At 49.0% G+C, this 62,299-nt stretch overlaps 2 protein-coding genes across 3 annotated transcripts; one reads left to right on the forward strand and one right to left on the reverse strand.

Annotated features, from left to right (window-relative positions):
• The first annotated feature begins 18,387 nt into the window (after nucleotides 1–18,387).
• TSR2 (TSR2 ribosome maturation factor) lies at nucleotides 18,388–23,363 on the forward strand. Of its 2 annotated transcripts, XM_068532549.1 has the most exons (5): nucleotides 18,388–18,493; nucleotides 18,657–18,747; nucleotides 21,291–21,382; nucleotides 21,939–22,112; nucleotides 22,355–23,363. In XM_068532549.1, the coding sequence occupies exons 1-5, from the start codon at nucleotides 18,410–18,412 to the stop codon at nucleotides 22,472–22,474; spliced, it is 561 nt and encodes a 186-aa protein (XP_068388650.1). In that variant the 5' UTR covers nucleotides 18,388–18,409; the 3' UTR covers nucleotides 22,475–23,363. The 2 variants fall into 2 exon arrangements, with proteins under 2 accessions (XP_068388650.1, XP_068388651.1); XM_068532550.1 differs by lacking the exon at nucleotides 18,657–18,747 and having other exon boundaries at nucleotides 18,407–18,493.
• On the reverse strand, nucleotides 23,314–59,115 carry FGD1 (FYVE, RhoGEF and PH domain containing 1). The gene is made up of 18 exons (XM_068532546.1): nucleotides 58,721–59,115; nucleotides 42,464–42,637; nucleotides 41,982–42,159; nucleotides 41,418–41,856; nucleotides 40,043–40,132; nucleotides 39,208–39,356; nucleotides 37,674–37,830; nucleotides 37,430–37,568; nucleotides 32,130–32,188; nucleotides 31,838–31,984; nucleotides 31,347–31,439; nucleotides 31,105–31,184; nucleotides 27,429–27,459; nucleotides 26,812–26,913; nucleotides 26,312–26,437; nucleotides 25,975–26,136; nucleotides 24,779–24,922; nucleotides 23,314–24,242 (listed from the first exon to the last, which is right to left on the reverse strand). The coding sequence occupies exons 1-18, from the start codon at nucleotides 59,025–59,027 to the stop codon at nucleotides 23,937–23,939; spliced, it is 2,883 nt and encodes a 960-aa protein (XP_068388647.1). The 5' UTR covers nucleotides 59,028–59,115; the 3' UTR covers nucleotides 23,314–23,936.
• Between the last annotated feature and the right edge of the window lie 3,184 nt (nucleotides 59,116–62,299).

A 62,299-nucleotide genomic window follows, 5' to 3' on the forward strand; every position in this document is an offset into this window, starting at 1 on the left:
CAAGGATGGAGGGAAGAGGATGAAGTTGGTCACTCCCCAGAGCCCTCCTACAGCTCTCTTATTTCCTGCCCTGTTCTCAACCTGGTCCTCCAGTCATGTATAGATTCTACAAGCACAGAGTTGATTTCTGTTGTTCATAACCAACAACCTTAACGGAGATGCAGGGAGGGTCAGAGACAGGAATATACTAATCACTAAGAGATGCTCTCTATTTCATTTTGTTTCATCGGACAAATAACCACTCAAGACTCTCCATCTCTGGGGGAATTTCCTGTCAGTCCAGTGGTTAGGAGTCTGCGCTTCCACTGCAGGCGGCAGGAGTTCGATCCCTGGTCAGGGAACTAAGAAAAAAGGGGGGAGTTCGCTCAGGTTCCCGCCTGTGACCTAAGATCTCCTCTCCCTCCCCCGCTAAGTTCTGAGACCCCGGAGTCCCCTCCACCGGCCTCCAGGCGAAAGCCACACGCAAGTTCGGCTTCCAGACACTTGGTTGGGATCGGTCCAGGGACCCGGTCCCTCGGGGCAGCCTGAACCAAAAGGAAGCAAAGGGTCCTAGAGTGAGAGAGCGCGGCACTGTAACGACCCCCAGACGCACAGTTTGAATCTAGTCCTCAGTTGCATGGCGGGTCAGCTGTCCCCCTTCTCGTCCTCTCCCCGAAAGGGTGAGAATTATCTGGCACCCAGCCCCGGGTGCGGTTGCAGAGAGCTCCGGCAATCTAGGGTTTGGAGGCGACCCCACTCCAAGGAGATTCTCTGGGGCTGCACAGGGGAGTCAGCCCCACAGCCGGGAAGGCAGAAAGGGAGCCCGCAGCCGAGACAGGAAAGCGCCCGAGTCCTTCAGACACATCCCCGCCTCCATACTTCCATCAGCCCGGGCCAAGGGGACGCGGTTCCTAGTCCCGAATTTGGGCAGCCGCCCCCGCTCCGCATCCCGGCAGATGTGGAGCGAGTCTTCTGGGTCAGGCAGGACCCCCAGCCGCCCCGCACTCGTGGCAACTTTGCCCCCGCCCCTCCGGGCGCTTACCTCCTGCTGGAGCTGCCGCGGGACTTCCCATCACAGACCCTCCTACTTTCCATTCTCTAGGGATTAATCCCTGGAGCTGAGAGGCTTTCTTTTTTAAGCCCCTGAAATTCCCTTTCTTGGGCAAAATAACTTCATTGCCTCCAAGGAGGGCCCAGATCTAATGAATACACAAAGTTTTGTTAACCCTTCCTAGGAGAAAACACCTTCCAAACCTCACCCTCCCAAAGAACAAGGGTGAAATGGATATTTAATTGGTTCTTAGCCACCCAGCATTCATTCCCCACTCCTTTGGTAACAGCACCCTGATTTGGGAGATTTGAATGATTACTCTTCTATTGGATATAGTCTGGCAGGACTGTCAACCACAGTATCATGCTTTCCTCTAGTCAAGGGAGTGGCACGGGACCCGAACCAGACCAGCTGGATCTTGAAGAGGTCAGCGCTTCTCTGAACTCTAGCGTGCATATGAGTCACCTGAGAGCCTTGTTACAATGCAGATTCTGAGTCAGTGGGGCCTGAAATCCTGAATTTCTAAAAAACTCCCAGATGATGCCAGTGCTGTTGGCCCACAGACCACCTTTTGAGTAGAAAGGGAGTGGAGTGAGCAAACAGTACTTTCATCCAGAACTGGGTGGAATAGCTTCATCCAGATGGAGCAACCTTGAAAGATCATCAGTCTAGAGTTGCTAGACTGGATCCAGATCCTGTCCCCTCCGACCTGAATCTTCAGCCTTTCCTTCCATTTCTACAATCTCCCTATATCCTTACAGTAAATTATATTTCATATTCGAGGTGACAGAATTTATTTCTGATATTTGCAGCCAGAGGAAGGAAGGAGGAGAGCGAGGAAGGGAGGGAGAGAGAGAGCAATTTCCCTCCAGCATGTAACTGGGTCAAAGTACCATTGTCTCTCTGTACAGCCAGCACCTAGTTTTCAGCCTTTATGTGCTGCTGATGTCATCAAAGACATTCTATTTTGTGAACCCCTTTGGGAGACTATTAAGGCTCTTGGGCATCTTCAAAGTAGTAGAAAGTTTCTTTGTCCGGTAACAACTGGAGGAAAACTTTGGGGAACTATGTGCAGAGATGCTTGACTGTTCATCTAGTTTTCCTGCTTTGATAAAGAAAAAAGGTCTGCACATCACTGTGATTCTTTGCATCGACGTCAAAAATCTCCATTAATAATTGTTCTGGTTCATCAAGTTGCTGGAAGGCCATGTTTGAAGGAACTGGCATTACAAATGCTATAGCTTATTGAAGGCTATGTGGTGGGAAGGAGACATGGTTAAGGGGTGATCTGAGCTTGATATCCCAAACTCACTGTTCTCACAACTCAGGTACAAAGCTGCAAGACAAAATATGAGTTTCTCAGTGTGTACCTGAGAGATTGTTACCAGCTGATAAGAACAATTCAGAAAGTTCCTCCTTAAAAATAAAAATAAAACCAGACTTAACATCTCTGTGAGGGTTAATCTTTGAGTAAAGCCCTCATATGAAAGCCCTGGTTCCCAGAGATGGAATGAATGTCTGAGGACATAAGCATTATTGTGGATGAGGTCCAGCAGCTGGGAATTCCAGGAACTGTTCAGCTCTGGTTTCTCCCAGGCAAGTAATGGAACACTCTTATGGGATTTCCATCTAGGGCCATATTTGGAATGGAGCAGATACCATAGTGGATGAAGCAAAAAAACGGATGAGCTTTGCTTCTCCACGCTGTTTTCACAATCAGTGGTTCCTGCCTGCCCAACATTTTGCCCAAATGACTCTGTTTCCAAGGCTCCAGAAATTTTCTGAGAGCAAATAATATGAGGTATTACATCCACTTGAACTTTTGTTTATAGCAGGCTTATTATCCCATATCACATAGTAATTTATTAGAGTTCACTCATAGTGAGCAAAACTTGAATCTGTAAGACTTCATTCATTAGTATTCAGAATGATATATGTAAGGGTTTCCTCTCAAAATCATTCTTGTAAGGTTGGCAGAAGTCCAGCCCAACCTCATCTCCTCTCTTATAACTGTGAGTTTTGATCAGAAGTCTTTGCTTGCAAGTAACAGAAAGTGGCCCTGGCTACCTTAAGCAAAAAGGGAATTATTTCAAGGCTGGGGGAGAACTCACTGGATTGAAAGGAAGGCTAGATAGACAGAAGCCATTCAGCTACCAAGGGAACCTGATAATAGCAAAAAAATTATTAACAGTTTCCCCCAGATACCATTCCTAGAGTGAATGAATAAGCACCAATCATTTCTTCTATCTTTGCATCACTGGGTACAAAACCCTGACGTTCCAGTAGAAGAATAAGCAAGGGATATGAACAGACCATTTGCAGAAAAGGAAGTACAGTGGAGGAATGAGTGTTAGACTATATGAACAGAGGTGGTCCCTGCCCACAAGGGGTCATATACACTATTAAACTGAGTGCTCCCTAGGGCAGGGCCCAGGTCCCACAGCCCTCTCCAGGACTCCTCATCAGATGATTTGCATAAATTAGCTCCTTTAATCCTCACAACAACCCTGTAAAATAGGTATGATTGTGTCCCATTTGTCCAACAAGGAAACATGCTCAGACAATGGAGGTGGCTGGCCCTAGGTTGCCTAGCTAGGAGGTGGCAGAGCTGAGGTTGACCTCACACTGGTCATTTCCCCTACACATGCTGCCTTGGCTGCTGTATATTGTTGTGCATTTTATGCATTGTACAAAGGTGCCCAGTCCAGAGGATTGGGGCTGAGCTGAAATCTAGCCTGTGATCCACTCAACAAGCCTACTGCCCCTTTGTAAACCTGTGCCTATCTGGAAGAAGGGGCTCATGTTTCTAATTTGTCCACCCAGGGGAGTGTCTTTTTCACTCTATTCAGAGAACAGCACTGTATGGGCTAGTAGCAGCCTTATCTGCTGCATCTCCCTGGAGCAGGTGTGCAGAGGGGGTGAGTAGGGGTGGCTGGATAAGGATGAGACAGCATAGGATGAGAGGCTGTTAGCTTGACAGAGGTGGAGGGAAACAGATAAAACATTGCGTGAAACCTAGGCGGGTACTCAGGGCAGGAGCTTTTACATAGGGAAAAGGACAAACAAAGGGCATTGCCTCTCCCTGGGAATTTACTCAGGCCTATGTGAGCTTCTCAGTATAATCTGGGGGCTTTATCTGAGGGGCATGGAATCTGTGGGACTCTAGGATCTCAGTTTGAGGGCTCCATTTGTGGGGCAGGGCTCAGTTTATAAGGCTCTTATGGCAGAGGCTAGGTCTTAGGTGTAGATGACCCATCCACCATCCTGGCCTCTCAGTGTTCTGACCTCCTCATTTCTAACCTTGTCCTTCAGCCAGCTCAGCCTCATACTTCCATGGTCACAGCCTAGCCCTTGTCCTCAGTAAAAAAGGAAACTCCTCCCCAAATCTCATTTTCAAACATACCACTCTAACCATCATTTCCTGGTCCTCTAGCTGATTTACTCTCGTACCTGCCCTGCATAAGAATTCTTCAATCTCATCTCAACCTCTGATTCTTTCACTCCATCACCTTTTCACTGCCCCTCACTCTTCTCATGTCCTCGCTTACTTCCTTAACTAGTGTGATAGACAGAATTTTGAGATGACCCCCATGATCTCTACCCCCTGGTATTTTGCCCTATATAATCCCCTCCCTAAAGTATGAGCAGGACTTGTGACTTGCTTCTAACCAATAGAGTATGGCAAATGTGATGGGAGAATATCTATCTATCTATCTATCTATCTATCTATCTATCTATCTATCTATATGTATATTATGGCTCCATCTTGTTACCATGCAAGGAACTCAGCTGCTGGCCTTGAAGAGATAAGTTGCTAGGCTGTGAACTTCCTGTTGAGAGGGCTGCATGGCAGGTAATTTCAGGCAGACCCGAGGATCTGAGGTCCTCGGTTTTACAACCACAAAAAAACTAAATTCTAACAACAACCATGTGAGCTTGGAAGAGAATATGAAATAATACGTGGCCTCATATGAGACCATGGCCTTGGCCAATATCTTGAGTGCAACTTGTGAGATCCTGAACAAAGAATCCCGATAAGCTGTGTCTGGACTTCTAACACATGGAAACTGTGAGATAATAAACATGTGTTGTTTTAAGTTGCTAAGTTTGTGGCAATATGTTCTGTAGCAATAGAAAACGAATACACTCAGCTTAGGTTTCATTATCCATCATTATAATCACTCCCTTGCAAACATCCTTACTATTCTAGCCCTTGTGGCTGACAGACCCTAAAGTGACTCCTAGTAATTCCCACCACCTGGTGTTCATGCCGTGTGCAATTCCTTCCCTTTGAGCAGAACCTGTGAGTTGAACAGAACCTGTGACTTGCTTCTAGCCAATAGAGTATGACAAAAGTGATAGGATGTCACTCCCCTAAGACTCCATCTTATCAGACTGGAGTTAGAGAGACTCTCTCTTGCTAGCTTTGCAGGAGTAAGCTGTCATGTTGTGAGAGGGCCAATGGAAAGGACCAAATGGCGAGGAAGTTGGCTTCTAGCAGCTGAGAGAGCCATCCCTGCCTGAAAGCTAGCAAGAAAATGAGGACCTCAAAAGCCAAAAAACAAACAAAAAATAATAAAAATAGAACAAACAAAAAACAAAAAAAGGAAAAGAGAAATTAAAAACAGAAAAAAATAGAAAAAAATTAAAAAGAAATAAAAAAAGAACAACAACAAAAAAACCAAAAAAAAAAAGAAAAAGAAAATGAAGACTTCAGTCCTAGAGCTTCAAGGAGATGAATTCTTCCAACAACCTGAGGGAGCATGGAAGTGGATATTTTACTTAGTCAAGCCTCTGATGGGACTGCAGCTCCAGTTGACATCTGTACTGGAGCCTAATGAGACCCTGAAGGAGAAGACCCAGCTAATTTGTTCCCAGACTCCTGACACATAGAAACTGTGAGATGATAAATGCATGTTGTTTTAAGCCTCTAAGTTTGTGGTAATTTGTTATGCAGTGAAGAAAACTAATACAGCTCCCCTATCCCATCTTTATACTGACTTGGCCAAACATAACCCAGGTTAGTCACAATGCCCCACCTACTCTGCATCTGTATCAGAGCAGCTGAATGTTATTAGAGAAAACCAAAAACCACACAACAAGTCAATTGATTTCACTCTAAATTATTGTGGTTTTTAAAAATTTATTTATTTTAGTTTATTTATTTTTGGCTGTGTTGGGTCTTCCTTGCTGTGCGCGGGCTTTCTTAGTTGCGGAGAGCGGGGGCTACTCTTCGTTGCTGTGCATGGGCTTCTCATTGCAGTGGCTTCTCTTGTTGCAGAGCACAGGCTCTAGGCACGTGGGCTTCAGCAGTTGTGGTGCATGGGCTCAGTAGTTGTGGCTCACGGACTCTAGAGCACAGGCTCAGTAGTTGTGGTGCACGGGCTTAGTTGCTCCGTGGCATGTGGGATCTTCCGTGGCAAGTGGGATCTTCCCAGACCAGGGCTCGAACCCGTGTCCCCTGCATTAGCAGGCGGATTCTTAACAACTGTGCCACCAGGGAAGTCCTAAATTATTGGTTGTGGACCTCAAATGGGCATTAATAGCATAGCAATCCTGCTCTGCTCACTTCCCCACTCTCAGAACTATTTCATACTTTATCCTCTCCTCCCAAACCTCCCACATCCCAGCCTCTGTCCTCACCTTTAGCTGATGGCCTCACATCACCCTTCATTAAGAAGATAGATGTATTCAAATGGGAATTTCCTTATCTCACCACCAGATCTACAATCCTCTGGATACACAACTTCCTCTTCTGTCTTGTCACATGGAGAAACTGTCCCTCCTCAAGTCAAAGACCAGTCCCTCTACCTCTGCTTTAGACCCCTCCCACCCACTCAAGGACTTCACTCTTTCAGTCACTCCCATCTCTCTTGCATCACCAGTTTCTCCTCTTTTGGGCTATTCCCATCAGTGCATGCACGTGCTCTATCATCTACCATTTTAAGAGTCCGCCTTGAATTCCACAAGCTCTTCCTGCTATGCATAGTTCTCTGTTTCTTTCACAGCAAAACTTCCCAAGACATGCATTACACACTGATTTCTCCACTTCACCTCCCTTTCACTCTTCAACCAACTCCAGTCTAGTTTTGTACCGCTCCGTGAAACCTGCTCTTGTCAAAGTCATGAAAGACTTTGTGTTGTCAAATCTGACAGATACTTTCCTTTTCTCATACTACTTGTCTCCCAGTGGCATCTGACACTGTCAACCAATTCCTCCTTCTTGAAACATGTCTATTTCTTCTCATTCTCCTTTGCTGGCTTCTAAATGTTGACATTCTCTGAGCTTGTAGACCCAATTGCCCCCTTATCATCTGCACTTGAATATCTCACAGGCAGCTCAAATTGACTGTGTCTAAAACAGAAATCTTGATATTTCCCCCAAGTCTGTTCTTCCTGCTTCCTTTCCCTATCTCAGTACAACTGAGACAGGAGAGAAGGGGGGCAGAACACAACTTTTAAAGGAATGACATAGCCATTGAGGATATGATATAAACTGGTTAGAACTAACTAGGCTCAAGATGGTGGAAGATTTGACTTCCAGTGGACCTTGAGCCTCACTGCATTCTCATTGTAATACATCAGCATATGTTAAATGACACATCCACTGGTGCCACGACAGTTATGAGGCCAACCATAAAAGGCCAAAAAGTGGGTGGTACCCTAACTCCTGGAAATCCCCACCCCTTCTCCAAGATAGTTAGAATATTCCTCCCACTTGTCAGCCTATGAAATTACCCAGCCCATAAAAACTAACCACTCCCCACACTTCAGGTCGCTCTTGTCTTCTGAGTTGGCCCACACTCTGTCTGTGGAGTGTGCATCTCTCTAAATAAACCTGCTTTCACTTTGCTATGGCTTGCTCTTGTATTCTTTCCTACACGAAGCCAAGGACCCTCACTTGGCAGCCCGTCCCAGGGACTCACCAGAGACCTGGGACATGACCGTCCTCTTGTGCCCCATTTTCCCTACAACACAATAACCAGCTACTCAGAAAGCCGAGAATCAGGAATTCCCTGGTGGTCCAGTGGTTAGGACTCGTGCTTTCACTGCTGAGTGCGTGGGTTCAAAATCCTGCAAGCTGCAGGGCACGGCCAAAAAAAAAAAGCTGAGAATCATCCCTTTCCCTCACCTCCTCCACACTCAATAGTACTTATTATGGAGTACTATTGGTTTTATCTCTAAAATTTATCTTGCATTTGTCCGCATCTCTCTGTCTCCACTATCACTAACCTACACCAAACCACCATTGTGTCTTGTCTGAATTATTATAATTCCCAATTATATATTTCCCATTATATATTTCCCAATCGTCTCTCTGCTTCCACTTTTGCCCCTTTGTAATTCCTTCTCCGCACAAGTAGGTAGAGTCGTCTTTCAAAAAAAGTAAATCACATCATTTTATCACCCTGCATAGAACATTTTCCACTGCATTTCAAATAAAATTCAAACTTCTTGCCATGACTAACAAGGCCCTTGCCGGTGTCACCCACCTCATCTCCTGTAGCTCTTTCCATCTCATACTAAGTTCTGTTTCCCTGGCCTTTATGCCTGTTGTTCCTTTTCTTGGAACCATTTTCCTTGTCCTCCATCTCCTCCTTAAGAGCACAGCTTAAGGGGCTTCCCTGGTGGCGCAGTGGTTGGGAATCTGCCTGCCGATGCGGGGGACACGGGTTCGAGCCCTGGTCTGGGAGGATCCCACATGCCGCGGAGCAACTACGCCCGTGAGCCACAATTACTGAGCCTGCGCGTCTGGAGCCTGTGCTCCGCAACAAGAGAGGCCGCGATAGTAAGAGGCCCGCGCACCGCGATGAAGAGTGGCCCCCACTTGCCGCAACTAGGGAAAGCCCTCGCACAGAAATGAAGACCCAACACAGCCATAAAATAAAATTAAAAAAAAACAAAAAACATGTTTAAAAAAAAAAAAAGAGCACAGCTTAAATGTTATATCCACAGAGGTGCTTTCCATGACCATCCTATTAAAAACTCTTCCTCCCTCCCCTGTTATCCTCATTCACATTGTAAGCCCTGTGAAAGCAGAACCTTTGTCTGTCATGTTAGCTCCCCAGTGCTTAGTGCAGTGCCTGGCACACATTCAGCACTCAATCAATATTTGGTTAATGAATGAATGAATGAGTGAGGCAGTTTCTCTGAGGATCTGAGTACCTCAATGTGGGGACTGAGATTGGTGTGAAGGACAAAATGCACTGGATAATTAAGGAGATGATTTTATTCAGGATAGTACAATAGAGAAACTGTACACTATGGAGAAATGTCTCAAAGAATATGAAGGGAGACTGGGATTCTATGGAGGTAAGTAGACAAGGGTAGATGGTCTGGGAGCCTTATGGAGTGATGAGGAATGAGAGAGACAGGTCTTATCTGAGTCACTGAAGAAAGGTGGAGCTGAGCCTTATCTTGGACTACACGGGAGCAGGGAAGTCCTTTGCCCTTTCTCAGAGCACAAAAGAGAGCGAGAATTTTTGGACCATGCTGCTTTCCAGGAACATAGGGCTCAGATAAGTTTCAATATTGTCACTGGTTATCTCAGTTTCAGTATAGGGGTTATCTCAGTATAGGGGTTTCGTCTGAAGATTTCAATCTGAAAAAATCAGTTCAGGGGTCTAGTCCAGGCAGTCACTCTGCACACCTATATTTGGGTTCAATCTGAACAACCCGAGTGGGCCACCTAGGGCTATCATTGCAAATAAGTCAATCTGAAGTCTTAGCCAGAGGGACTCAAAGTTGGGACCTCAGTTTGGCAGATCAGTTTCGGGGAGCTCTATCTGGGAATTATACTCTGGAGAACTCAATTTGTATGCATCAACTGGGGTACTCTGGCTACCAGGCACAGTCAAGGGGCTCACTCTGGATGTGAGAGACTGGTTCTCCATCTAGCAGTTTATTCTGATGTTACTCTGATGTACTCTGAGATTCATTTTGGTGGGGGGCTCAGTGTGGCCTCAGTATGGGGATCTGAAACTTCATTCTGCAAACTAAATCTCTTGTACACAACCTGGGGAACTTCTTCAGGGAGCTCAGGCAGGGTATTTGTTCTGGGGACATCATTTTGGGGGTTTGACCTAGAAACTGTTTGGTCACCTACCTTATGGTTGCTGTCTAGGGGCTCAGGCACTACTAACTTAGTATCAGGGATCAGTCTCACGGTACTGGTCACTCAGGAGCTCTATCTGGATCATTCACTGTTGGGTGCTCAACATGAGGATTTGGGTTTAGCGTGCTGACTCACTGTGGCTCAGACATCACCCTCCCACCCCCGCCCGGGAGGGCTCAGCATCTCATCAAAGATGTGATTGCAAGCAACAGAAAACCACCATATAAGGATGGCTTGAACAAGACAAAAGCCTTTATTTCTCTCAGGTAAAAACAGTCCCAAGGAACTGCCCCTCTATTCCATTTAAATCTCATTGGCCAAAGCGTGTATCACATGGCTGTACCCAGTTGCAAGGAAGACTAGGAAATGTAGTCTTTTAGCTGGACTTTTGCCCACTCAGCTAAAAACATGGATTCTGTTCCAAAGGAGGAAAGGGAGAATGTAAATTGGAGTGTTAAGCTAGCAGTCTTGCTACACAGGTGTCTCAACCTGGGTTTCTCAGTCTGAGCCCCTGGTTCTGTGGATACAGTTTTGGGTACTAATTCTGGGGGTATGAATTTAGAGTCTAAGAGATTGGAAGTTCATTCTGGGGAATCAGTTTCATGATCACAGTTGGGGGACCTTAGTCTAGAAACTTACTCTAAAGGCTTCAGTTCAATTTCTGAGTCTGTAGACAATATGGTAGATTCAGTCTATAGAATCCCATTCTTGGTTTTCATTTTATAAGGGGCTTAGTCTGGGGGCGCTCAGACTGGGGGTCATTCTAGTATTTCAATATGAGAGTTCAGGGTCTTCCCTGGTGGTCCAGTGGTTAAGATTCCATACTTCCACTGCAGTGGGCGTGGGTTTGATCCCTGGTTGGGGAACTAAGATCTTGCATGCCGCGCTGTGAGGACAAAAAAAAAAAAAAAAGAAAAAAAAGAGTTCAGTCTAGGAGTCTGATTCTTGGGGTTCTACCTGGGGACTCAGTCCAGGGTCTGTCTGAGCTTCTGTATCACCAGTCTGATGCTTCATTCTGGGCTTTGGGTTTGTTTTGTGGGCCCAGAGGTTGGAGGTTCAAGCTAAGGAAACCAGCTCAGTTTTGGGGATTAGCCTTCAGTCATCACTTTTCAGATTCAGGGTAGGGTCCTCAGTCTGGATTTTTAGGACCCCCTCTCTGGTCACTTGTCTGAGGATTCATTTTTTGGCATATGTCTTGAAAGCTCAGACATTGGTAGCTCAGTCTGGGGGCTGTGTGGGAGCTTTCTCGGGGGGTCAGTTAAGAGGAGCTCATTCTGGGGCACTTAGACTGGGCGCTCAGTCTTGGCAGCTAATTCTGTGAACATAAGCCTAAAGTTTTCAGAGTGGGAGTTCCATCTGGCAGCCTTTGGGGTCCACCTGGGTTGCTCCCTCTTCCATACAAACCTGAGGACTCAGACTGGGTTATTAGTTTGAGGCTGAGACCTTGGAAGCTCATCTGGGAGCATGCTGGCTTCTGATCTCAATCTGTAGACTTATTCTGAAAATGGGAGTTGTGGTCTCAGACATTGGCAGCTCAGTCTGGAGCAATTAACCTCACAGTCTCATGCCTGGGAGCTTGTGTTAGTTCTGAGAAGCAGACACTAAGATGGGATTAGTGTCACAAAAGTGAGCAACAATTTTATCAGGGGAAATGCCAATGAGAGAAAATGGGGTGGGTGCCATGGAAGGCTGGGAGAGCCATTGGAACATGATGCAATCTGACCCAGACTAAGGAGAGAAAGAGGGAAGGTTGAGTGAAAGTGTCCTAGACTGCTGTGCAGTGCAAGGGAGGTTTGGCAAGACTGTGTGGGATTCCTTGAACCAAAGTCACCCAAGTATCCCTGCCACACTCAGTCATTGGCTGGGAGTAGCTCGTGGGAAGTATGGTCTCTGCACAAATGAGGGGAATTCAGAACACAGCAGCTGGGGCTCTTGATCAATTATGCATCCTGAAGTTTAAAGTCTATGAGATGCATTCTCATGGCTACCATGGGATGCATACTGGTTGTTCCCTCTGGGGATTCCCTCTAGGGCTCATTCTGAGTGTGTTATTTGGGACCTCAGACATTAGGTTTTCAGTCTGAGGGAATCTGTTTCAGAACGTGGGCTCAGTCTGTATTTTCAGTGGGGGCATATCTGTGGCCTCAGTGTGTGAGGGGTCCTTCTGGGAACTCAGTTTGGTCTCACTTCCAAGATACCACCCCCATTCTCCTTCAAGGAGTTAAGCTTGAGGTCTTAGTCCTGTGGCTCTGCCTAGAGGTCCATTATGGGGAACCTGACTTTGAGGGTTTAAATGTTGACGGTTCACTCTTGAGACATCTGAGAATTCAATATGGGAGCCTGATTTTTGGTCTAAGATATGACTGAGTCTCTCACCAAGTGAGTGCTAGGCTCAAGGCTCCGTCTGGGTGGCGGGTCTGGCCAACTTCGGGAGGCTCAGATACTGGGGGCTCAGTCTGGGGTATTTTAGCCTGAGGAGTCATGCCTAGGGTATCTCAATGTGATGACCTTACATGGGGATTTCTGTCTGGTGGGCTCTGTCTTGCAATCCTAAGAGGGGTCCTAGTCTGAAAAGTTTCATCTGGAAGCACCCTCCGCATTTACACCCTAGCAGTTCAGTTTGGCAGTTCAACCTGCATTTCAATCTTGGAGCTCTGCCTGAGGTCTCATGCTGGGGATTGAATTTTGGTTTAGGTTTTGGGAGTTCAGTCTTCGACACATCAATCTGATCATCTTCATCTGAAGGCCTAAGCTAGCCTGAAATGTTCCCTCTAGAGTAGGGTCTAGGAATATTTAACCTGGGATTCATGGATTTATTAAGTGTCATGCATAGAATTTGGAGTGTCTGTGTATTTGGATGCTAGAAAAATACATCTTATTTTCACCAACCTCCACTGAAACTTGACATTTCTTTCAATAATGAAAGTAGGCAACCAACCACAGTAGTATTAGCAGTACATATGACTTTGTCACCAATACACAGATATTTCTCATAGCAGATCTCTTAAAGTATTGTTTACATTCATCATTAATTTGAAATCACAGTAGTCATTTAACCTGTTAGTGAAACTGTGCAACTCAGGTTGGGACTTGAACCCTCGTGCCAGGACTCGAACCCAGACAAAACCTACAGTTTTTTAATTGAGATCACACACCTGGTCTCAGGACTTATTGAAGCTCAGGTTCTTTATGTCTCATTGCAGAAAGAATTCAGTGAGAGACAAAGTGATAGGTAAGAAGTAGATTTATTTAGAGAGGTACACATTCCATAGACAGAATGCAGTCTGTCTCAAAAGGGGGAATGGCCTTGGGAGAACCACACTCCACAGACAGAGTGTAGGCCATCTCAGAAGGCGAGAGGCCCTGAAATATGGAGTGGTTAGTTGTTTTTTTTTTTTAATATTTATCTATTTATGTATTTATTTATTTTATTTTGGCTGCCCCAGGTCTTAGTTGAGGCACGTGGGATCTTCGCTGCAGAATGCGGGCTCTTAGTTGCAGCATGCGTGCGGGATCTAGTTCCCTGACCAGGGATCAAACCCAGGCCCCCTGCACTGGGAGCACGGAATCCTACCCACTGGACCACCGGGGAAGTCCCCCACGTGGTTAGTTCTTATGGGCTGGGTAATTTCATAGGCTAATGAGCAGGAGGATTATTCTAACTATTTTGGGGGGAAGGGGGCACAGATTTCCAGGAATTGGGCCACCACCCACTTTTTGGCCTTTTATGGTTGGCCTCAGAACTGTCATGGCACTGTATTACAATGAGTGTATAATGAGGCTCAAGGTCTACTGGAAGTCGAATATTCTGCCATCTTGGACCTAATTGGTTCTAACCAGTTTATGTTATGTCCTCAACTGCTGTCATTCTTTTAAAGGTTGTGCCCTTCCCTCTTCCCTCCTGTTTCATTAGTAGATCATGGTATTTAATGCATTAATAAATAAATATGTATACTGGGAATTCCCTGGCAGTCCAGTGGTTAGGACTCAGTGCTTTCAATGCCAGGTCCTGGGTTTGATCCCTAGTTGGGGAACTAGGATCCCACAAGATGCACGGCATGGCCAAAAAAAAAATGTATATTACAATTAATTTTTATATTATTTTGCTATTTTAATATAATTGGTTTCCTTTGTAATTCTATATTTTAGTTTATGCACTTAAAAACATTATTCTGGCAAGAGGTATATTGTCTTCACCAGACTGCTAGATGGGTTCAAGGCACAGAAAAGGTGAAATCTTAGTACACTCAGCTTTGCACTTCAGTCTCAAGATGAAATCTCAGGGTTCATTCAGCGGCCTTGGTTTGTTGGAGTCCAGAATTGGGCTCCCTGTGTGGGAATTTCCAGCAGGTCTACTGTGATACTGTGATTTATAATAAGAAATACAAATTGGGTCTTCAACCCATTCCTGACACAGAGCTCCTACAACCTTTGGAATTTCCTCTGAGAGTGATAAAAAGTGTCTTTTGTTACATTAATGAAGAGACGTTTGGAAAGCCCCTAGGTAACTAAGGATGGGGGCTGGTTGTCTGTGGCACCAACCACAGGATTAGAGGGTTGGCACTTTCAGTCCCTCCCCTCCACCTCTAGGAGGGGAGAGGTGCTGGAGTTTGAGTTCAATCACCAATGACCAATAATCTAATCAATCGTGCCTCTGTACCGAAGCCTCCATAAAACCCCAAAAGAACAGGTTCTGAGAGCTTCAGAGTTGATGAACACGCAGAGATGCCAGGAGAGTGGCATGCTCAGAGAGCTTGGAAGCTCCTTGACCCTTCCCACATAGCTTGTCCTATGAATCTCTTCCATCTGGCTGTTCCTGAGTTATATCCTTTTATAATAAACTGATAATCTAGTAAGTAAAATGTTTCTTTGAGCTCTGTGAGCCACTCTAGTGAGAGGGGGGGCGTTGGAACTCTGACCAGTGGGCCTGTGGGTCAGAAGCACAGGTGACAACCTGGACTTGGTGATTGGCGTCTGTGGTGGGGGTAGTCTTGTGTGACTGAGCCCTTAACCTGTGGAATCTGACACTATCTCCAGGTAGATAGTATCAGAACTGAGTTGAATTGTAGGACACCCAGCTGATATTGAAGAATCGCTTGGTGGTGTGGGAAAACTCAAGACACACACACTGCAACTGGTAACCGGAATCTTACCTACTCTCTCCACGTACGTAACTTTGAGGCCCTGGGAACTCACATGCAAATGCTTAATCTCAGTTTCTTCGTCTGGGCTTCTTTGAACTCAATTTAAATTGCTGAGTCTGCAGGAATGAGTCTCTAGAGCCCCGTAGGAGTTTATGCCTCCTGAGATGATCAGTCTGGGAATGCTCATGATTATCATCACACACCATGTTGTACCCTGCTTCTGTTTCTTTGTATAGATTGTTTCCTCAGCGTGAAAGGCTCTTTCTTTCTTTAGAAACACACCCTCACCCTCATCTACACAAACTCCCCATCACCTGGCAAAATTCCTGTCAAACTTTAAGTCTGAGGCATTATCTCTCAGAGGCTTGCCATAATCCCCAAGCCTGGATCAGGAACACCCTATGCTGGACTCCCATGGGCTCCTGTGGTCCTTTTTCCTCTAGCATTGCACAGAGATGGATTTCTCATAGAACTAATAAAGTTTAAGCCTCCGCACCTCACACTTACACAGACCATTTCCAAGTCCCTGGTTGTTGAGCACTGTCAATTTGAGAAGTACTTAAGATTTGTCACTGCACAGGAACAGTCAAAATATCATGAAATTTTACAGCTCACATGTAAAAGAAACTAAATAGAAGTTTTCCCAAATTTAACAACAGTCTTAAATTTTGTGTTACTAATAACAAGCTGTGAAGTTGAAATTTTTCTAAACTACCAATAACAAAATAATTTTGATCAACCGAATGGAATTGAATTCAATTGAATTCTTTTTATTCTCTCTTGAAAATGTTATTATAAAATAATTGTCATTTACTTACAGGAGGACATCAAAGTGTTTGCAGCCAAAAGAAAAAAAAGGAAAAATTAGTAGAGAGATTAGTCAGGCAATTAATAAAAATATTTTATTTCTCTAGTTTTGAGGATGTTTGTGGCATTTGTCAGTTTTTTTTAAATTGGAATTTGTAAATTTTAAAATTTCTTTTATAATCTAAAGCAGTACTCACTTTCATTCCTAAATTTGTACTGTTTTTCTTAAAAACAGCTTGCAAAATTCTAGCTGCCTCAGGGCTTTCAAAAATCTGCACTCACCCTGAGCACTGATCATATTCTATGGTCCTTGGAAAATCTTGCATGCCAGACTGTAAGCTCCTTGAGCATCTGACCAAACCCCATGACCCAGCAGCACTAAGCACAGGGCCAGACACAGAAGTATCAGTACTGTTTGTTAACATGGACTTGTCCAAAGTTTGCAACCTTTGCTGTGAGAGGGAATCACCTATAATACTTTTCTAAAAACAGCTTTATTGAGATATTATTTATATACCATAAACTTCACCCATTTAAAATGAACAATTAAATGGTTTTTAGTATATTTTCAGAGTTGTGCAACTATATTAGTTTGCTAGGGCTGTCATAACAAAATACTACAGACTGGTGGCTTTAACAACAGAACTTTATTTTCTCAAAGCTCTAGAAGCTAGAAGTTTGAGATCAAGGTGTTGGCAGGTTTGGTTTCTTCTGAGGCCTTTTTCCTCGTCTTGCAGATGTGTGTTCACATGGTCATCTCTCTGTGGATGCGTCTGGTTTCTCTGTCCTACTCTCCTCTTTTTTTTTGGCCATGCCATGCCTCTTGTGGGATCTTAGTTCCCTGACCAGGGATTGAACCCCCTGTGTCCTCTGCAGTGGAAGCACGGAGTCCTAACCACTGGGCCGTAATCTCCTCTTCTTATAGGGACACCAATCATATTGGACTAGGGTGCACCCACATGGCCTCATTGTACCTTAATTACCTCTCTAAAGGCTCTGCCTCCAAATACAACCACATTCTGGGGGTTAGGGTTTCAACGTATGAATGGGGGTTGGGGGCAGGACACAACTCAGGCCCTAACAGCAGATGTCACCACATCTAATTTTAGAACATTTTCATTGCCCCTAAAAGAAACCCTATACTCATTAGGAGTCAGGCCACATTTTCCCCCTTCCTCTATCCTTAGGCAACCATTAACCTATTTTCTGTCTCCATAGATTTACTTGTTCTGTACATTTCATATAAATGATACCATGCAATATATGGGCTTTTTTGACTAGTTGATAGTGATGTCACCTCTTTCATTCCTGATTTCAGTAATTTGAATCTTCTCTATTTTTTACTTAGTTAATCTAGCAAAAAGTTTGTCAATTTTGTTGATCTTTCTTAAAAAGACTGATTTTTGGTTTTACTGATTTTCTCTGTTGTTTTTCTATTTTCTGTTACATTTATTTCCTCTCCAATTTTTATTATTTCCTTCCTTCTGCTTGCTTTGGGATTACTCTGTTCTTCTTTTTCTAGTTTCCTAAGGTGGAAGGTCAGGTTATTCATTTGAGATCTTTCTTCTTTTTTAATAGGGACGTTTACAGCTATAAAATTCCATTTAAGCATTGCTTTGGCTGCAACTCATAAATTTTGGTGTTCTGTGCTTTAGCTTTCAAGTCATTTCAAGATGTTTTCTTATTTCTCTTGTGATTTTTTTCTTTGACCCATTTGTTATTTAGAAGTGTGTTAATATCCACATATTTGTGAATTTCACAAATGTCTTTCCGTTATTGACTTCTAATTTCATTCCATTGTGGTCAGAGAACGTACTTTGTATGATTTCAATCCTTTTAAATCTATTGAGGCCTGCTTTAGACTTAACATATGGTCTGTCCTGGAAAATGCTCCACGTGCACTTCAGAAAAATGTGTATTCTGCTGTTATTGGGTGGAGTGTTCTATAGATGTTAGGATGCATTATTAAATGCAGATTTTTAGGCAATGCTACGTGAGGTTGCTTCTTCTGTCCTAGGGCCTGAAATGTGCATCTTTAACAAGTTCCCCACATCTTTTCCGCGCAGTACGCATGGGTCCGGAACTCATGGCCTCAGCCGCCCTCCCCTCCTGGCTTCCTTAGATTTAATTATTACATGTGAGTGACGTTGGTGGTGTCATCGATTGCTCGACAGACTTTTCTATTGCTCTAGTCTTGCTGCCAGGTCTGCGGAAAGGCGAATCTGCGTTCTCAGGCTCGGCTTCCGACTCCTTCTGCCTGGGCGGTGCTGCGCAGGTATTGGCCCGCCTGGATGTCACGTGCTCCGCGGCCGGATGATGGCGGGTGCTGCTGAAGATTCGCGAGCGCTCTTCGGGGTTGCTGTCCGCGCGGCGCTGGAGGCCTGGCCCGCCTTGCAGGTGAGCGGGGCCGCGGCTGGGACAAAAGTTAAAGACCGGGGCAGAACAGGAGTTGGCCCGGCGAGCCGCCCGAGGCTTGGTTGGGCGGTGTAAGCAGCGGCCTCCTGCGCCCCTGTAGGCCGGTTCCCGGGCTGACGTGGTGGGCTTGGGCCTGTGTTCGCAGATCGCTGTGGAGAACGGCTTCGGGGGTGTGCACAGCCAGGAGAAGGCTGAGTGGCTGGGGGGTGCAGTGGAGGAGTACTTCTTCCGCAATGGTGAGTGAATGTGAGGCGCTAGGATGTGTCTCTGTGGGGGCATGGGAAGGAGGAGGCCGATCCTAGTGAGTCCGCACTTCCTCTTGCGCAATTGTCGGTTGGTACCTGAGGGCGAGGTGGAATGAATGCAGGCTTTGGAGTCAGAATCCTGAGTTCGAATGCCTTACGGGCCGTGCCATTGACTCAGGATATCAGGCTGGACAAGTCGGTTTACTCCCCTGAGTCTCAGTTTCATAATTTGTAAAATGGATATAAAAGTATCCACCAGCGCAGTCCAATAGAAATACAATGCTAGTCGCATCACGTAATTTAAAATTTTTCAGCAGCCACTTTAATAAAGTAAAAAGCAGATGAAATTAATATTATTCAACTCAACATATCCAAAATACTTCAACATGTAGTCAGTATAAAACACTATTAATGAGATGTTTTACATTTTTTTTTAGCATTACGTTTTCAAAATCTGGTGGGTGTTTTTCAGTTTTAGCACATCTCATTTTTTTGGCCTAGCCACACTTTAAGTGCTCAGTAACCACATTTGACTATTTGGACAGCAGAGATCTACATCTTTGGTGTGTCTTGAGGGTCGTATAAGAATAAGGGGCCCTGCAGGGAGTCTTTTGCGAAATATGATTTTTACAAAATTTTTCATATAGTTTTTTAGTCTTGGAGATGACATTAGGCAGTGTCTTTTCTCTCAAGGAAGTTTACCATCTAGTGAGGGATCCAGATAAGTAAATAGGCGTTTACACATAGGGTGATAGGTGTTCTAATAAAGAGGAGCTCGGTGCTTGGGTAATGTGAGACTGGGAAGGAGGCGTCTTTTGGAGATCGTTAGGGGGTGGTGGTGATTGGGCTGAATCTTAAGGGATGAGAAGGAGTTAACTAGCTTGGGGAGGCAGAGAGCAGCACTCAAAAATAAGTCCTGTGGTATGAGGAGATTATGCGTTATATTTGGAAAGTGGCGGGGAGCTCAGTGTTAGAGTAACGGTGTGTGTGTGCTTGTGGGTGTGTGGAAGGGAGGAGTGGTGGAGATTGGGGGTTGGAGGGGACCCTGGAAAGGGGTGAGACATGGAAGGCCTTTGATTTTTGTCCTTTAAGCTAGTGTTTGCCAAAATGCATGCTTTGGAAGACTAGTTCTGTTAGATGTTCAGCGAAGAAAAAGCTGCTCCAGTCAAATTATATAAGAAAAGCTCTTTTTTTCAGTTCTTACTTAAGAGTCACAGTAATCATTAACATATTAAAGGCTTGGATAAGGTTAATCACCAAAAAGAAACCTGTTTACCTTTGGTTCCCATTAGTTTTCTATGAATAGCTTCCCTTAAAACCCAGCAGGACAGTTATTTCTCAGAAGCAGAACATGAAACACTGCAGTAGGTGATTAAAAATTCATGAGCAGGATCTAAAACGATGGGGTTTTCTGGCTAGAAAGTAGTCAGTGTGGAGCATGGACTGGAGAGGGAAAGACTGATGAGAAAGCTGTTTCTGTCTAGAAAATGATGAGGCCTGAACTAGGGCAGTGGCAATAGTCATGGAAAAGAAGGGGTGGTCCTAAGGAAATTGTTTGGCTGTAGAGGGGGAGGGGAAGGGAGACAGGTTTCAGGTTTGAGTCGCTGGGTGGCTTAGGTGCCTTTCATGGAATAGAAGAACGCTGGGGAATGAGAAGTAGGTTTGCAGGGTAAGGTGATGAATCTGGCTTTGGATATGGAGGGTCTGAGGCACCTGTGAAACAGGTGGAGAGTAGTCTGGGTTGGAGACAGATTTGGGGGATATTAGAGTGTTAGGGAAAGCCAAGGGGGTGAATGAGCTCTCCCAGAGGGAAGAGAGCAAGGAGCTTTGTGGAAGACTTTCTTGAGTTATTCTCTAACTCAGAAAAAGTAGAGCATGGGCCTATAAGGTAAGTGAAGCCAAGAGTCTTAGCCAAAGTAACACAATAGGATGTTAGGTCAAGGCTGTGATGATTTCATCGTGGCAAGTACTTATATCCATTTCTTCTTACCTATGCCATTGGTCTGTGGCCTCCTGTGTCGGTGGAACCACAATTGGAAAGAGTCTACATTTCAAAAACTTCAGCCCTTGAGTGATGGAAGTGAACATGGATTATGGGTCTCCCCTATGCTAGGCATTGTTTGGGTGACTTCTCATAACAGACCTTCAAGGAGGTTACTATTAACATCACTTTGCAGATGAGAAAACTGAGGCTTGGAGATGAGTAAGTCACATGCTCAAGGTCACACAGAGAGGAGGCCGGTTAAAATAGGCCAGATGAAAGAGGTCGAGTGTGGATGGAATGCTGCAGGAATAGAGGGCTTAGTAGAATGCAGGAGATTGGAAATTAGGTATTTTATTTAGTGTTTGGTTGTTTTCTTTTTAAAAATCATGTTAAAACCTGGAAAGTAGAGCACTTTAGCAAATAAAAAGGCTCACTGAACCTTTACCCACCAACCAGATGTGGATCCACTAAGTAGGTATTGAAGAGTAGTGGGCAGGGGTGATGAAGTTGGCTGGTCTTTGATGAGAGGACCCTATCCTTTCCTACTCAGCTGACTTGGAGCTAGATGAGGTGGAGGACTTCCTCGGGGAGCTAATGACAAACGAGTTTGATACGGTTGTGGAGGATGGGAGTCTGCCCCAGGTGAGCATATCGTGGATACAACTGCTGTCTCCCTGCCTGCAGCCTTTCTTCTCCCTAGCTGTCTGTTTTAGACCAATACTTTTGGCTGTAACCATTCTTTTCTTGAGTCCTGTGCAAGAACTTTCTATGACTCCCTATTGCCTGAGTCTAGTCTTCCCAGGCTTTTCAAATCTTGCCTCTTTTATTTCTTTCTATACGTCATTCTCAGCTAGGTCTGTTCGTCACCCCCATCTCAAGGGCACATCAGGCCAGGTACATTTCCACCCCTGCTCTGGTTAACATTACTGCCCCCGCTGGGATTGCCTTCCCTTTTTACATCTTCCATCTTTCAAACCCAGTTCTAGTGCCTTCCCTGCTAGGAGGCCCTCCTTCAATGCTTCAGACCCTTACTGAGCCCTTCATATGTGATTGCTTCATTAGTGAACTCCTTGGGGAGGAAAGAGCCCCATTCTCTTCTGGAAAATTCCAGACCCCTTCCCACTCTTGCTGCAAACACGGGCTGGTTGTATTGTAGGTTCTCTAGAAAATCCAAGCTGGTTGAATGTTTTCTTGGTAGGTGAGCCAGCAGCTACAGACCATGTTCCACCACTTCGAGAGGGGTGATAGGGCTGCTCTGAAGGAGATGGCCTCTCTCATCACCCAAAGAAAGTGCAAGGTCAGAGCCACCGCACTGACGACAGCCAGAGAGACTGATGAGGATGATGATGCAAACAGCGTGGAGGAGATGGAGGTGAAGGGGGTGCCTCTTGGGTGTGGAGATGCAGATATTTTCAATCTTCTGGAAGATCACCTAGTTTCACAGGGAAGTGATGGGGGTGGTGGTGATGGTGGTGGTGGTTGTATTATCCAGAGAGGGCAGGAAACTTTCCTAAGGTCACACAGCCAGTCCTGGCAAAGCTGGGAGAGCCTGGGTCTCCACTGGCCACAGTTGGGAGGTGTTGTATTTAGCTCTCTCTTGTATTTCTCCTCCAGGTCGCAGCTGATGGGGCAGCTACAGATGGGGTCTGCCCCCAGCCTGGTCCAGACTCCCAGACTATTAAGGAAGAGGATATAGTGGAGGATGGCTGGACCATTGTCCGGAGAAAGAAATGAGTGGGGCTGGAAATAGTCTGGGTCCTTGTTTGCTAGTTGTTTGGGGCTTATTTGTAGGGGTTTTTTGGAGGGTCATGGACCTCTGGACTGGTTACCCCATCTCCACCCTCTCCCATTCCCCTGTCCAGCTCCTTCCAGGGGAAGAAGAGCCCAAGGGTCTTTGGTCTTGGGGTGGTCTGAGTGATGAGGCCTGGTTTCCCAGCAAAGTGCCACTTGGGTGCAGTCAGCGTGAAGAGGGAGGGATGAGTGGGTATGGGAGTGACTAGAGGAAAAGCTAAACGCTGGCTGGTAGTAGGCAGGTGGATGTGTGAAGGGAGAGGACCAACAGGAGAACCAGTATTCCCGCTGGGTAAGGAATGTTGAGATGAGCTTGCTCATGGAAGAGAGGTTAGTTGATGATGTGAATGGAAGTAGCTGTGGTACCTCTCCCTCGCTTCCCCCCGCCCTCACACAGAGCAGCTCTATGCCCCTGCCCAGAAATTGGAACCTCCCAGGAACGCTTCCTTCCTGCAGCCCAGTTTCTAGCCCTGGGTTCCTTCAGGATGTCTAAGACCTTGTCTAGGCAGTGAGCTCGGGGGACCTGGGCTTTGTTTTCTGTCTCCTTCAACCTCTTTTCAAACTCCTCATCCCATTGAAGTCCAGGGATGAGGCTTAAGACCTCAATAAATAATACCTTATTGTTTAATTTGTGGCTTGACCTGTGAGTAGTCTTGGAATCAGCCTTCTGGGAGCTGAGCTTCAGAGCTCAGCAAGGGAGCAGTTTCTGGGCCCACCCCAGCAGCCTGGTACTTTGGACAAACAAACAGATGGACGAATGGAGCACAGCAGCGCTCTGAATGTTTCCGTAAGCCTGAAATAAACTGTATTTTTCTTTAAAAAACAAAACAAAGAGTATTCATTGTCCTCCCCCCCTGTTCCCCTGTCCTGCCCGGTGGCCCTGCCATGGGTCTGGACGATAAAATACTGGGTAGCCTGGGGCCAGGTAGAAGCTGTAAGCCGTGGGAGAGGCAGGAGGTCACCACCCCATGTCGCATCATACATGTGAAGACACTGGTTGAGGGGGCAGGGGTGGGCCAGGACCATGGGGTCAGTGGCAGAGCTGGCACTTGAATCCAGATCTCCTGCCTCTGGTGCTTTGTGGGGAATTGGGTGGAGGCAGGATCTGTAGGGTATTGAGGGGTTGGGGGAAATGGCCTAATTCAGGCAGGTCTAGCAACAGCTCCCACCCTCCCTGGAGGACAGGGTTTAAAAAAAATTAACATCACTGTAGGAATATTTTTTTTAAAAGCCCAGGTTTTGTGAAAAGATGAATTAAAAAACCCAAGACCCAGCATTCAGGATTGAAAGTGCCCATGATGGGAGTTCAAGTATTGACTGAGCTGGGAGAGAGCGGGCTGGGGCCCTCAATTGGACATGGGCAGCTAGAGTGTGGGGCAGGGGGCCCCAGTTACCCACAAACCCTCTAGGTCTTGTCTCGGGTCTGGGGGGCTTCGGAGGGTTCCGCCGTGGCTCCTGAAGCTGCCACTGGTGCCTCCTCCATCTCTCTGTCCTCAGACAGTGTGGGCCCTGGGCAGAACGTGTCCCCACGGCCTGCCCGGCCGAGCACAGCCATCCAGCGCCGCTGCAGCTCCTCTGTCTCAGGGCTGAAGTACCAGCTCAGGTGGCTCTGGGTGATCTTGAAGACATGCCGTCTGTCAGGCCGTTCCCCAGCCTCAGGAGGCCCCACCTCAAAGCCAATGAGGGGCAGGCTGCGCTGGGCTTTCACATCCTGGGGAACAGGGACAAAGCCAGGGGTCACCTAGGGGTTGGGCTTCTCACTGGTTTTGTATCTGCTAAACCCCTCTTTTTCTTCCCCTGCTCAAGAACCTTACGTGACTTCACTGAGCAACAGGAAAATGTCTGAACTGGGGCTAGAATGCAGGCTGGTTCAAATACCTCTTTCCTTCCACACCCCAAACCAGGTGGGCTAGTCTCTTTAGCATATAATGTTTTCCGGCCTTTGGGCTGTTGCCCCCCATCTGCATCTTCCCCACTCCAAATTGGATTAAGCAGTGCCTTGTCTCCACTACAGCTTCCTCCAAGAAGCTAGCCCCCCCACAAGTCACCGACTTTTCTCTACATAAGTTGACCCACAGTCACTCCTTGTCTCTAGCCAGTCTTTGTCTCACAAGGGTGGGGGCTTCTGATTTCTCCTTAGGTTCACCCTATCCTCCAAGGTCAAGGAGAGGTGAAGGACTCAGGTGAAAGGAGGGCAGCCTGGTTTTGCCAGGTGGCTGAAAGGACCCAAAGGAGTAGGATGCACACCTGAGGGGCTCCGTAGATGTACAGCACCAAGGGTTCGTTCTCAGGGACCACAAACCATGCCTTGTGCCAGCCTTTCCCGCCCTTCTCCATGTAGTGCAGGAAGCTGCAGATGACGCTGTTCTCCGCAGCAACTGAGGCCTGTTTCTGTGGCCAGAGACATGGGGGGCATCAATGTTGATAGGAGGCCTAGCCTGGCTCCTCTTGGCTTCAACACCCCCTCAGTATAGGGATTGCTATTTCCATGTCTCAGAGGAGGATGCTGAAGCTCAGGTGGCGGGAGTGATTTGCCCGTTGTCACTCAGTGAGTCAGAGTTGAGATTCAAAGCCAGGCTTGTCTGCCGGATTTGGGCCATGGCTGCTGCCTCTAAGAGTTGGTGGGAGGGGTGTGTAGCTCTCAGTGGGGGCACCTAAATGCCAGTCAGGCATTCTTCCATCAGTCCATTTATTCCTCAAGTCATTTATGCATTTACACTTCATCTTTTTTTTCATCTTTCATCACGTGCATTCCCTACACTCAGCGAGAAGCAACCTAGCGTTGTGGTTAAGGGGTTGGGTGGGTGGGTAAGGCAGTCAGTCCCAGAATCCCAGCCCTAGATGGAAATATATTGACTTGGAAGGAGAGCATATAGGGCTGTTGTAAGGATTAAATGAATTAATACATGCAAAGCGCTTAGAAGAGTGCCTGGCACAGATTAGCTTTCTTTAAGCGTTAAATAAAATAAATACCTCAATTTAAAAAACAAAAGCAAAAGTGTGTGTATGTGCATGCATCTAGAAAGATAGGAAGCATAAGCGTTAATGGTGGTAATCTCTGGGTCAAAGGAATACGTTGTTTTTGTTTTTGTTTATATTGTCTAACTTTCTTCAGTGCATATATCCTACTTTGTAATAAGAAAGCTGTCACTCACGGTGTAACATGGGCAAATAACCTCCCAGGGCCTCAGTTTCCTCATTTGTAAAACAGGAATAGGAATAGCATTGATAGGTAAGTTACTGTGAAGAATAAAGCACTTAAATAAAAATTACTCTTTCATTCACTCATACTCATTTTACTCACTCCAAGCCTGGGTCACTTGTTCAGTGGATACACACGGTACTACGATTTCAGAGGTGCCCAGGCCTCAGCCACCACTGCGTGGGTGGCTGGGGTCCATGTGGTCAGTGTGGGTGGGTTAGTTGGGGGGCTTGGCTCTTACCTCCAGGATGGACCTCCGGCGCTGGGGTGTATGCTGGCTGCAGGCTGGGCTGCTCCCGGGCACCCCATGCAAGGCCACATAGCAGTCAGTGCACACACGGTTGGAGCGGTTGTTGTCATAGACAAGGCGGGCCCGGAACTCGGAGCACTTCCCACAAACCACCTGGGTGGCAAGTGGGTAAGAACAGCCTGATTCCAGCAGGCCTTCCCCTTCAGTGTACCAACTCCCACAGCAGACTCACAGCCTCCCCCCACTTAGACAGTGCCCATTTAGAAGTGGGCCTTTGGGCTGCCAGCCTGTCCCCTCCCTAGCTCTGCCCCTGCCTCCCAACACTCACATGCCCGCAGGCCTTGCAGTGGTGCCTGCGTTTGGTGATGGAATTGAAGGGCTCCTGGCAGCGCATGCACATGGTGACTTCCTTTTCCCGGATGGGCGTAGGTGCCCGCTTCCCAAGATCCACATTCTGGAGAGAGGGCCAGGTCTCAGGTCAGAGACAGCTACTCCCCAGTCCAGTCCATCCAGCCCTTGCCCCTGCCCCTGCCCCAAGGCTTGGATCATCACTGGGAGGCAGCAGATACATTCAGAAGACCTGCCTTTGAGTCCTGGCTCTGCTCTACCTCACTGTGCAACTGACGACCAGTCACGTCTACTTTCTGAGCATTGTTTGCCCAATGATTTCTCTGTGGCCCTACCAAAAGAAGACTGTGCTTCTGAGGTCATGCACTGCCTCTCTGGTCTTTACCCTCTGGGAAGGGGAGAGGAGCATCACAAGGTAAGGTGGGCACCTGGAGGCCCGGAGGGGGTCCCGGTGCAGGAGGAGGGGGTGGGGACTCTTACTGGAGAGTTGGGGGGTGTGTCTTCATCTTCCCTGTTTGTGGAGTTCAACAGTTTGAAGGTCTCCAGCGTCTGTTCATGCTTCAGGAGGGTAGAGTTGATGGCCTGGGAGGAGGTGTAAGAAATAAGAGGTCAGAACACCTCAAAACCCACCCATTTCCACCCTTACCTCACCTTCCTATAACCTAGCTTGGAGTCAGAAAAGTTGGGTTCTAGGCCCAGCTCTACCCCTTGCTAGGTGTATGACCTTGGGCAAGCCCCTTCCCGAATCCAGGTCTCAGTTCTTATATTTGTGAAGTGGGGGAGGGGGATCAGGGGCTGAAAAACCACAGAAGGCCTTCCTGGCTATTACTATCTGGGATTAAGGTTTTACAGGGCTTAACTCACTGGGGTTACACCCTCAGAGGAGCCAGCTTTCTAAAGGAAGAATTGGTTAGTTTCTGCTTAACCTCTGGACCTCAGTTTGCTTATCTGTAAAATGGGGATGGTAAAGTTTATTGGAAGGCAGGTGTCCAGGCCCATTCTGGTCAGATGTGAATTTTAGGGGAGAGCCCACCACCCCCTTGAAGACCTGTTAATACTCTTCCAGCCCCCTACCACAAAGCCTTCTTGGATGTTACCTGGACCCAGTCTTTCTTCTCCTCCTCAGTCCTTGGGTAGGGAAGGTGGTGGGGGCAGGGGGAAAGAAAGATGTTGGGTTAGGCAGGCCAACCAAAAGCAATTGTAGTGGTAAAGAGCAGGTGTTTTGGAGTTGGAAAGACCTGAGTTTGACCCTCTGCTCCTTCACTTATCACTTATGTGACCTTAGGCAAGTCATATAACCTATCTGAGTTTATTTATTCAACAGTTATTAATACTCTCCAGACCCTGTGCTAGGAACTTGGGCCTCAGAGAGGACCCTACCATCAAGGAAGGAGCTCACGGTCTAGAGGGGGAGACAGGGACAAAACAGGGGGATCAGTGCTGTGACAGAAGGAAAATGGGGCTGAGGAGCCCAGGAGACCTGTCCCATCCTAGAGTTTGGGTGGGGGCTGCTAAAGAAGGTTTCCTCAAAGAGGTGCTAGCCCTCAAGTACAGGGGTAAGAGTGAAGTGTGTGAGTGAGAGTATGGAACATACGGGAAACCATAAATAGTTCCCTATTTTTGCTGGAATGTCAAGTTTGAGAAAGGAGGGCAGTTTATTTTTCTTCACCTGTAAAATGGATATGATAATTATCAGTCTGGGTTGTTCTAGGCAGTAACTGAGGTGATCTGTAAAGTGCCCAGCACAATCCTTGATACACTAGGTGCTCAATCAGTGTGAGTTGCTTTTTGTTTAAGCTTTAAATAGTATGTTATTATCCATCAAAGTTTATATGGCTGCTTCATATTGTTCCATAGAGATATCTAACTTCTCTACATAATTTCCCTCATGAACTGTATTTACTGCTTTTGTCTTAAAGTGCCCATATATGTATGCATCTATTTTTGGACTCTATTCTGTTCAGTCTGTCTAGTTTATATCCTTCTGCCATAAAACACTTTTTAGTAGTTTTTTGCTAAGTCTTGAAATCTGGTAATGTAAATCTTCAGACTTTGTCATCAAGATTGGTCTGGCTGTGCTAGGTTCGTTGCATTTCCATATATATTTAGAATCAGTATGTCAACTTTTACACAAAAAAAATCTACTGAGATTTTGATTGGAACTGAATCTGTAGACCAATTTGAGATCATCGTAGTCCTAGCAATATTGAATATTTCAGTACATGAAATGATAAATCTCTCATTTATTTAGTTCCTCTTAAATATCTCTCAGCAAAATTTTATGGCTTTCAGGGTAGAGGTCTTGAAACTATTTCATTAAATTTGTTTCTAGGTATTTGATCCTTTTGATATGATTGTAAAGAACATTATTTTTCTAATTTTATTTTCTAATTGGTCCTAGTATGTAGAAATACAATTAATTTTTATATCAACCATATATCTGGTGATCTTGGTAAAGTCATTAGATATGGTACTTATTAAATTTGTTTGGATTTAAAAAAAGAAGGCAGGCTCCCACATGCCACGGAGCAACTAAAAATTAGAAGAGGCCAGGCAGGAGTCAGCCAAGAAGCTGGTCCTACTCCTAGTGAGCAGTTGATGGGCCTGCACCAGGGTGGAGGCCTTGGAGACTGCAGGGCAGACCAGAGAGTTGGGGACGGAAGGCAAAAATATATACTGATTCCTAAGTCAGTGGTTCTAAACCTTGGTGCACACATTAAAATCATCTGGGGAGCTTTTAAAACTCCCCATGTTCAGGCTATACCCCAGACAAATTAAACCAAAGTCTCCAGGGGTGGGTCCCAGACATCAGTATTTTTTAAAAGCTCCTCAGCTGATTCCTATGTCACCAAAGTTGAGAATCAGTTGTCTAAATAGTGGGCATATGGGTATTTGTTGTATTTCTACTTTTCTGGATATTTGAAATTTTTCATTAAAAACAACTTTTGAAAGGGCAGTAAAAGCAACTGCAAAGCAAATGCTCCATGCCTTCCCTCTGCCACTAGGAGGAAACCCTACACTGTTCGGTGCACCCTTCTGGGCCCAGCATCCCTCTGCAGCCCCCTCCTTCCCAGCCTCCCAGCAGACGACTCATCCCAGTCACGTGGCTTATCACTTAGGCTCTGCTGAGGCCTGACTGGGCCCCACACCTGCCCTCCCCTGGAAGTGCCTGTTGTCGCCTTTGTTCTCACTTTCCTGGCCACAGGCCTCTGAGATGCTCTCTCAGTCTCTCAGAGCATCAAACCTAACTCCCTTCTCTAATCTTCCAGGAGGACACCCTCTAGTCCACATTCATCTCTCTCTCCTACCTCCACACAGTTCCAGCAATGAGGGTTCTGACTCTCATTTCTTAATTCTTTGCAGCCTGTCAGAAGCAGATCATCTACCCATGTGCATCCACTCACTGGCCCTAACCATGGCCTCGATACCCTATCACCTGGGCCCTCAGAAGGCAGCATGAGCTCCAATTCCTGCTCTGCTTCTTTTTAGCTGTGGGATCTTGGGCAAGGTGCGTAACTCTTCTGTGCCTCAGTTTCCTCATCTGTAAAGTGAGGTTGATGGTAACAGTGGCTACTTCAAGGGTTGTTTTAAGAATTTGACTAGTCAATTTAAACTTAAATTGTTTAAGTTAAAATTAACTTAAAACTGTGCCTGGCAGGGACTTCCCTGGTGGCGCAGTGGTTAAGAATCCGCCAGCCAATGCAGAGGACACGGGTTCGAGCCCTGGTCCGGGAAGATCCCATATGCGGTGGAGCAACTAAGCCCGTGCGCCACAACTACTGAGCCTGCTCTCTAGAGCCTGTGTGCCACAACTACTGAAGCCCGTGCACCTAGAGCCCATGCTCTGCAACAAGAGAAGCCACAGCAATGAGAAGCCCGTGCACTGCAACGAAGACCCAACACAGACATAAATAAATAAATAAATAAAAATTAAAACAAAACAAAAACTGTGCCTGGCATAAGAGCAAGTCTTCATTAAATGTGAACTATTATTATAATCATTCAAGTAGAGAATGGATATGAAGGCCCCTTTGTTAAATAGCTAGGCATTATTTTAAAATTTGTTATTATGTAAAATTTTTTTATTATGAAAAGTTTCAAGCATACAGAAAAGTAGATAGGATAACACAAGTACATTAAATATATACCCACTATATAGATACAAATTCTAAAAATATTTTGCTATATTTATTTCATATATGTATATATTAATATATATTTATGTATGTAGATATAATATGTGTGTATATGTATATATTTTTTGGTTGATAAATCATTTAAAAATAAGTTACAGGTATCATGATACTAAATCATCAGCATGCATCACCAAAAAACAAGGCCATTCTCCTATATCCTCCTATACCATTATCACACCTGAGAAAGTTAGCAATAATGCCCTGATAGCTGATGCCCAGTTCACAGTTAGGATTTTCCCTATTGCGTTGCAAATGTCTTTTAGGGCTGTTTTTCTCAAACCAGACTCCTATCATGGACCAAGCATTGCATTTGGTTGTTATTTCTCTTAAATCTCTGAATCTACAATAAACTATTTGTGCTGTTGTTATTTATGTTTGGTTTACTATCTCATTCTTCCCTCTCCTCTAACAAAACCCATCAGAAGAGCAAGCATCTTTGGGGAAAGGTACCCACCCTTTCTCTGGAACAATCTCTCCTCTAGGGAGGTAGCCTCTGCCCTGGCACTAGGCCTAGAGTGCCTCAGCATATCTGAAGGGAAGAGGGGGCTGGAGGGAAGATACAGGCAAGGGCAAGTACCTGGCCTGGAGCTCCAGGGAGCGCTGCTTTCCTGACACCAGGAAGGTCCGAGGCAGATTGAGGTTGGAGCTTTCCTTTAGCTGAATGGAGAGAGAAAGGGGCTTGGTGAGGCCTACTGAGCCCTACAGGGCCCTCGCCCTCTGCACATATGCACACACTTGGGGTCAAAGTCAGAACGTCTTTGTTCCTCCCAGCACCAAGGCCCCACTCCAGGTCCCCATTTCCCACCTCCTGGTGCTCACCTCCATGCCATCTACATCGATGCGTGCCCGCACGCTAAACTTCTGGCCAAGGAGCCGCAGCCTGGGCACACAGTAAAGGAGGCGGTCGTTGAACTAGGAAGGAAAAGGTTTCAGATGTATGTGTGGAGGACCCACAAGGGGTGTGGCCCAGATCCCTTCTGTTATTACTCCCGAAGCTTTACTGCTAGGGACTCAAGGTGGAGTCCTTGAGGTGGAGAAAACACAGTCCGGACTGGGCACAAAGGTTGCAAGGAAAGAGCCTAGGCATGGGAGTCCCTTCCTAGTTGGGAGGCCTTGGGCAAGTCACTTCTCTCTAAGTCTTAGTTACATTATCTGTAAAGTAGAGAGAAAAAAACTCCCAGTAAAGGTACTGAAAATACAATGAGTTAGTAGAGGAAAGAATGGAGAGCAGGAAGTATAGCCTTGAGTGGGTACCAGGTCAATGTGGCGGGCGGGGGTGGGGGGCATGCACCCCTACCCGTGGCACTTACTAGTATGAGGTATCGGTCTTGAGTGGTCCCGTTCTTTGCTGACAGCTTAAGGATGTGGCCTTCTTTTATGAGCTCTTTAGTGGGGCTGACAATGTCTTCCTCACCCCCTAGCAGCTCATATACCTTCAGCAGCTTGTGCATTCGCTCCTGGCAGGAGATAGTGAATAAAAGGCAGGGTTTGGGGTGCTGGCCTCCCCTCATATGTCCACAAGTCACAAGCCCCCCACCCCAGAACGGACATCGAGATAGGTGGCTTGGCCAAGGAAGGGCAGGGGTTAGAAGGACCACTCACCATTTTGCGGATGGCAGCATTAGAGTGCTCTGCTGCTGTGGCTATCAGCTCCAGAGACTCTGTGGGCAGAGTGGGAGGTCAGATGGGGGGACTAGCAGAGAAAAGGCTCTTGGGAGCTTCTCTGCTCCCTGAATACCTCCTCCTGGCCTGACCACACCCTTCCCATTCCAGAAAGTGCCAGCCTCAAAGATGTCCATAGCAACATCACTTAAAATCAGAAACTGACTCAATTAATGCCACAATAGCAGAATCATAGGACATGAAATAGCTGGCAGCCAATAAAACGCAAGCTTAAGATTATTATTACCATTTAAAAAACAACAATAATAGTTACACATGTAACTGGAAGGAAATATACCCATGTTTAACAAGTTGTCTCTGGATGATGGGACTATGGGTGATTTTTATTGTCTTCTTTTTCCATATTTTTGACAGAGAACACGTATTACTTTTATAATCAGAAAAAAGTCAGATAAAGAAGCAAAGAGATGCTCCTATTCTTTGTCTCAATAATTCTGATTATAGGAATCTACACTAAGAAAATACACGTTTTATGTACAAATATACTTTCATTGCAGTGGTGTTTACAACAGTGTCAAACCAGAAACAACCCAGTTAAATAAATGTGCATTCATATAATGCAATACTAAACAACCTTTGCAAATGATGCTTTTGTAGGGTTTTTCATAATCTGTGAAATGCTCAGGATATTTTAAGAAAAGGAAAGGATACAAACTTGTATATACCAAATGATCTCAATTTCACAAATATACGTGTATAAAAAACACCAGGAAGAAAATATGTCAAAATGTTCCTCACGCTTATTCTCTGGAGTCTCGTATCATAGGTGATTTTCTTCCCTGCCTCTTTCAGCTTTCCTGTATTTCCATATTTCCTATTGTGACCAGGTATCAGAAAAAAAACGAAATAAGTCCCTATGCATCTCCACAGACTAACAAATCTTGCCCATGCTTGAGGCCCAGCTGCACTGCACCCCTCTCTTGTCTGCACGGTGCTGTATTTTCCCACTCAGAAAATATGCCTGTAATGGAGGAGCACAGGTGCTTCTGAAGAGGGTCCACATGGTTGGCAAACCAAGTGTTATTTTCCTAGGGGAAAATGACCAAGGAAAATGACCATGGAAAATGACCTCCATGACCAAGTCTTGGTGCTCAAGATCTGTGGCCCCTAACCCAGTTCAGGCCTTTCAGGTGCCAGTCTCCAAGCTCCCAGCCCTTTTCCATCCTAGCTGCCAGAGGGAGCATTCTCACACACAGCTTGCTGTCACTCCTCTGTTCAAATCTGTCAGTGGTTTCCCTCTGCCTGCAGGGTAAAGACCCAGTCCTTTAGCCTGGCATTCAAGGCCCTTGGTGATCTGGCTTCTGTTGACCTCTCCAGCTTTCTCCACTTGTACCTCTCTAAACATGTCCTGTCTTCCTTCATCTGGCCAACTCAGTCTTCTGAATTCAGCTCACTTCCTCCAATAAGCCTGCCCTGAGTTCCCAGGCTGGATTAGGATACTGTCTGGGTTTCCACCTTCCCCTTTGCTCCCCTCTGTCCCACCAGTCACACTACGTATTCATTGTGTATTTATATATCTGCATCCCTCAGCAGACTAGGAGCTCCCTAGGATGGGGCCAAGGTCCCACCATCCTCTCCTGGGCTCCTGAACAGATGCTTTGCATGCCATCATTCAATTGTCACAACAACCCTATGTGCCCTGTTTGTCCAATGAGGAAATTGAGACTCAGAGAGAAGAGGTGCCGGCCCTAGGCTATCTGCCTGGGAGGCAGCAGAGCTGACATCAGAGCTGCCCTTTCTCCCACACATTCTGCATCTCCCCCACCCCAGGGCAAGGGGCATGCTGGGTCGTGGAGGCAGGCAGTGCCCAGGGAAGGGGACAGGAAGAAGACTCTGGCAAGCTGTGGGCATATAAGTTCAGGCCTGTGGAGGCCGCTGGGCTCAGACCGCTTTGCTATCAAAGTGTATTGTGTGAGGTACAGACTGGCATTTCCAGGGGTCCAGTGTGTGTAGGCTCTGTCTGGGGATTCAGTGTGGGGATTTCAGTCCAGGATTTCATTTGGGGGTTCAGGCTAGGGAGTGCGCTTTGGGGAGCTTTGTGTAGGAGCTTGGTCTGGAAGCTCTGGTGGGCCTGGTCTGGGCTTGGCAGTCTGGGATCTTGGTTTGAGTTCAGTCTTGGGCTCAGGGTAGGCTGCTCAGGCCAGGAGTTCCAGCTGGCCTGGTTTGGGGAGTCTAGGGTCCAGGCTCCAGAGTTCAGTCTGGGAAGTAGAAAGTGGGGGAGTCAGTCTGGGGAACCAGGATTCAGTGGGGGCTCAGACCTGGAGGTACTTTCTGGGGCTCTACCTGGGGATTTTAGTCTTGAGCGGTAAAAAAAAATAGGGAGGTCAGCTTAAGATCTTGGGCTGGGGAGCTTAATGAGCACATCTCAGGCTGGCTCTCATTCAGAGATTTTCATTCTGAGCAGCTCAGAAAACTGGACTGGGAGGTTCTTTCTGGGGGGTTCAGCTTTGGGCTCAGTGTGGGGAGCTCAGCTGGCCAAGCTCAAGCTCTGAAGTTCATTCTAGGGACTCAGATAGGGCTGAGATTGGTATAAAACAGGAACCTAAGTTAGGTGAACTCAATCTGGGGGCTGATTTTAGGGGCATTCAGTATGGAGGGCATCAGTCAGGGTATTCAGTAATAAAAACAACTAACATTTATTGAGTGTTTACCATGTGCCAGGTACTGTGCTAATAGCTTCACCTGGATCATCTCATTTATCCTCAAAACAATTCTATGAGGTAGGTATCATCATCATCTGGAGAGTCATTCTTTTGGGGTCAAGCTAGAAGTCTCAGTCTGAGCGACAGTAAATGGGGGGGCGGGTAATCTAGGGTCCTCAGTTTGGCAATACCTGTCTATAAAATGGTGGCTAAGGAGATGAGACTGGGAAGCTCTTTTGGGGGAATCTCCCTCTGGGACCTCAGGCCGAGGGCTGTGACTGGGAACCCACTCTCAGCGCCCCGGGTGGGGAGAGCATTTTGGAAACTCAGTCTGGGGATGTTAGTTTGGGAAAACCAGTGTGGGGGATCTATAACTGGGACCTCAAACTGGGTTCAGCCTAAGGGCTCAGGTTGGAGATGTCAGTCTATGGGGCTCATCCCAGGTAGTCAGTCTGGAAGGCTTTTTCTAGAGGTTTAGGTTTTATAGTTCATCCTGATACCTCAGTGGGGATTCTCATTCGGGGAAAGGACTAAGGCACTTAGTCTGCAGAGGTCTGTTTGTAGAGTTCAGCTATCAAATTTTCTAGTGTTCTAGCTCTTTCTAGAAGTCCAGGCTTGGTAGCAAAGTGCCCCATCTGGTGGGGTGGAAGGGGCTCAGTTTAGGAAGCGGACACAGCAGTGGACACAACTGTCTGCTCCCGACCCTTGTGGCTTCCAGGACCCCACATTTTCTTGGTTTTCCTCCTACCTTTAGGGCTATTCCTTCTAAGTCTCCTTTGCTGATTCCACCTCCCTCAACTTTGTCCTTGGCCCCCTTTTCTTCTCCATTTACACTCAGTCCCTTGGTGACTATGGCCAGCCTCATGGCTTTGCATACTATCCCTGTGCTAGTGACATCCAAATCTCTCTCTCTGGGATTCCAGGCTCATCTAACTCCAAATCAAAGTCCTAAACTCATCTCAGGAACCATCACCACCAGCCAAAAATATGCATGCAACTCATTCTTGACTCTTTCTCCCAAGCCCCACACCCATTCACCCTAGTTCTTTCAGTGCTACTTTCAAATATAATATATTCTGAATCCAACCATTTCTCACTACTTCCACTGCTACCATTCTCATCAAGCCAACCTTTCCCACTTAGATTATTGCAAAAGGCTTCTAACTGGTCTCTTGGCTCCCTTTCTAGCTCCTCAAGTGATCCTAATCAAAACCTTGCCATGGCTACCCACTGCACTCAGAATAAAATCCATCTCCTCATCTTGGCCTTCAAAGTCTTGCTCCTGTCTCCAGCCCTGTTTCTTCCACCATTCTACCATCACTGGTCATGCTCAGGTGACACTGGTCCTCTTGTTGGTCCAGAGATATGCAAGCTGCCACCCCCTCCCCCACCCCCCCCTTAGGAACTCTGCACCTGCTGTTGCCTCTGCCTGGAACGTGCTCCTCCCTACTCAGCATGTGGCTCCCTTCTTCTTATTCAGATTTGACTCAAATATCCTCTATTCTGAGAGGCCACCCAATCTAAAGTTGACCCCCCAATCACTGTCACATTACCCTCTTATTCTCTGAATCACACATAGCACCTATCTAATGTTCTCCAGTGTATTTATGACTTTTGTCTACTGTCTGTCTCCCCGAGTAGAATACACACTCCCTGAGATCAAGGACCTTGTCTGTCTTGTTCACCTCCATGTCCCCTGTGCCTAGGACAATGCACAGAACACCAAGGTGCTCAGTAAATAGCTGTTATATTAATGAAGGAATGAATGGAAGTAACAGTCTGGGGAGAAAAAGTTGGGGAGACTCTGGGCAGCACTCTTTGGGGTGTGACCCTGAGGAGTGGGTCTCATACTGAAGGAATCAGAATGAAACACTTTTCTAGTGGTTCAATGTGTGAGTACTTGTCTAAGGAGGTGGTATCTCAGCCTAGAGATCCAAATCTGGGAGGCAGAAAATATGGAGTCCAGTCTGAGGTGCTCAGTTCTGGAGAGGTGATTCTGTGGGGTTCTGATCAGACATGGGGGTTCTTTTGGGAGGGTCATTCTGGGTAGTGGCTGGTGGATACGGAGTGAAGCTCTAATGTGGAGGATGAAAAGTCAGGGGCTTGATGAGACAAGCCTCTTTCTGGGGAGCTCAGCTGTGGAGATTCAGTAAAGAGGACTTGGCCTGAGAGGGTCAGTCTGGGCTCTTAGCCTGCTGGCTCAGTCCCTGGGGGTTTAGACTCAGTTTCATTTTGGACTTGGGACAACTTCGTTTGAGGACAAGTCAAGGGGTCAGCCTTGGGGTCTCAACCTAGGAAACAGATGGCTCCCTTTAGGGGATCTTTCTGGGTATGCCCCTCAAACTCTGGAGTTCCAGTTGGGAACTTCAGACTGGGGGGACTCCTGAAAGTTCTGTCTGGGTGCTCAGGTAGAGATCTCAACCTGGAGGTTCATCCTGGGGTCTCATTCAAGACCCTCAAGGTGGGCCTTTCAGTTTGGAGGTCCTATTCTGAGATCTCAATTACGTGGCAATGGAAGGCTGACCCTGTGAGTTAAGTCTTGGGGTGGGGGGGCAGGGTCCGGTTGTGTGCACTCACTTTGGGCATCCTTGCTGTCCGGGGAGCCATGGGGCAGCTTTAACAGATAGTCCTTGAGAAGCAGCTCATAACGGGGGATGCGCTGCACGGGCTCCAGCATGTGGTGCTGCAAGGTCAGGTTGCCACAGGCTTCCTCCTTCTGTGACAGGCAGAAGCAGGAGGGTTCAGGTCTGGCCAAAGACCCCTGACTGGGTCCCTGCAGACCTGTCCACCCCAGTCGGCCCCATCCAGCTTCACTGCTTACCTGCACCTCATGGATGATCACTTTAAACTGGGTAGAGCGCTCTGTCCAGGTGTTGACCAGCTCCACGGCCCGGTCAAAGTTCTTCACATACTCGCCGTACATCTTGAGGAAGGGTGCCAGCTTCTGCAGGATGTCTCCAATGCGTGGGTAGCGGTCCCTAGGGGGAACCAGGGGCTGATGTGGTCCTGCTGATCCTTGTCCCCCACAATGCCCCCACCCTGTAGGCCGGTCTTATCTCAGTCCTGGAAATCTACCTCTCAGCCAGTCTGCTCCTTTGGAAATGCTGCTTATACTATACACAAAGTAGGCCAAAAGGCTCAGTTTGACCTGAGACCACGGCCTGGGCTGCCACCCACCCCAACTCTGCCCTGCCTTGAGCACAAGGGATGACACATCCTGGAATACCCGCTCTGACCTTACTGCAAGGGCCACTTCGTACACTGCTTTTTGATTCTGTGCCCAGCCTTGTGCTGGGTGATTCTGGGGACACAAATGAGTCACACTTAGCTGAGCCCTGAGAGGGTCACTGTCAGGTAGGGGAGGGCAAAGTAACCAGGCCTGGTTGCACTCCTCAGGAGTCACAGTCTACTGGAGGACACAGAGGACCAAACCTGGTCCCAGCCTTCATTGGTCACAGTCTGCTGGGGGAGACACAAGAACCAGCCCTGGTTCAGCCCTCAGGGGTCATAGTAGTTGGGGAGATGTAGGAAGTGACTTCATGCCAGCCGTCTGTGGTCACACAGACACGCTTTATCCTGTGGGTGTGGGGAGCATGGAGATGATTTAATCAGGAAGTGACATGGTCTGACTGTTGTTCAGAAAAACCATTATGGCAGGTGGTATAGACGCTAAAGGATGAATTGGAAGAGGAGAGCTTGGAAGCCAGGAGACTGCCTATGAACCTTGCCCTTCTACCTCAGGACTCAGCTCAGATCTCACCTCCTCCCTGAATCCTTCTTTAACCCCCAGGCTAGTTTTGGTCCCTTTATCTGGATTCCCACAGCCTCCCATTCTCAGCTCTATCATAGCACTGATAAAAACAAACAAAAACAAACAAACAAAACAACAAAAAAAACAATAGCTCACATTCATTTAGCACTTATTACATACCAGGTACTGTTTTAAGCTCTCTACATGTATCAACTCATTTAATCCTTAAAATAACCCTACAAGGTAGGCTATTACTATTACCCTCATTTCACAGCTGAGGAAACTGAAGCAGAGTAATTTAAGAAACTCACTTAACATCATAAAGCTAGCAAGAGGCAGAACTGGAATTTGACCCCAGCCAATTTGGCTCTTAACCTCATACTCTTTAGAGCTTTGCTATAATTCTGTTGTAATTTTCTGAGTTCTGATCTGTCTTTCATTATAGATTGGGAGGGCCTAGAAAGCAGAGCTTAGGCCTGATTCTTTCTGTGAAAGGTGGTGAGGGGAGAGGGCAGGCAGGAACGAACTCTCGTGCACACATCTGGCCTGGGCTCGGCAGGCAAGTGGACAGGAAGGCGGGCAGCTTAGGTCTGGGGCCCCTCACCATTCCTCCATGCGCTTCTCTAGCTCAGGCAGCAGGAACTGCTGGTGGAAGCAATAGATGGAGCAGATGTTAGAGAAGATGCCATGGACGACGTCAGCCGGGAAGGAACTGCGGTTCCGAGCTTCTTCCAGCAGCCGGGCGCAGAACACCTATGGGGCAGGGCAGGAGAGATCAGCCCAGTGGGGCCTGGGGCTTGGCTGGGGAAGGGGCAACTGGCAGGTGAGGGCAGTGTTTGTGGGCAGCTCTGTGGAGTTTTGGGATCAGCACTGATCTTGAGACTGAGGAGTGAAGGAATGGAGTTAGGCTTATAATGTGGGGCCGGATTTCAGGTTGTCAAGGTTAGGATCTGAAGGTAGGCATTGGAACAATGAGAACTCAGGATCAGGGTCAGGGTCAGAGAGAAGTTTGGAATTAGATCCATTCATTTAACAAATATTTTTGAGTGTCTACTGTGTGCCAGGCAGTGAACAAAGCAGACAAAAACTCCTACCCTTAGGGATTCTAGTGGGTTTGGGGGTCAGGAATAGGTCCAGGGTTAGAATGAGGTTCAGAGTGTGGTTCACAGCCAGGGGTTAATTCAGGATCTGGGTCAGAGTTGCAGTCAGGGCTGGTATACCTACCCAGGTTTAGGAATGAGGGTTGATACAAAGATCAAGCTTGGGGTCATGAATCAGAGTTGGCTTCAGGGATAGGATGGGGGTCAAGGTCAGAGGGGAGCCTTACCAAACTCTAGATTCTGGCCTCAATGGTAGGGTTGGGCTCAGGTCCTATCACTTCCTCCTTGGCACCCACCTACCAGGTCCTGGTGCCCCGGCACCCCTGAGGGACCATTCACCTGATCCAGGAGGTGGAGCCTGGAAACATAGGCTTTCTCGGTTTGCAGGAGCTCATTGGCAATGTGGAACACCTTCTGCTGCACAGTCAACTGGAGAGAGAAGAGGCAACTGGTGGTCCATCATCCTGTACCCTAATCTTCACCAAACCCCCAGAATTCTCAGATAGTGTAAATGCTACTCTAAGCCTAATGCCACCCCGAGATAACCCTACCTCCCATCCCTGAACCCATAAGCCCCACAGCTTCACCCCTAACTCCCCCGTGTTTCGTAAAGGTCACCCCTCAATTCTGAGGCCGTGCACTCCTCATTCGGTCACTCATTCACCCAGCCATCTGCTCCCTCTATTCACTCAGCATAGTGTAGTGGTTAAGGTGTGGGCTGGAAAGTCAGACTTCCTGGGTTCAAATCCTAGCTCTGACATTTACTAGCCTGCGTAAGTTGTATAAATGCTCTGTATTTAAGTCTCTTCATCTACATATACAGATAATAATAGGACCTAAGTCCATTTGTAATTGAGACAACAAAATGATTTAATATATATATAAGACATATTAGACTACAGATTAAGTAGACTATAAATGTTATTTATTCACCCACTCAGTTCACTGTCAGCAAAGGCTTGCTGAGTACCTGGAGTGTAAGGAAAGCCCAAAAGTATAAAAATGTATAAAACTCATTGCCTGTTGGCCCACTTGCCTGTTCACTGGACACATATTTGCTGAGTCCCAGACCTCGGCCCCCACATTTGAGCCGGGTTCTGGCGGAGCAGGTATTCTGGCTGCGACCTAATTAAGTGCAAGGATGCCTTTGGAAGCAGTGTTAGGCTGCTGGGGCACAGAAAGGGATTCCTGCTGCCGAGAGCCTTTGTCCCACAGCCTCAGGTTCCTAGGGGGCTCTAAGCTCTTGTGGCCCTCTGGAGGCCAGCTGTCTGGAATTCTCTCTGGATGTGAGACTTTCCATTTTACAAATAAGGAAACTGAGGCTGTGGTGGGGCAGCAGAGACTTGCCCAATGTCACATAGCTACTGAATCTGGGGATTTTCCAGTTGGAACAGGACTTTAAAGATCCCCAACCATGATGCCCATCTTCAAGATGGAAAAACTGAGGTCCAGCTAGTGGTTCTTGGATGAGGGTAGAACAATTTTCCTAGTGGGCATTTGGAATTGTGCATGGTCATTTTGTATTTACAGTGATGGGGGGACAGCGTACAGGTCTGCTACTGATATTTAGTACCAGGAGACCAGGGAAGCCAAACATTCCAAGTGGAAACAATGCCGTTTCAAGAAATACTGAGCTGGGGGAAGAATCAAGTGTAAAAGCCAGGCTCCTGATTTCTCCACACAGTCCTGCCTCTCGGTGAACGTGGGTCAGTACCTCCACAGACTCTTGTCTCTCCATCGGGGGCACTGGGATTTCTCTGTCCTTCTCATCCTCCTCCTCGTCATCCTCCTCCTCCAGGTCACTGTCAACCTCCTGGGAGCTGGGTCGGTGGGGGTCGGCCAAAGCAACAGGGACACTGGCCAGGGCAGGGAGCCCGGGGCAGAGGCTGTGGCTGGGGGGCCCATCATCACTGATGAAGCAGGTCTCCTCGCTGTTGGATGGTGAGCTGATGCTGTCAATACCGCTGTCCCGATTGGGCACCTTCTCGCCGTCCCGGGGCCCAGGAGCCAGCAGGAACAGGCAGCGGGAGGCCTCGCCCTCGGGGAGCTGGGGCACTGGTGGCTGCAGGGGTGGCTGTGGCAACATGGCTGGCTCTGCGGGACCTGGGCTGGGGCCAGGGGCTGGCCTATCCGAGGCGACAATCACAGGCTCTCTGAGGTGGGTGGTGGACACACATGAAGGCAGGGTATGAGCTTGACTGAGAGGCCTGTCTTACAACTGTCCTTTCTATCCCAGGCCCACCCTACCCCCACAGGGTCCCCCGGGGACCAGACTCACCTTTCAAATTTCTCAATCAGTGAGGATACTGCTGCAGAACTGAGGCTGGCCTCTGCCCTGGAGGCCAGGCCCTTGGCTACTCGGGGGTCTGCAGGCAGTGGGCGTGATGGCGGGGGTGGGATGGGCTCAGGTGGTGGGGGCATCCGGGGCATCTGCAGGTAGCTGGGCTTTGGGGGGACTAGAGAGATGGATGGGAAAAAGAGGGGAGATCCCAATGGGCTGAATTTGGAGTTGGCTGTCATAGCCAGACCACAGGCCCCTCCACAAACCCCCAGTCTGTACCTTTGCCTGAGGTAGGCACAGAGCAGGCCTGAGGTGAGATGCCAGTATGCACATGTTAGCCCCAGGTCACAGCCCTTTGCCCCTAGACCACAGTGCTTCCTGTCCTTCTAACAAGCCCTCTCCTCTCCCACTGGCCAACCTTTCCCCTCCTCTGTCCCCTCTCATGGGCCATTCCTCTGCCCCTCTCTGGACCCACTTACCCTGTGGCTTTGGGCCCGGTGCCCGCTTCAGTGGTGAAGGACGCTGGCTGGGGGTTTCAGTGGGGGGACCTGGGTCTGAGCGAAGTCGCTGGGGACCTTCTGGATGAGGCTCAAGGCTCTGGCCAGGGTCAAGGGACAAACTTTTAACCAGGATACGGTTTCCCTGGTGCAGCCCTGCAGAAAGGGAGAAAGTGGGTGTGAAGCAACTGATTACCCCAAAGGAGACTGGGAAGTTGTATGTCTTAGCAGGTATCTGTGGTATCGGGTTTTCCTGAGCCCCTTTCCTGGCCACACTGCCTTTCTGGGAAGCCTTCACCCCAGCCGTCAGACGGGGAGCCAGGCCCAGGGTTGTGGCTGGCTGTTTTCAGTAACAGACAAGAGTTCTTTGTGATTAGTACATTGATTTCTTGTATGTCAGCAGGCATTATTATTAGGCAGTTTAACCAGGCTGGGGGTGAGCACGAGCAGCCTATGGTTTGTGTACATGCTTGCACTCTTGTTTATTTAGCCACAGTGAGATGCTGAGCCTAAACCATTCTTCACCTTTTTTCTTAAGGTCCTGAGGATATCTGGACTTCCTTTTCTACGGTTCTATATAGCTGAAAATGATGAAATTATATTTCATGAACAAAAGTTTTGCTTCTTAAAATGCCAGCTTCTCACTAATCTGTACTATCCTCTATTTCCACACCTACACACACAAACACACAGCCAGCAGCCAGAGTTCAGGTCACAGGAACAGCTTTAAACAGGCAAAAAAATTCAGAAAAGGGAGGCCTTTTTGCACTGTCCCTCTTCTTTCACTGTGGGCTCCCTACCTACCTTTGTCTTTGGGCCTGGGGGAGATGATGGTCACACTGGGGAGAGAAGATTCAGTCTGGGAGGTATGAGGGACACCCCCCCACCAAGGGATGGCATGTCCTAAGGGAAGGAGTGTGGCCTGGATGGGCAGGGAGCTGTGGTGGGTCTCAGATGATAGAGAAGAAGGGGAGGGGGAAGAGTAGAGTAGAGAGGGCAAGCCCTGGATGGCAGTCTGAGGAGCTGGGTGACCATCCTGTGGGCAGAAGGGAGCCATGAAAAGCTGTTGTAGGGAAGGATGCAGGCAAACAGGTGTGAGGACGAGAGGGTGAGTGGCAGCCAAGAGCCCCCAGAGCTCCCACCCACATATGGTGCCAGTTTTGCTGTGCCACAGACTCTCACGTGGCCTCTCACAGCCACAGAGAGTCTGTTAATCTGTGTCACACAGTCTCGTACATGACCAGTCACAAGTGGGCCCACTCAGTCACAGAGACACATGGGGTTATTTACACTGTTTCACTTAACTTTGGGGCCGCACAAATTCAAACATCCAATCACGTGCCACCACGCTTCTGAAAGCCTGGTCACACATAGTCACAAAGACCCACAGTCACAACTTCACATGTTATCACACAGCCTCACGGTATCACATGCACCGGCAAACGTGGCCATGCACAGTCACAAAGATGCAAGTCACACGGTGGCAAATATACAATTTCACACACAGCCCCATACAACAATCACCCAACCACTTACCATCATATACCCACTTATATACTCTTCAAATATGGTTCCACTGAGTCACAAAGATATACAGTGCCATTTATGCTGTACCTCACAACTGCAGGGCCACAGGGTGTCATACACACCAGGATATGGTGTTGCAGGTTCACACACCTGCGAACGGTTCACACAGTGACAAGACTATAGCCACACAGGGTCATTATACCATGTCAGACACAACCTTGCACAGTGGCAAAACAGCACAAAGTCACATGCCACCATGTACCCAGAAACACAGACACACAATCACAGACACATGGCATAATTTACTATGTCATACTCATGAAACAAACATGTCCATGGAGTCCCTGGGTCTTAGGGGCTCAGGTATACACACCCACATGACACTTGCCTCCTGGTCTAAATAGTCATGGTTTCACATGCGGCCTCTGTTGCAAAAACATGCAGCTACAACACAAAGATACCCTACCGGGTCACAGGCAGAAAGAGCAGCAGGGAATTTTAGCTCTCCCAGTCCAGGAGGGAAGGGAGCAGCCCAACCCACAGGGTTCCAGCAGCTTCCCAGGGTCTCTGACTCCATCCAGGCCACAATCCAGTCGCAAAGGCCCCAGGGGCCTCAGGCCATGGTCCCCTCCCAGCCCTGAAGGAACAAGGTGCCCCAGGCCACAGGCTGAGGCCCCCACCCCCACTCTGTACCTGGCTTTGGGTGCAGTTTCCTTACTTCCTTTCCCACTTGAGCAGGCAGGGCCCTGGCTGGGAGGGAGAAGGTGCTCCTCTCAGCTCAGCTGGGCTGCTTACCCTGCCCTGCTCAGCACATCCTGGCCTGCTCCTGCCCTGCCCTCCCCCTGGGCGTGGGGTTGAGGGGGATGAATCACCTGGAGGGCGGCACATGCAGAGACATAGTTCGAGAGACAATATGGCTAGAGAAAGTGAGAGACACAGAGAGCAGCTGAAAGGACCAGAGATCCAGAGAGCAAAGCGAGGCACCCCACCATGCAGAGACCCCTCTCAGGGTTACACACATAGGTGCCAGGGTCCCAGGTGCCCCTTGTCTGCCTCCTTGGGTCTGGAGGCGCCCACCTGGCCCTGTCTCCACACCTCAAAGCAGGCAGGCCTCCCTGGGCAAGCCCTCCCACCCAGTCGGTACAGGGCAGTGGGGCCCCTAGTTGGGGCCTCTCCCTCTCTCCACTGCTTGTCCCAGGGATAGGGTGACCATGCCACCCTCTGTGGCCTTGCTCTGGCCCACTCTCTGCTCCCTCCTCACCCACCTCACCTGGGAGTGCACAGATGGGCCTGCCCCTCCTTTCTCTCTGCCTCCTTGCAGGCAGCCATGCAGAACGGGATTCAAATATTCGGGGACACCCTGGATTCCCAGTTGAGAGGGGCAGGGACTGTCAGCCCAGTTTCTAATGAAGAGATGAAGGCAGCGAGAGGGGCAGTGACTTGCCCGAGGTCACACAGCAAGTCAGTGACAGACTTGTAGCAGACTGATCTGAGACTGGACTTCTTAACCCTGCTCTCCAAGAGGAAGCTCAGAAAGAGGGGAATCTAGAGGGGCAGAGGTGCGTGTCAGTGCTTCCGAAAGTCATGAGCTAGTGCGGCTAGTAAGAGCAACACCCCCAAGCCTGCCCACAGATTATGACAACAGGGCTTCAGTTCAGGAGCCTAGACCTGGCCAAGAACCAGACAGGGCTCCACTGAGGGAAGAAGATTCAAGATCCATCTCTCTCCTATTGCAGTGCTCCCCCTCCCTGTCCCTCTGCCTACATTTCCCTGTTTCCTCCTACGTTTCCCCTTAGTGGCCCCCTTGGCCCCAGGTCTTGCTCCCTTCGGGTGGCTAGATGGACCTCCAGCTCAGGTCATGCCACTTATCTGCGCAAGAACGTTCCATGACTCCCCATTGCCCATCGGGAAAATAGAAGCTTCCCAGCTAGTTCTCTATGGCCCCTCAAGACCCTGCTGAACTCCCTGGCTTCCCTCAGCTTAGTTTAGTCGCCCCAATACTTCTGAGCTCTGCTCTGAGCCTGGTAGATTCTGTGCTGGGGGAGTTGAAAATCCTATCTCTGCCCTCAGGGAGCTCCGAAGGGAGGTCCTTCCCCTCCCCTAGATATCATAGCCCTTCCCACTTCCCCATTCCATCCCCACCCCCCCTTAAGTCCTGCATTGATTTTCTCCAGTCCATTTTTTTTACATTTAATTTAATTTTTTTGGCCAAGCTGCTCCACATGTGGGATCTTAGTTCCCCGACCAGGGATGGAACCTGCACCCCCGGCAGTGGAAGTGTGGAGTCTTAACCACTGGACCACCAGGGAAGTCCTCCAGCCCATTTTTTATGGTTGATAATCCACAACATTCTCTCTTACACATGCACGCACATCCACACTCACACCCACACACCTGACAAGGTCTTCCACCAGCACTGCCCCCTTGACCACTGGCATTAGAACAGAGGCCACAAAGGGCATCCCCCTCCCCCACCACGAAAGTCACACCACCAAATGCTTCCAATGCAGGGGGCACGGGTTTGATCCCTGGTCTGGTGGGGGGGGGTAGAGAAAACCGCAAAGACCTGGTGAGAACCACAAAGCTGCTCACACGTCCACATGCAACACGCTTGGCACAGGGTGTGCACACACAGCCATACTCAGGCGTCTCTTGTCACTGATGGGAAACACGCCCTGGGCACCCCAGGATGCCTGGGTGTGGCCCTGGCTCTGCTGTGGGTGTGGGGTGCGCCCTCCGACAGGCCCCTCAGCAGGCCGAAGGGCAATCTTGATCCTGACCCTGAGGGAGCTCCCAATCTCAAAGACAAGAAACTCTCATTCAGGAAAAGCTAAGTGCGGCTCAGGAAGTGCAAGGGGGTCAGCCTGTCGGGACTGGGGAAGCTCAGGGGAGGGAGAGGCCAGGGACAGGATGGCCAGATAAAATACAGGATGCTCAGTTATGTTTGACTTTCAGATTAGCAATGAATAATTTCTTAGTATAAGCATGCCTCATGCATACTAAAAATGTATTATGCTATACTAAAATTTTTTTGTTGTACATCTGAAATTCAAATCTAACTGTACTTTTTTGGGGGTGAACTCCAGAAGCCCTAGTCAAGAAGGGATTCTAGTGAATGAGGTGGAGCCAGGCCTCCGAGGTGGCACCAGGCAAGCTGTGGGCTCTACCCAATTTCCCTGCAATGGGCACCTGAATGCTTATGACAGTGACATTATCTCAGGGATCACCTTGAATCTGGTCTTATTTATTAAAAAAACAAAGTCAATAATTAAAAACCTGTGGTACTTGACCATTCCAAAGAAGGGTGGCATGATCACACTCGATGACCAGACTGCATGGGTTAAGGTGTTGTGAAGCCGTCACTAGGAACATCTGGCTCAGGAGTAACACAGACCTCAGTTAAATCCCAACACCCTCACTTACTAGCTGTGTGGCCCTGGGCAAGCCTCTCCATCTATCCGAGCCTCAGTTTCCTTGTGTGGAAAATAGGATAATAATCACAGCTCCCTGGTTTTGAGGAGTCCATGACACAAAGAAGGGAAAGAGCATAGTGCTCCCCCACCCGCAGAGCAATGTGGCTTGAACTTGAAAGCCAACAGAACCGCACATCCACAAAGACACAAAACTACGCACACAGATACATAAACCCACAGGCCACAGGCTGCAACCCAACACAAAGCTATCAACACACTGAGAAACGTGTGCAAACCCAGCCAGAGATGGACACAGAATCCAGCACCACTCTCCTTGGCAGCTTCTCAGATCAGGGCGGGATTCCTACTAGAGGTGGAATGGCAGAGAAAAGACAATGGTACCCCATCCCCCATTCAAATTCAGTTCAAATATAGAAAGCAAACAAAACCATAAAATAAGTGTCAAGAAGTATAACAGAGTTTGGAATTTTCCCATGACAACTTACTGTTAGTGAAATAGCAAACTCATTCCAAAAATTGTTTCTGGTAGCTTCATGCCCCTGCTTGGCAGGTGCCCTGAGCATGTGCTTCTGGGCTTACTGGCAGAGTAGGTCTACCGTCTAGCTGAGTTTGAGGACAATGACTTTACCACTGGAACTGGACCCTTACCTCTTTCCGAGAATTTCAGCTCCCAGCTCTCCCCCTCCCTGGCCAGCAGCAACCCCTCTCCCTTCTCCCAGCTTAATCTCAAGACAGCTAATAGGACCCCAGACTGGACCTCAGCCATTAACTCCCTGGTGACGTGGGGAATCGCTTCACAACTCTGGACCCCGATTTCCCCATCTGCAAAATGGGGAGCATATGTGTGTGCTTCTCATTGTGAGGAACTGGTGACATGCTATTGTGGGCAGAAGCCAGCCCTAGCACTCAGGCCTGCTGACCCCCAGTGCATGGTTCTCCCAGCAGCCCTCAGCCTCCAGGCTGAGAGGTAGGCCCCTGGGACAGTTGAATTCCTGGGGGTGGGGTGGGGTGGGGAAAGGGAGCAGAGGGAGTGGAGAAGAAAGAACAGCAAATAAGAAAGTGTCCTTTGGGCAGCCAGCTCTGTGGGGGGGCGGGGGGGGAGGGGAGTCCCTTAGCTTGAGAAAAAAGCAGAGGATAAAGGTGGAGTAGCTGCCCCACCTCTTCCCACCTGCCCCTTGAATGTGAGGTCCAGCCCAGCTGCCCTGTTCCACCTTTGCAGCCAAACTTGCTTGGCCTGGCAGATGTTCTTTCTGAAAATTTAAACACAAAACTTTGTCAAGTATGAGAAGTGCAGGGGGAGCTGTCTATAGGAACCCTGTGGCTAGCCCGAAGATCCCTTCCTTGAAGTGGACTGGTCTTGTGAACATAAGGACTCTGCAGAAAAATGGAGGCACCTTTTGCAGAGTGAAGGCATTTTTGGAAAGTGGGAGCCATTCTGGCAAGTAAGGAGCTTCCTAGAGTGTTCCCTCTTGAAAACTGGAGAAACTTTCTGTAAAATGAAGGTCTTTTTGTTAAAAAGAAGGCTCCTTCTGCAAAGGGAAGAAGTTTCTGCAATATGGAGGCGCTTTCTTCAAAGTGGAGGGACATTCTGTAAAGTGAGGAGAGTTCTATAAAGACCCTTTTGTAAAATGGATGATGTCTGTAAATGAAGGACTCTTTGACAAAATACAAGACTGTTCTGTAAAACGGAGGAACTCTTTTGTAAAATGAGGCTCCTCTGTAAAGTGAAGAACGTTTTTGTGAAGTGTGGACCCTTGTGTAAAGTGAGGACCTTTTTGTAAAATGGGACAATATAATGCAATAGGGGATGGTGAAGACGGGGGTAAACTGGAGAGCACATGCCTCACTTAAAGTAGGGATGGCAGCTTCTCCCCTCTATCTAATTGTCACCTTGCAGTAATGGGGGCCCTGCATTTTCAGGTCTTCCAATATTTCAAGAGAATCAGAAATCCAGGCTTTTATGTGAAATCCCCTAATTTTAAAAACAGTGAGTAGGCCAAATGAAACTTGTGAGTCAAATTAAACTTGTGGGCCACCAGTTTGCAATATCTGAGTTAGATGGTCCTTAAGGTCCCTTCCACCTCTGCCATTTACCTCCTGCTCTATCTGATGTGCTCTGGCCCTAGGGCAGCAGCTTTGGAGTCCCTCCTCTACCCCCTGGAAGGGCCCAGTCTCTTCTGGGCCTGAGCACCCTCAGGGAGCTGGCTCATGCAATACTTGTCAGCAGTTCCCTGAACTGGAATCTGCCTTTCGTTCTGTCTGGTCTTCTGCCTTGTGCAGGATGCCTGGTGAAAAAAGCAGGAGACTGCAAGAACTTTTAGAACTCTCTGGAACTCAAGGTGTTCAGTTTTTTGTGGAGGATATAAGGTATGAGGATTCAACTGTTTGTTGAGCTCCTACTCTGCACCAGGCATTTTGCTGATGCTTTCCTGTAGGGCATCCTCCTAACAACCCTGTATGCTATTAGCTCCATTTTACAGATGAGGAAACTGAGGCACAGAGAAACAAAATAACTTGCCTGAGGATACACAGCTAGAAGTGGTTGAACTGAGACTGGATCCCAAGTGTGTCTGTGTCCAGAGTCACAGAGCACATCCTCGGTCAATGTTTGCTGAATTGCGAAAGAAATCACATTGGGGGCGGTCGGGGGGGGAGGTCAGAGAACTTTCTAAAGGAAATGGTTTTTGAGTTCGCCCATCCAGGTTGTGTTTTTTCAGGTGTAGATAGACTGGACACAGTCCTGCAGGCAAGGGAAGAAAAGTGAGCAAAGGTGTGGATACTAGGGGTGGGGAGGTGAAGAGTGTGTTTGAAGGGCACAGTGACCAGAGTCTTGGGTTTGTAAGAACAGGAGGAAGGGGCAGAAAAAGCCAAAAGACAGGCAGGCACCCTCCTTCTCCACCAACCACTACCACCAAGATACAGACCCATAGGGGCCATGCAGAGGCAGGCACTGGCACAGAAACACACACACACACACAGAGTCTACATACAGAGACCCACATGCAGAAACATCTGGAAATGCCCCAGGGGCTTAGACAGAGCCAAGGTGTCATAACACAGGAACACATAACATATACAGACCCAAAGACACACATAGACACACATGGATATATAATGACATGCACTCAAACATACACATGGATATACAGAAACAAGAACATTAAGATATACACAAAACAGACCCATGGGGACAAAGACAGCTAGGCAGCCAGGCACATGTGCACGCATGCGCACGTACACACACACACACACACACACACACACACACACACACACACACACACACACACACACACACACACACACACACACACACACACACACACACACACACACACCACAGCCACATGGGAGCACAGACAGCCCATCTCTCTTCCAGTTGCTTGATTGCTGTGAGGGCCTGGCCACCTCCTCCCAGCATCTCTGGACCTGAGGCCAGAGAAGGCTGGGGGTGGTAGCTCCACCCCCAGGGAGGGGCTGGGGACTTCAGAGGACAGGAAGGGAAGGGAGTGGAGCTGCAGCTGGGAGCACTGGGGGCAGTAATTACCCAGTGCTGGGGCTGCCACGCTGGCTGTGATTTCCCTCCCCTTGAGGACAAAGCCGCTAGGGGATGGCCCCTCTGACCCCTGCTGTGTGTGACCCCAGAGCCCCCAACACCCACCCATCCCCCCTCCCCACTCCCCTCCCCCCACCGAGGCCTGGTCAAAACTGAGAGTTGGCAACACAGAAAGATCATGACGGAAAAGGACCCAGAGAGACTGGGACAAAAACAAGGAGGAAGAAGACAGGGAAACTACAGAGAACCAGAAAATCGGACAGCTAGAGAAGGAGACAGGAAAAAATGGGCGGGGGCGAGTCAGAAGGGAGACAGAGACAGTGAGGGATGCAGGCCCAAAGAGGCAAAGGGGACAAAAAGAGCAGACCAGGGCCACTTGTTGAACATGGCTACAATGTGCCACGCCAAGTGCTCTGCTCTACCTGTGGCATTTAATCCTAACAACCCTAGGAGGTGGGGATGCTAACCCCATTTTGTAGATGAGAAAACCGAGGCTCACAGGGGTGAGGTGATTCGCTCAGGATCACATGAAACTAGAAAGTGGCAGAGCTGGGTCTGGGGGGCTCTCACCACTGCCTGCCCCTGACAGGGACATGGGGCCCAAACTGAGATCCCTGAAGGAATTCTCCAGAGACAGAAGCTGTCGGGGAGATCTGGAGACTTGGAGCCCCTAAGAGATGAAGAGTGAAAGAGCCCAGCACCTTCCCTGCCCCCTCCCCTGTGCCCCGGGGTGGGGGAGGGGGCCGCAGCTACACCTGGAACGCATTAGGCTGGGAGGCCCCGCCTGGGGAGCAGGGAAGAAGCTGGAGGGGGGGGCAGAGAAGGTGAAGGTGAAGTTGAAGGCAGCGGCGTGGGCGGTGGCGAGGGCCTAGCAGGCCCAGGCAGAAGGGCTTCTATGCCAGCTTCAGCTCCTTGGGGCCAGCGCTGCCAGTCCTGCCTTTCCCGCTTTCTACAGGCGCCTTCCCTCCCTGACTTAACCCCTTCTCTGCACGGGCCACGGGGAGGTGCTGCAGAGGGCTGAAAGCCTCCAGCAACGGGAAGAGGCCTTCAGTTCCCTCTCTGGGCCTCAGCCACACACCTGTGCCCCTCACCCTCCTGTCCTTAGTCTGGGGCCCAGATGGACACAGTTGATGCCTACTGGGCACTGCCCCTTTTTCAGGCTCCTCAGACTCAGTGCATCTTAAAACCCAGCTCTATCCCAGCCCCTAGTGGCTCTTCCTCCTGTTTCCCCACCCCAGGAATGGCACCTCCAGCCACCCAGTTCCCTAAGCCAGAGGCTGGGCTTTCTCCACGACTCCCCCTGCTCCCTTAACTCACACGCCCAGCCAGACCCCAAGTCCTACAGACTCAACTTCTTAGGAGGGCAGGAATCCATAGACTATTTTTCCCACTCCAGCCTCCTAACTGGTTTCCCTCCCATCCTCAGGGCCCTCTACAAGGTATTCTCCACACCACAACCAGGTTATGAAAACACAATCCCCTTCAATTTCTGTAGCCCGGTGAAGGGCTCCCCTTGCCTCCGGGGTGAACTCCAAACTCCTGAGCACAGGGACAAGTAAGGCCCAGCTTGAAAACACTTCCCCACCCCCACCCCCACCCCCACCCTGCAGCCACAAAGGCCTCTTGTCTGTTCCTCGAAAGTGCTCTCCTCTGCCTGGGGCTTTGGCACATGTCATTCTCGTGGGCCTGAACAGCTTTTCTGCTTCTCCTTACCTCTGGACTATTTATCCTTCAGATCTCAGCTCAAGTGTCCTCTTTTCCCTGCCTGCCCCCTCCTCATCTGTTCCTTCAGCATCTGTGCTTGGAATTACCTGTCATGTATGTCTTCCCTGCTAGAAAGGAGCTCCACGAGGACAGGGACTGAGCCTGCCTTTTGTTGCCCACCCAGCAATTCACACAGGGCCAAGCACAAAGTAGGTACTCAATAAACATTTGTTAAATGAAGAAATGTCCTCCTTCCTCCCCTCTTTCACTCTCCCTTATCTGCTCACCAAGTACTTATGGATGCCCTACTATACGCCAGACAAATGCGATGAACAGGTCCTTGATGTTACACATGGGGAAACGAAGGCCTTGAGGTGGGAAGGGAAGCCTGAGGGCACAGTGAACCAAGGGAAGAGTCAGGAGTGCAGAGGTGCCTTCTGCTATTGCCCTCATCCTTGTCTCCAGCCCTCTGTGTTTTGAGGTACCTTTTGGAGGTGTGATGCCTTCCAGGTCCAAGGAACTGGGTACTGGAGCCTGGAGAGGCTGGACTCACTGCTCCAAGGATGTCTGCTTTCTCCAGATGAGGGCACTTAACACTTCCGGGCTGGGCAACGGCAGAGTGCACTTCCTGTCCTCATTCCAGACAGGTCCTAGCCCCACCCAGCCAGCGTCTGGCCAGCTCCACATCTGCCTAAGGCATTTAGCTAACTGGTCCCCAGAATGCCATGGTTGGCATCTGTCTGGGGCACTGGTAGCTGCCGCTCACCCTTGAAGGAGCAAGTAGCCCCAGCCAGGCTGTCCCCTAGGGGCAGAGGCACGTGAAAGGGCCGAGGAATGGGGGTGCCAACCATCTGCAACTGGAAACTTCAATTCTTTTAGTCCTGTCTGGAGAAGTCCTTTTTGCAGCTACCCAGTCTTTACACTTTGTTGTGTTTGTTTGGGAGGCCCCAGCTGACTAGAAACCAAATCTGGGTCTTTTCCCAGACACTCCCCTGGAATTTCAAACTGCTGCTCTCCAAAAATCACCAGCAGAGCCCACCACCCCCTCCTGTCATGAGTCCCCTCTTCTCCTTTCCGTGAGCAACCTCCCTCTATGGCCTCTCAGGATGCCCTCAACAGGGAAAACACGGAGGGAGCCACAGGAATTTACTTCACCAATGTTTGATTTGCTTTTCAGGAGTACGCCCTCTGTTCTTCGCAGCAGCCACTACCCTGGGTATATGTGAAATGGGTCTCAGCTTTATGCAAATATACTTTAAAAACTGCTCCTCCCCCCACCCCACCCCCAAATGACATTTCTAAGGCAAAGTTTGGGTGACTCTGCTGACCTCACTATCTATGTCTTCAAGGATGGGACTGGGGCTTCCCTGGTGGTGCAGTGGTTAAGAATCCACCTGCCAATGCAGGGGACACGGGTTCGAGCCCTGGTCCAGGAAGATCCCACATGCCGCAGAGCAACTGAGCCTGCGAGCCACAACTACTGAGCTGGCGAGCCACAACTACTGAAGCCCACGCACCCTAGAGCCCGTGCTCTGCAACGAGAGAAGCCAGAGCAACGAGAAGCCCGCGCACCACAATGAAGAGTAGCCCCCGCTCGCCACCCGGATGTCCCCCCAGGCCTCTCAAATGCAACAGGTTTCAAATGTACATCAGTATCTCCCCCCAAACCTGCTCCTTCTCTTGCAAGTAGGTGGCCCCACCAGCATCCACCAGGTCACCGTAGTTGGTTTCAGAAAACAACCCAGACTCATCCTGGACTTTTCCTTCTTCCTCAGCCTCTACGTCCAAGCCACCACCAAGATCTGTCCATGTTAGCACCAAAATATCTCTCAGATCTTACCTTCCTCACCTGCCATCACTCTAACCCAAGCTACTATCACCTCTTACTGGGATGACTGCGACCCCTACCTGCCGGTCTCTGACCCCACTCTTGTGGCCCTACCATCCACTCTCCACATACAGCCGTGGGGATTTCTCAAACACCCACATCTGAGCACATCATTCCCCTTCAAAGGTTCCCCTTTGCCCTCAGGATAAAGTCCCTTCGCCAGCCTTATCTCTCTACTTCTCCCAATACCACCCCCTTTCCGAGGATGCCTCATGTCTCAGTGCCTTTGCTCCCACTGAACTTCCTACCTGAACTGCTCTCTATGTTCCTCCTAGCTCTGCAAACCTTGCTGGCACCCCTCTAGAGCCCTTCCTTTGGGCCAGGCCCTGTGCTGGGTGCTGCTGATGCCAGCGTTTCCTCTGCCTAGAGTCCCAAAACTGTAACTGCCTTCCAGCTTAAACTGCCAAATGGCAGCCATACATAAGAGCTAGGCATAAAGGGTAAACTGAGGCTGCCAGTGTTTGTGCATATGTGGGTGAGAGGTTGACTCACTCCCTTTAGCTTAGATCCCATGCCTCCCTTCAGGGTTGGGAGTTATGGTGGGAGGCCCACACAAGGCCCTGGGGAGAGGGCCTCAGAGTGGAGGCTGATGTGGTATCCTAATGATGCTGACTCACTGTAGGACCGCAGCTAAACTCCCTCTCAGAGTCTCCACTGTCCCAGCTCAAGGATGGTTCCCACTCTAGGCTATACATCAGAATCACCTGAGGAGCTTTCAAAATAGATTCCCGGGTTGCAACCCTAAGATCCTGGAGCTTTGAGGTAGAGTCTGGGAATCACATTTATTTTTTCAAAGTCAACAAGGGGGATTCTGATGTTCATCCAGTTTAGGAAGCCCAGGACCAGACGGTGACTAGGGGCCTTTCCAGCTCCAATTCTTACTCTTAGAGTGTCAGATGATGGCCCAGGCTCCAAATCAGGAGCCAGCCCCTCATGCTGCCCCCCTCAACAGGCTGAGTCCTTCCACTACCCACGAAAAGGCTTTAACACCAGGTGCAACTCCTTTGACTGAGCTAGGGTCAAGTCCCAAGCTATCCCCCAATCAGCATCTGGAAAGATATTCCCAAAGCTGAGGAAGAGGGCAGGGCTCCCCCCAAATCTCTATGAGCAAACCTACACCTGGGAACTCCTTTCTGACTCTCTCAAAGCCCTCTCTGGTATCTCAGAGAAGTTTAGTTATCTCAGTAACCCAATAAGGCCTTAGGTTTTATCAAACTGGGAAATGGGCATAAAAACAATCAACCAACCCCCCACTAGGAATCAGGGTAACTAAAAGAGAAAGCACTTTGAAGCAATTCAAAGCTTTCACATGGATAAGATATATTATTTTAAAAACCATCCCCCCCACCAGGATGGGCCACTGCCCCTAAGGATGGTGATTCTATAAAGGCCTCAGCAGTCTGAGGGAGGAAGCGGGGAGGCACATGGAAATCTTAACATGTGGACGAAAATGTTTCAACCCTTTAATTGACGCTCTCCCTCTCTCTCTCTCTCTCTCACTCACACACACACACACACACACACACACACACACACACCCTACAACTACCAACCCTGCCCTCTTTGGGCCAATTATAGGCAAGTCCTGTGGAGAGAGAAGCAAGTCACTTGTGCCTACCCCTGGGCTGGAAGGGCAGTGGGGGAGGCGGGATCTCACGCCCCATGCTGCTGTGAATCACATGGCCCAGCGCTTGTCTTGCCAGGGCCTGAGTAATTCCTCCGCCTCTTCTTCAGAAGGTTTTTCTCTTATTTTTTTTTTAAATTTTATTTCATTCTGCAGGCTTTGCAACTAGTATCTCATAGACTTCTCATGGCATTCTCTAGATGAGGAAATTGAGGCTCAGAGAAGGGAAGTCACTCACCCGGGGTTCCACAGTGAGTCAGTTAAGAATGGTTGGATGGGAGGCCAGGTCCTTCCCTGACACCCTTCTTATTCCCACTCCTCAACTTGAAGTGAAAGAAAGAAAAAGACACCCATCAATTAGAGAGGCAGGGACTTCATTGGGAAAAAGGATCGTAGGAACTTTGTGCTGCTTTTTGGGGGGAGGAGGGGAGTGGTTCAGGATGGGTATTTTGATTGTAATTTGGAAGGACTGATGGAGTGGGAAGAATCACTGCTGTGTATTGATCAGAGGCCAGAGATCAGAAGCCTAGATGCTGCCCAGCTACTGACTCCCATACCAAGAGTATCTGGAGGGCAGGAGCTCAGTTGTCCTTCTCTTAGACAATGGTTACTGAGGGCCTACTATGTGGTCCCTTTGTATCTGTTCAGGCATTTGTTCAAGGATTTATTGAGCACCTACTGTGTGCTAGGCACTATGCTAGTTGCTGGGGATACAACGGTGAACAAAACAGATATAATCCCCTTGCCCTCAAGGAGCTCACATTCTAGTTGAGGGAGACAGGCAATAAATAAGTAGACACATAGAATAAGATAACTGCATATGTACTAAGTGCAAAGATGGAAGTGCAGTGGCAATTTCGATGGAGACCCACAAGGGCCCCTACCTAAAGTGATCAGGGAAGGTCTCTCAGAGGAGGTGACATCTGAGCTGAGACCTGAAAGATAAGAAACAAGCCAGGTAGAGAGCAGGGGGAAGAGCTGCCAGGCAGAGGGAAAAGCAGATGCAAAAGCCCTGAGGTGGGAGTGCTTGTGGCATGTTTTGGGATCTGAAAGAAGGTGCTGCAGTAAAGTGGGTGAGTAACCTTCTCCACACAGTGTCTGTCAAGGGGAGTTTGGAAAGTCAGCAGGAGCAACATGCAGGGCAGGGTGTTAAAGGCCTGTTGTCAGCTGGTTATCTCCAGCCCACACCGAGGGAGCCCCTGAGAACTCCCAGAGGTTCCACAACTAGCCCAAGGTCACAAGAGCAGCAAGGGGCACATGTTGCCCATACTTTTATGCTTTACTAATGCTACCTGGTGCTGGGCCACAGTCCCCCCAAACCTGAGAAGCCTGGGATGTGGACCCTGGGAGGTCCCAGAGGCTCAACAGCTACTTCAAGTGTTGCCCAGTGGAAGATACTGCTCTTCCTCCATGGCTCCTGGGCTCAGGTCCACATGGGATGTCCCCAGACGGGGGAGGCCCTGCTGGACTCCTCAGGCACTCAGTTCTGTGCAGTGCAAAGGTCTCTCCAGGCAGTGGTCTGTGGCCCCAGCCTGACCTAGAGCTGCTCCACCTCTGCAAATCCAAGTTCAAGCATCCTGACTTCGCCTCACAAACAACCTTATAGCCCTGCACCTCTGCAGCTCTGCTACAACTGGCTTCTGCCTCCCCCCATCACCACCTTTCTGCTGTCTCCCTACCTACCAGCCCCTCCAGCCCTTCCCTCCAACTTGACCCCCAAGGCCCACCTCTTCCACCTTTCTCTCTCATCAGCACCTTCTACTCCCTCCTTCCCTTGTCCTCCTGCCACATACACCTGGCAAAACCCCAACCTTGGATCAATCCACCATCCCTCTTTTTTTTTTCCACTCATACTCTAGAGCTGCTGAACAGTACAGGAGAAAATCACATAAGCAGAAGGCTTGGCTTTACTTTCATGGTCTCCAGCCTCAGTTTGGGAAGCAGAAAGACCATAGACTTTGGACTCAAATAGATCTGGTTTGGAATCCTGTCTCTATACTAGCTGTGTGACCTTGGGCAACTTACTTAATTTCTTTGAGCCTCAGTTTCCTCCCCTACAAAGTGGGGCTAATGATACTTACTTCACAGGAGGCTCCTGAAGATGAAATGAAAACCCATGTAAAGCACCCAGTGCCTGGCACAATGTAGGCGCTTGGCAAATGGGAGACTCCTTTTCTCCCATTCCCCCAAACAAACCCCCCTTACTGCCTTGCAATCCAGCCCCTTTTTCTTAGAGTGCTCCCTCTCCCATTAGCCTCAGCAGATGGAAGAGAAGAGGGTCGGAAGGGTTGAGGGGGCACAGGGGACAGAGAGGAGGCGGGAGGCGGGGGACAGGGGTTGAAAGAATTAGACGAAGGCCGAGGAGCGAGGGAAGGGGTTGCGGGTTGAGAAGAGACGAAGGGCTGGGGTGAGCGGGCCGGCCCAGAGGTGGGGCTTAAAGGGCCCGAGAACAAGAACCCGCTCCCAGGCCCATGGCTCGGGCTCCCATGCTTTCTCGATCACTCACCAGGCCGGGGTTGCGAGCCCTCCAGGTGGTAGGAGAAGCGCAGGGCCCGGTGGTGCTGTGGACTGGGGCCGCAGGGCAAGACCCGGGGGCCTGGAGCGACGCCCAGACTGGCGTCCGAGGGTCCGGCAAACTGGGGATCCAAGAGGCTTCCGAGAGCCGAGCCTGATCCCCTGGGCACCGGCAGTCCAGGCTCCGAGGCTCCAGGGTCCGAGTCGGCATAGGCCGGTGGCGCGGCGCTGGGGGAGTTCGCGGTTGGGTGTTCGGGCTCGGAAGGCCCGGCGCCCCCCGGGGCTCGGTGGCCGTGCATGGTCCGGGCCTGGGCGCGGGGCCCAGGCTCCCCGCTTGGCTCCAGCTCCTGGGGCGTAGGCGCGGGCGGAGGAGGCCCGGCGCCCGGCGGAGCAGCGGCCTCAGGCTCGGGGGGCGGGGCTGCGGGCTCAGCCCCACTGCGGAGACCCGAGCCCCCGGCCCGGGCCCGGGCCAGCAGCCGTGGCAGCGGTGGCAGTACCAGCAGCAGCCGCGGCCACCGCCGCTGCGGTGCCAGGCATCGCCGGCCCGGGCCCCGCGCGGGGAGTGGGCTCGGCGGGGCCGGGGGCCCGCTGGGGAGCGCTGTCTATGCGGCAGCGGCTGGGTGAGGGTCGGGGGGTAGCGCTCGGCGCGGGCTCTCTCGTGAGCGGCGAACCACTTCCGTGGCCCCGGGGCGAGCGGCCGGTCTGTTCCGAGTGCGTGTTCTCTTCTTTCTCCCCAGATGGGAATCGATCTGGGCTCTCCTGGCTGGTCGGAAAAGGTTCTTCCTCCCGCCGCAGCGGAGGCTGGGGGGCGGAGGGGAGGAGAGGAGAGGGAAGGGGAGGGAGGGAGGGAGGAGAGGATGGCGGTGGCGGGGGGCGCGCGTGTACGCCGCGCGCTCGGGCTGGGGGTTTCCCCCTCAGCCAATGCCTCCTGACGATGCTCCAGCGGCGGGGGCAGGGGAACAGCCTAGGCCCGGCTTCGCCGTCCTCCCCAGCCTTGGCCTGGGTCTCCGCGGCGGCGGGCGGGAAGGAGCCCGGGGAAGGGGGGTGGGGAGGCGGGAGCAGTCGCTGAGGCAGCCGCAGCCGCAGCCACAGCGGCGCTGGGACCCAGTTGCCCGGGCCCCGCCCCCTCGCCCGGGATTTGCGCCTGGCCACGCCTCCTCACTTCGGCCGGCCTCAATTCTCGCTGCGACCGCCTTCAAGGCCCTCCTTCTTCTTAAAAATTCCCCCTCAGCCTGTCCTCCCCATCTCCCCCTGGTCCCGCACAGTCAAGTCTACGGGCTCAAACCCCCAAATCTGCCTTTCTGTTCCATCTCAGTTCTGCCTCCCTCTGCTCATCGTTCAATCTCTTTTCCAGCAACCTTTCCACATGTTCCAAAGTTTCCCTAGAGCTTGGCTCATAGGGAACTTGCCTTTGATACTCTTCACGCAGCTCAGACCAGACCTCATGGTTCTTTACTTCGCCACTCTTTGGCCAATAGCCTCAGTTCCCAGGATTGTCGCATCTGCCTGGCAACATTCCAACCTTGAATCAGTCCAACTGTCCGCCTTTTCCATGCCTGTGCCCAGGCAGCTAAACACTGCTGGAGAAAACTATTCAACCTCACAGATTTGTGCCACTATAAACTCATGGTCCCCAGCTTCTACCAGGCCCTTGGTGCTGACCCACAACCCTACTATGCGTTCCCGGGCAGCCTTCTGTCTCATGCTGCGCAACAGCCATTTCTAACCTCCCTTTTCCTCAAACCCCCAACTTCTCCATCTGTCCCCTGACCCTCAGCAGATGACCCCACCTCCTACTTCACAGAGTAAACAGAAGTCATCAAAAAGGAAGTTCTTTCCTTCTTGCCACCAAACCTACAGAATCTGTCCCTTGTTCCTTCCCAACAGCATTTAAACATACTCAGGTCTCTTCCATCTAAAAATTACCAAAAAATCTCCCTCTCCAACCACCTCCCTCTATAAACGTCTCAAGAGTCGCCTACACTTAACTGTCTTAATTTTCCCACTTCCCACTTATCTTTCAACCCACTCCAATCTGCCTCTACTATTTGCCTGATACTGCTCTCTTATCAAGGTCTGCCATGGCCCATGTCACTAAATCCAATAGAATCTATTCAGAGGTTATCTTACCTGACTTCTTGGTAGCATTTGGCACTAGTGACCACTCCCTCCTCCTTAAACCACTTCCATGACACCACACTCTCAGTTTTCTCCTGCTTCCTTGGTAACTCCTTTTTACTTTCCAGACTCCTTGTCCAACTCTTAAATGCTGGTGCTCTTTAGGTTTTGGCCTGAGCTCTCTTCTCTCTCTCTGCTCTTTCCTATGATTATTACATTCATTCTCATGGTTTCAACTATCATTTCTTTGCTGATGACTCCCAAATTGATACAAGTCCAGGTACTTCTCCTGACCTATGCGTTCAATGGGTTAATAGATAGCTCTGCCTGAATACCCTGGAGACACCTAAAGCCTCAGCTTCTCTCCAACTCAAGGTATCCTCCTCCCAGCCTTTTTGTCCTTCTTTGTGCCTTACCTTAGCGAATGACCCCAGTCAAGGCAGAAACCTGAGCTATACCCCTCTTCTTTCTCCTCCACTCCCATGCAATCACCAAGTCCCGTCATTTTTTATCTCCTGAATATCTCCCAAATTTATTTACATAGTCTCTTTTATTTCTGCTGCTACTACCCTAATCTAGGCCAGCACCATTTCTAACCTGAATACTGTCACAACCTCCCTGTTTCAGTCGTATTCCCTGGAATCTAGTCTCTTCACTGTAGGCAGTATGATCTTTTGAAAAGGTAAACCAAAATCATTTCACTCTCACGTTTAGAACCCTTCAATGAGTCCCCCACTTGCTCAAAAGGAAAACTACCTTCCTCAACAGGCAAAGTTAAGCTGGGCTCTTCATGATTTGACCGCCACCAGCCTTTCCAGACTCCATGCTTGAGTCAAAGCTGAAATTATTAGACTGTTCCTTAGTCTGTCTAGCTTTGGAGTCTTTGCATATGCTGTTGCATCTGCAAGAAATTCTGTCCACATCTCCCCAGTTCCATTTCATTTGTTCTTCAGATCTCTGCTCATTTGATGAATGCCTTTTGAGCACACACTTTGGGCCAGGCACCATATGAGGCACTACTTATGCAGTGGTGAATAAGACAGACATGAACAAGATCATGGAAAACAAACTCGGCCCTCAGAATTTCAGTCTGGTGCTGGAGAGGACTTGAGGTAAACAAATACATAATTACAACATATAAACACACAAAATTACAAATTGTGATAAGGCTATAAAGAGTTGGAACAGGGTGATAGGAAAGAGAATAACAGGTGGGGGCAATTTAGCCTGAGATTCAGGCAAGGCCAATATTTAAGATGAGTAAAGGAATGGGAGTTAGCTGATGAAGAGTGGAGGCAAAAGTGTCCCAGGCAGAGGCCACGGCAAGTGAGAAGGCCCTGGGAAGAAAGGGAAAGGGTATACTTAGGAACTGCAGGAAGGCCAGTGTGGCTGGAGCACAGTAAGCTGAGGGCAAGAGGTATGGGATGTGAGGTTGAGGAGGTAGGCAGGCAGA

This window comes from Eschrichtius robustus, chromosome X, assembly GCF_028021215.1.
Source record: "Eschrichtius robustus isolate mEscRob2 chromosome X, mEscRob2.pri, whole genome shotgun sequence".
Taxonomy (NCBI): Eukaryota; Metazoa; Chordata; class Mammalia; order Artiodactyla; family Eschrichtiidae; genus Eschrichtius; species Eschrichtius robustus.

Bases quoted from the DNA above. Each gene is read 5' to 3' on its own strand.
- TSR2 (XM_068532549.1), top strand. From the start codon at position 18,410: ATGATGGCGGGTGCTGCTGAAGATTCGCGAGCGCTCTTCGGGGTTGCT. The intron at 18,748-21,290 runs GTGAGTGAATGT...TTTCCTACTCAG, and splicing joins GGAGTACTTCTTCCGCAATG to CTGACTTGGAGCTAGATGAG. The intron at 22,113-22,354 runs GTGAAGGGGGTG...TTTCTCCTCCAG, and splicing joins ACAGCGTGGAGGAGATGGAG to GTCGCAGCTGATGGGGCAGC.
- FGD1 (XM_068532546.1), bottom strand. From the start codon at position 59,027: ATGCACGGCCACCGAGCCCCGGGGGGCGCCGGGCCTTCCGAGCCCGAA. The intron at 42,638-58,720 runs GTGAGTGATCGA...CCCTTTCTGCAG, and splicing joins GGGCTCGCAACCCCGGCCTG to GGCTGCACCAGGGAAACCGT. The intron at 32,189-37,429 runs GTGAGTGCACAC...CTCTGCCCACAG, and splicing joins GGACAGCAAGGATGCCCAAA to AGTCTCTGGAGCTGATAGCC.